The following is a 72,089-nucleotide window of genomic DNA, read 5'->3' as shown; positions in this document are numbered from 1 at the left end:
TTTATGGTTCATTATATCTAGGCAACTTTTTGAGAGCTCCATATTGCTGTTCACACCCCATTGGGCCGCCTTATTGTTGGGCTCAGTAGGAGCACTCTGGCTGAGTGTAAAAGGTGCACATTTAAAAAAAAAGCATACCTGGCTACAATCAAAAATAAAAAGATGTATTATAAAAAGGTTGCTTGTTTATATACACCATTGGCTCTTGCCCAAGACCACTGAATGAGAACACAAAAATTAAACACAGTTTATATAATGGATATTGTAGTTTGAAAAAAAAAAGTTTCTTTATTTTTTTCTTTTGTAAAATGGTAAAGCCTTGTCAAGCTGTTTGGCTGGGTGGTCAAAAACAAGACATATGTGATTATACATTTTATTAGTTACATCCATTTCATGTTTATAATTTTAATCGTGTGCTCACCAATTAGAATATGCAAATATTGCCATTTTCCAAAGTACTGCAAGATTAAGTTTTGGAGCTTTTTCAAGAACATTCTTAAAAAAAATAAAAAGAGAGAAGTGCCTTAGTAGGAAGCGCTAAAGGCTTATAAGCACTGTATTTCTTCACAAAGAGAATGATTCCTAAATTAGAAATTTGCATGGTTATTTTTAATTAATTGTAACACAAAATGCAACTGACATGCACCACTTATCATTGGAACACCACCTGGCAGGATTGTTGCATTTGTATATTTAACTTTTAGGTCTCAGTAGTGAAGAATGTATTTCTAAACCTAGTGTCAGGTGTAATCACCAGTCATCTAATTGACACACAGCACTGCGTTCCACACTGTTTTTGTTGGGTAATTAATTTTATTTAATTTATTAGCAAAAGTTCTCTTTTACTAATAAAGTGCATGGCAATGTGTTGCTCAGTCATTTGTAATCCTTTGGGAGAGCACATACTGCTACTGGTGCTGCTAATGAGCCATTACTTATTTTAGCCCCCTGTTTTTTAGATTTAGTATCAGAATATGCCTTGGTATTTTTTATAAAGATGCAAGTGAAATAAGTCCAAAGGGATTATTTGATATTCCACAATTAGAAAAAAAATATGCTGCTTTTATATAAGATATAAATAAATCCTGGGTTTGAAATACTCCAGGCATAGATCTCAACCTACAGTACACCTCCTTCCTAATTTTAATCAACTTTTGAATGCTTTATTTACAATTGCTTTCAATTATGACTATTCTTTAAGTATGATATGCAGAGTTAAAGAGCACTGTTAAGTTAACTGCCTATGTGTCATTGTGACTGAGGATGGTTAGATGTTTCAACACCAAACAATCTTACTATAGGATTAGATGTGTATTTAACATATTAGGAAGGAAGTGTCAATGAACAACAAGAACACTCACCAGTGCCCTAATTGAGCCTTCTGCCATGGTGGAAGACAGTAGTTATAGCTCATTAATCTAGAAATTCCTGTGAATGAATGACACGGTTGTATAGGTAGTGCCCCAGCACTACCACACTGTTTTTTAAATATGACAGCTGGTGTGGTGAGAGGAGCCCCTGCCTGCTGTCACTGGAGAGGGGGGGGGGGGATCAGGGGAATGCAGAGACAGGTGCTTGAGCATGTTACGTGTTACACCCTAAATATGGGTGTAAAGTGTAACTTGCTCCAAAAAGTGAACATAGCTTTTTAAAAGAATGCTCGGGGGATGCCTTAAACCTGCATGCGAAGTTACTCCAACAATAGTGACAAAAGAAGAATACTATTGCTGCTAAATGACAGTTTGTACACAAAGCACCTGGGGTATCCCGGTATGAGCATGACCATATGTGGTCAATGACACCAGCAAATATCCCTGGCTGGTTTGTTGACATTTGGGAGACAGCAGGGGTCTGACCCTGATCCTAGAACTGTGTCAGGTATGGGTTTTTAAGGGGGACTTACTGCGCAAAAGTGGTGTGAGATACCCCTAAAAATATATATATTTTTTCGATGCAGCAGCTGGGGAAGAGAAATTTGCCTGCTATACTTTACAGCTGGTGGTGTGCTGCTGGCTGACGTGTTGCAAGGACCTATGATCCCCTTTGCAATACCATCATCCCTGTCAGTGGAGGTTGATGAGAGGTCATGAGATATAGCGGGGTAGACTTGAAAGGTGAGTGAGGAGAAGAATTGTGTGCCTTGTGTGTGGCTTTCAGGTGCTCTTGTCAATGGGCTGATTGGTGTGAGTTTAATTGCCTTGTCAAGCATGCAGTATCCAAATGGCCGGTGTTTTTACCACGTCTGATCTGCTTGTGGCAGAGGTTGCAAATTGCAACAGTGCAATCGGCTGCATATGTGCTAAAGAAGACCCACACAGCTGAGCTGTGGGAAGTGGGCCGGGAGATAACAGAGATAACAATCTGATGGAATAGGGTGACTGCTTTCTACTCTTCCATGCTGGCTGCCTCTGAAGAACATCCTGCCTCATTGGGGTTGTTTCTCCCCCTCACTTTGCTCCTCTGCTCTATCTGGCACCCAAGTCCTGTCAGTGAACTCATCATCCCCTCCATCCTCATCATCACTGGAGCCAACTTGGCAATACACTGCTGCTGGGGAAACATGACTGCCAATTTGTTGTTTATCAGTGTTGCCCCCTCTCTGTAGGCTCATGTTACTCCCTTCCTCTACCTCAGAACCAATATCAGAATCAAGTAATGTCTATGCATCCTCAAGAAGCAAGTGACTGATGCTCTGTTTAACCACTTGATATCCACGCTATAGCCGAATGACGGCTACAGCACGGACCTGAATTCCCGGGAGGCCGTCATATGACAGCCTCCCCTGTGCACGCGCTCCACGCGCGCCCTACAGGGCACACGTGGAGCGCACTATGATCACCGAGTCACTGAGACTCGGGTGATCACCGGTCCAAGTAAGGGGCCGGTCCCGGCCCCTTACCATGTGATCAGCTGTCAGCCAATGACAGCTGATCACATGATCAAAACAAAAGCTCTGTGATCGTTTTTTTTCTCTCCTCGCGCTGACAGTGCGAGGAGAAAAAAAAGCCAATCACCGGCTCACCAGCAAGAGACATCATTCCAGAAGAGGAGGAGGCAATAATGCCTAAATTGTGCCTCAATTGTGCCACCAGTACCCCCTGCCAGTGCCACCTTACATTACCTCATCACAGTTCTCACAGTGCCCACCAGTGCCATGTATCAATGCCCATATGTGCCACCTATCAATGCCTACAAGTGCCACCTATCAATGCCCACCATTGCCACCTAACAATGCCCACCAGTGGTGCCAATCAGTGCCATCTAGCAGTGTTGCAGATCAATGTACCAGATCAGTGCCCATTATTGCCACCAATCAGTGCCCATCACTGCCACCCATCAGTGCCCATTGGTGCCGCCTCATCAGCGTACATCAATGAAGGAGAAAAATTACCCTTTTTAAAATTTTATAACAAAATATAAAAAAAAAACAAAAAAATTAAATTTGGGCTTTTTACATTTTTTTAACAAAAAATAAAAACCGCAGAGGTGATCAAATACCACCAAAAGAAAGCTCTATTTGTGGAGAAAAAATGATAAAAACTTCATTTGGGTACAGTGTTGTATGACCGCGCAATTGTCATTCAAAGTGCATCAGCGCTGAAAGCTGAAAATTGGTCTGGATAGGAGGGGGGTTTAAGTGCCCTGTAAGCAAGTGGTTAAATAATTCAGCAGACTCCTCCATGCATGATGCTGGGGCTATGGCAGGAGCATCTGTGGACAAGGAGACAGAATAAGCTGCTCTGGCAGCTGCAGTGGAATGCACACTAGTGTCCGCTGGGGTCATAGAGGATGAGGAGGATGAGGATGGTTTAGTAAGCCAGTTCACCACCTCCTCTGCATGCTGTGGCTGGATAACATGGGCAACATCACTAAACAGAAAAAAATGTGCCCTGCCTGATGACGGATCACGTCCGGATCACGTCCATCTTTGCCTGTGGACACAGATGCTGCTGGCCCCTTCATAGGGGCATTGGAACGTCTGCCTCTCCTTGTTGACCTCCCAGACGTGATGGGGGGCTTATTACCCACATTTTATAGAAACTGGGAAATGTGTGATGGGATGCACCTTATTGAATTAAACGTGGTGTTTGGTGCACTTTAAATTAAGGACTGACGCTGACAGAAATGTAAAATCTAAAAAAAATTAAAAGGGGGGAATACCAGCGTCGCAATCAGAAAAACTGTGGCTGACAAAAAAAGGCAGGGGACAAAAAAATGCTAATAAAAAAAAAACACACAGCAACCAAAAAAAAGGGGGGTATACAGCACTAAATGTTATGTAATGCTGTGTTAAACACTGCACTACACTAACACACTAGACTGACACTATACTATAGTGAAACACTATACCGACACTACACTATATTCAAACTATACTAACGATAAGTGAATACCCTAACTCGCTAGTAGCAAACGGAGCCCTGCTCTGTCTATCTCCACTCCAACAACATACTGCAAAAGCTTCCTAAGGGAAGGATCCGAGCGCCTTGCAAATGCTGATGTTTGACGAAGGGGCAAACAGGTGATGTTTGGGCTGAGCAAAAGTTCGCCCAACACTACTCAATACTCTCACTCAAATGACACTATACTATATATCTATAATATTCCTTTTCCTCATCTAGTATTGTTCTTTGCTTATCTCCAGCAGGAGGGGTCACTTTGCTCTTTAATTTACTTGACATAGTACAGGTTTCTTTTTCTTTAATTTAATAGTGTACAGTGGACCTTCTGTTCCAGCTGACAGCTGACTAGTACAGAGTTGTGGGGCAAAATCAGTGTCAGGTGGGCTGGAGGTCAGGCTGGTGGCATGTAACATAATCTAAATATTGGCTAAAGGCCAGGTCAGGTAAAACCAGACAAACCAGGAACAAACACACTTGATTAGTCACTGGCTGAATAATCAGAATTCTTAATTAAAAAAAAAAAGTATTTCAGTAATAGAAGTTATAAGTTATCATTTGCAGGCATTTTAAAATCTTGTACAATTATATTTCTACATTCAATTACAGGCAAGCATTACGCATTTTGAAATGGTAGGCACCCAATAAAAAGAAATTTCAAAGGGAAATGTAGTTAGAGACATGATGAGTAGATTGTTGTGAGAAAGTAACATAATAACATAATGCTTTTGTGATAAATTCAAACATTGCAAGGCTTCTAGTACATTAGTGTCTTGTGCCTTAGCATACCACTCTGTATACTGAATCAAATAGATGGTCTGCTCAATTTCAGTCTTGCTGAAGGTTGTCTCAAAGCCTTTCTATCTACTAATGGTTTGGTGTACGTAGATGTCTGCATGTCTGTGTCTAGCTTCTCATAAAAGAATATCTGCTTCAGATTTTATTATTTTTTTTACATCCAGGATGGTTGCAGAATGGTCCAATGGCCCAATTCCACATAATACATCTTCTGGCCATTAATTTCTCCTAGCAGGGGAAGTAGGGGATGAATCATAACTGAAAATAAGAAATGTGGGTAAAGCACATTGTGATCAGGTTCTGGTGGAGTATGACCACGATGCTGTGCTGTGCAGTATAGACTAGCACGTAGATGAGGCTGCAGATTGAACAGATTGAACATTACTGTGCTCATTAACCACTAGCTGACCGTCCACTGTCATATGACGGTGGGACGAGGCAGCTCTCGTTCTGGGCGGACGTCATATGACATGATTGCCTTCCCGAGCCACTAGGGGGCACATGCGCCGCATCACTGGGGACCCGATGTGCATGCCCGGCGGCCGTGATGTCCGCCGGGCACCCGCAATGTCCGCCGGGCACCCACGATTGCCCAGTAACTGAGCAGGACCATGGATCTGTGTGTGTAAACACACAGATCCACGTCCTGTCAGGGGATAGGAGATCGAAGGTGTGTCCCTTTTACGTAGGGACACCGATCGGTCACCTCCCCCAGTCAGTCCCCTCCCCGCACAGTTAGAATCACCTCCCTGGGACACACATTTAACCCCATGATCATCCCCTAGTATTAACCCCTTCCCTGCCAGTCATATTTACACAGTAATCAATGCATTTTTATAGCACGGATCGCTGTATAAATGTGAATGGTCCCAAAAATGTGTCAAAAGTGTCCGATATGTCTGCCTCAATATCGCAGTCACAATAAAAATTGCAGATCGCTGCCATGACTAGTAAAAAAATAAATAAATAAATAAAAATGCTATAAATCTATCCCCTATTTTGTAGACGCTATAACTTTTGCACAAACCAATCAATATACACTTATTGTGATTTTTTTTACCAAAAATATGTAGAAGAATACATATCGGCCTAAACTGAGGAAAAAAATTGTTTAAAAAAAAATGGATATTTATTATGGCAAAAAGTAAAAAGTATTGTGTTTTTTCAAACTTGTCCCTTTTCTTTTGTTTATAGGGCAATAAAAAAAAAAAAAAAACAAAGGTGATCAAATACCACCAAAAGAAAGCTCTATTTGCGGGGAAAAAATGATAAAAATGTAATTAGGGTGCGGTGTTGCATGACCGTGCAATTGTCATTCAAAGTGCGACAGCGCTGAAAGCTGAAAAATGGCTTGGGCAGGAAGAGGGTGAAAGTGCCCTGTATTGAGGTGGTTAAAGTAGCTAGGTCCAGGTTTGACAGTCAACACAAATAGCGTCTTTTGCATAACATTTTTGAGCCTGTGACTTTCTTAATTTCAGATTCCTGGATTAGCTTCCTCTCAGGTGCTCTTTATTAGCATACCTATATAACATTGCAGTATATGGTCATCACATTTTCTTTCTGAGGGCCTTATGGATTAAAAAAGTGATTCCTAACAGAGGCTTACTATTTCTGGTCAACTCTAGTGTCCAGTTTCATCACCGTTCTTCTATAAAACAAGACATTCTCTGCAATCATTCTCTTCTTGACTGTCAATTTTTTTCGCAGTTGTCTACACTTCCTTTAGACAAGTCCCCTCCATTATGTGATAGGAGAAACAGGAGTCCACACAACTAGATGTCTCAGAAATATAATCTGTTTACTGAAAAGACTCTTCTCAAAATACCATGCATGATACCTCAAACTAATGGCAAACAAGCTCATCATAAATCAAAATCTGTGGCATCATTGAGTTTTTTCCCTCTTAGTTCTCCCATTTAGTGACCAGTGATTCATTTTCTGCAGCTTCCTAAGGATGAGAAATCCTTGCAGGAGCAGTTGAAGCTACCATGCCCCCCCTTATAATAGGGGTGCATCAAACTCTGTTAACCTGCATGGCAGGTTATAGATAGCACCTTCAACAGAAGAGGAAATTGGGCACTCCTTATTTAATTTACTGCTCATATCTCAGAGACCGATAGGCTTCTCTGCTAATGTGAGTTTGCGGTACCAATCAACAGAGAGCACTGATCATGCAGGAAACTCCTTTAGTGAGAAAAATAACATTGTTTAGTTACCTAAATTGCATACCTCCAAGATCCTAAATGTGTGGTCTGACAGATACATTAAAGGAAAAAATTAAAACTAAAAATGAGGGCTAAAAATAGATAGGCACATGCTGTGCTGCTTTTAAATTAACCTGCTGTACATTATTATAATTCTAGTACTGGCAGTTAGTGCTACTACGATACATAACCAACCTTACACTTTCCACATTCAGCATTGGTTTGAGAGTTAGAATTCTGCATGTGTCACAGTTTTGCTGATCATCCAATTTGGCCCCACTGGAAGTCTTTAGAAAGCCTTTGACAAACTCCCAAATTTATTCTCACTTGTTTACCTCTGTTCTATTGGATTGCAAGCTTGTCAGGCCTGTTCAAGCGTGAAGGATATAATGTAGTGCTGCAGAGATTGTTTATTTTGAAGATATCTAATGTAGACAGATGATCAATTTTTATTAAAGATTCTAAGCAATTTAAGGTCAGAAAAGTTTTGAATTATAGGAAGACAATAATGGTCCGTTCTCACAGAATGCAGTGAGTTTGTTACAGAAGAGAAGCTGTAAAAAATTAGCATAGACTTTTTCCCTCATTTTTCCATGCATAGAAAAGTAGAGGGGGATTGCATATTAAAACATCAGTTATAGGTCAAGGGGGTTCCTGGCTGAAAGGTGACTGTACACAAAGGGATAGGGATGGTATATAAACAAACACAAATGACATGGTGTGTCCTCCAAAAATCCTGGCTGGCCAGAATAGGAAAAGACAAGCCTGCACCTACCTTCCCTGAAGCATACTAGTCCACATCCCCTCTACATGGGCAAGGTACCTTTTCAAGGACCCTTCTTACAACCCTGGCCCACTGGTTGTGGGGATCTATGAGCAGGGGGCTTTTCAGAATCTGGAAGACTTCTTTAAAATAAGGAGACCCCAGACACTGCCCTCCAACTATGTGAATGAGTAAGGGATTTATGATACACAAAGAATGTAAATAGTAAACAAAGACACAGCCGCATTTTGACAAGTTTACCTACAGACCCCAACAGCCACCAGACCTGGGTTGTGGGGAAGAGGTCCTTGTCCTCATCAACATAGGGAAAAGGTGTTTGAAAAGGTGCCAGCAGGTTCCCCCTTAATAAGTTAACCTTCCCATGTTGAGGGCATGTGGCCTGGTATGGTTTATGAGGAGAGTACACACTTGTCCCCCCCTTTCCTAACCCATGGGGCTGCATGTGCAGATAAGGATCTGATATAAATTTGGGGGGCCCACTTTTCTGCATGTAATTGTAAATGTAAATGTACAGTAAATGTCCCTTGGTAGGTTGTATACATTGTAAAGATGTTGCACTTCATGGGCAGGTTCAGAGCATCTCCAAGCATGAAATTAAAAGGAAGTTTGCATTTTATTGTTTTACTTTAAGCACTATAAAAATCACTGTTCCTAGCCGAATGAAATGTTTCCTTTTTTTGCTTTGGAACATGTCCCTCGGGACATTTCCCAGACTCTTATGCCCCTTGTTTGACAACCCCTTGTATATTATAGGCCATTACTGATTTCAGCTCCCATTGATTTCAGAGGGGTTCAGATTTAGCCAAATATATCCTGGATCAAGCTCAGGTACATTAGGCTCACAAATCATCACAAATGAAGACGTGTAACATCTGACTCCCAACATATAAAAACACTGTGAGCATACAGTGGAGCTATAGAGAAACAAGGGTGGGGAAATTGTAATTCCTCACAGATACAATATATATGTAATTGTACATTTCATTAAGTCAACAGCCTTGAATCTGTCCTTTTTTGTGTAATTTTAATGCCCAATTGCTATAGATATTTGACATGTAGATGTCAAACATGCAGTACAATAAATACATCATAAGAATATTACTCAACTAGAGGTGTTTTTTTTCTGTGGATGATGTGTTACCTTCTAGATTTCTGAATCAAGAAAACATGCAATTTGATAATCTTTGAGCATGTTTTGCACACATATACAAACCACAAAAAATATTGCATATAGATATGAAAAATTATAAGAAGTGATTTGAATATTAGCCATTGCCATTCCTTTAGGCAGTGTAATGTATGGCCAAACACAATGTTATGGTCCAAAGCACGGACCTTCTTTAATATAATACATGTCAAATATTTAGTGTATATTTTAAACAAAGGGAAACTAATGTGTTATAGAAGTTCTGCATCAAGGTCAGTAACAACTATTACATTAGAAATTGTTTATAAAAGCAAGTGGTTCTAGCATTAACAATATTTTAGATATATCATGTTTGCCATAATAAATATTTATTAATATTGTTTTCTAGGATAAAGAATAGTTGACAAATTTTCACACAAAAAAAGTTCTTATACTTAGTTCCACAATTAGAAAAAAATACTTCAATCTCCAAAATACTAACCTCCAAATGCAAAAACGCTCTTTAAGACAGTAATATGACAGTAATATGATTTTTTTTTTATTTGAATATAAAATTGTATTAAAATCTCTAAGATACATTACACACAGTGCATAGTATTGGTATATATGCCCACCAGTAAATAAAAGGCACAATATTAAGAAATGGTTTACTCCATTAATTTAGGCAGAAAATAGACTAGGGCAATAAAAAGGAGATAACATAGAAGAGCAGATGGTCCCTCTGCAGGCACGCAAAACTTTCCCTATAAAACATTAGTTACAAGTTGGAGGCATACATGTCAAGACATAATTCCACTTAGTACAGGAGAATATGGAGCATGTTAACTAGGGAGTTAGGGATATAATTAATAAGAGTTTGTATAAAAGGAAACAAAAAAAGGATAAAGAGGAGGAGGGGGGATGGGGATGGGCTAGAGATACCTGAGAGAGAAATCCAGATACACTCATATTAGCACAAGTAGGCCAAAGGAGTATACGAGAAACTGAGAAAACTGGAAACTGTGCCTACATCCTAGTGACAGTCCATGTAACAAGCATTAAAAAGAGAGTCCCGTCACTAGAGGTTTCACAGAGAAGGGGGCAAAAATTGAGTCTTCCCAAAGCATTTCCAAGGGTGGCTTTGGTATACCATTTTGTGTATTTGAAAGTAGTCATTAGTGCACTTATTTTGGATCCTTTTAGAGCAGCAATAGTTGACACAGTCGGGGAGATCCACTTTATGAGGATCAGCCTCTGAGCTGCTATCAAGCAGAGATGGGTCCATGAGAGTAAAGGAATGATCCTCAAATATGGTTGGTACTTCAACTAGCTGCAGCAACGATATCATAGCTGAATAGAAGTAATAGTAGTAATAACTTTTTTGTTCTGCGGGTACTGTTAAGTCATTCACAAGACATCTGCAAACTCAGTGATAAGTGGGAAGATCTACTTCTGAAATCCCTTACAATGAGTCCAAAAAAAATACAGAATGTTAAAAATAAGAGTGCCACAGACCCATCACTAGGCGCTTTCAGTACCTAGCAACTCCAACACTTTTTATTGTCTCTACAGAAGATGTTGTACACTCCACGATACCTTACCCCCTTCGAATCGCTTTGTAAGGCTGGGGAACCCTCACGGCATACGCTCTCTTTGCTGTACAACTACCTGACTACCCAGACCGAAGAGCCAACCCTGACATTTATTCAAAAATGGGAAAAGGACTTGGAGGTTCAGTTTTCACCACAACAGATAGATAAAATCCAAACTCTGGCACATAAGTCTTCCATTGCGAACCAATATCAGGAAATAGGATACAAACTTATGTCCCGATGGTATAGAGTCCCCTACATACTCCATAAGATGAATAAAAACGTCTTGGATAAGTGCTGGCGATGCAATATGGCAGTTGGTACCATTATCCATATTTTTTGGACATGTCCAGTATTGAGACTGTTCTGGGAGGTGGTGGCAATGACTATTAAAAGCTTAACTTCAGTAGACCTGCAAGACAATCCGGCTGCATGTCTCTTACATCTGACAGAGAGACCCATTCGGAAATACAAAAAAACTCTGACAATGCAACTCCTCAATGCAGCAAGGGCATGTATTTCCGCAGTCTGGAGGCAACCCCAGCCACCTACCAGGGTCCTGTGGTACTCCAAAGTCAATTGTATACTCCGCATGGAGGAATTGACTGCTACCCTCCATAATACGGAGGAACAATTCCGGGATAAGTGGAGGCCCTGGAGACACTTTACAGGTACGAACTCATACTTGCAAGAAGTGACTGAATCTATCACATGAATGAATCATACTCTAATGCACTGGGAATAGATTGGATAACCTGTATGGGAACGCTTACCCTCCCTCTCCCTTCCCCTCCCCTCCTCCCCCCTCTCTCTGCTTTCATGTTCTTTTCTCCCTCTTTCTCTTCCTGATATACAAATTTCGTTAAGATACTTCAGCTGCTGTACAGCTGTATCATAAATGTAGAGATCATAAACCCATGAAGATTATGCAATATCTAGTGGTAAGATAATGGTACATGATCTACACTCTGGATCGATTTAATCTTTAGGTCTTGTTAACGTGATCATATTTCAAGGAGGTATTTTAGACCTTCTGGTTTTTATGTCTATAATGGTTTTCACATAGACGAAGTAATCCTTGAACTGTTAATAACGATATTGGTGAGTTTGAACATATCTTTTAACTCACGGAATTTGTTGATTATTATGTCTGTATAAAAGATGTGACCACTGTATATCAAGGAACTTTGCCTTAGATAAATAAAGAATTAAATAAATAAATAAGAGTGCTACTAAGCCTCATTTCCTTTACAGCATAATCATGTCTCTGGCATACAGTGGGGACGGAAAGTATTCAGACCCCTTTAAATTTTTCACTCTTTGTTATATTGCAGCCATTTGCTAAAATCATTTAAGTTCACTTTTTTCCTCATTAATCTACACACAGCACCCCATATTGATAGAAAAACACAGAAATGTTGACATTTTTGCAGATTTATTAAAAAAGAAAAACTGAAATATCACATGGTCCTAAGTATTCAGACCCTTTGCTCAGTATTTAGTAGAAGCACCCTTTTGATCTAATACAGCCATGAATTTAAGGGGGTTTGAATACTTTCCGTCCCCACTAAGGGTTGATTCACTTAAGGCAAATAGGCTGTTCACTTTGCTAGAGAAATTTCACAGCGTGAGAGAATTTTCCCCAGTGCTTACTGAATGCTTTTCAAAGAATATCCAATCATATACAAAAAAAATTAAAAAAAACAGCATTTTTGCTTTTGTGTGATTGGATGATGGAATTCAGCAGAGATTCAACTCATTCACTAAGCTCTGGGGGATTTCCCTTGTTAAGTGCAACCTCTCTTGCAAAATGAACAGTCTATTCATCTTTTGTAAATCAACCCCCGAGTCTCTGGCCATTTTTCTGTGTGACTGGCTCTATGTTACATTTCACATATAGAGTGGCACCCAAAACCTATGACAATACATATCTGTTATGGCTCACTGGGTAGATGGCTAAGGGGCTGTTTTTTTCCATGGATAATAAAGCAGGCAATCAGTGTTTGGAAGGAGGGGGAGAATTGGTGTTTTCTGAGCTCACATCTCATGGAAACGATGCAGAAAATGGATAAATTGCATCAGAGGCGCGGCAGAATACCCTAGAGAGCTTATTCATAAGCACACCTGAGTAATGATGAAGAGAAATATGAGTATAGGAACAGAAGTTGAGTTTTATAATAATTAATTAAAAGGTCAAAAAATGATTTAAATTATTGATGGGCTGAATGTGATTTATGGAGTCAGAAAAAAACTGAACAAACAAGGCATATTGAACCTGAAATAAATTTATGGTAATTAAAAAATGTTAGGGGAAAGCAAGACCTTTTAATTAGATGGGAACTGAAATTTTGATCTGGAGCTTTTCCTTAAAGTTTAGATAGCACACCTTTATAGGGCATGATGAGTTGCAATCCAGGCTTGGCGGTTCAAAAGCAATGTGCTCTTTTCATAAATAAGAGGTCTTCCAGAAATAAAACAGCTGGGATTATGATAGCAGATTGCTGGTGGAGGCAGTTGATTGGTTTCAAAATTGGAGTAAAGGCACACAGAGACCAAATAAAGTTGCACCATTATTATTGGTTAATTGGAAGTAACAAATAACATGTGGAGGGCAGCGGCAAGGTGCTTCCCTAACAGTCCCAAAACAATATGGCATCAGGTGTCACTTTAATAATGCTTACATTACTGGAGCAATCTTTGAAGGGGAAGACTGATAGGAAGAGCAGAGGTGCAGGAGCACTTAGCAGACCAATATAAAGACCTTTGTCTCAACCCTGGGGTTCCCAGATAGCGGAGACAGTTGGGGTAGCCCTGTTCTGTCCCTCCTCAACAGGAATCTTTCCCTAGCACTAAACACACTGTCCCTAACCAGCGGGGATCATGTCCCTACTCTATCCACTTCATAAATGTGTTCCAACTGCATTGGGACAGTGCTATTTATTAGCATTGCCCTCACTAAAGATGGCTGCTGAATACCTGAACAGTACTTGCATCTGACTGGATGAAGGTGCTGGTCAACTGAGAATTTTCAGTCCAGCTTCTTTGATAAAATGAGATTGCAAAATTTACTTTTGGTGTGTAGGGAGTTGCTGACAGGGCCACCCACAGCTCGAATTTCAGCCAAATCAGCATGAATCAGCCAAATAGGGAGCAGTGTATGGCTAGCTTTAGTCTAAACAGCTAAACAGCGTGGATGAACAGATTTCCCACTGCAGCCATTGTACACTATCCCAGCCTTTTTCTTTTTTTTTTTTTTATAATTTATTTATTTTTCTTTTATATAAACAGGAGAAAATGAACAATCATTCTGTATACTACATTCCATTTCTGCACATACAGCCAGACAAGAAATAAAAAAACCAAAAAAAAAAACCATGATAATAACTCGTTATATTCCATTCCATCTACTCCTGTATGTTTCTAATATATTATCCAATAAAGATGGATAAAAGAATGTACCCAAATAAACATAAAGAAGTCACAAAAGAGGCAAAGAAGACAAAGAAATAAGAAGAGTAATCTTCCGCTCTCATTTCCGCCCTTCATGTTGTTACTCCTTGCCGCGTCAGGAGGGGGGCTTCCCCCAGACCCGGCCATGATACTCCAACTACCTCTCAGTATTCTGACTGCAGTTCCTATTTATAGTCCATTTCCCCCTCCTTCCTTACCCCCCTCCCAAAACAAAACAAAAAAAAAATTCACTCCCCCCCCCCCTTTAATTTGTATCAATTAGTTTTTTCCCTTCCTCTGAACAAATAAAACAGTTCTATGGTGACCACGTTTTTAAATAAATTTCCCTTTTTTTCTAGTTGTCCAGACTAGATCTTCCATCCTGTTTACTTCCTCTACTTTCCTAAACCACATACTCACTGTAGGGGGTTGTGCCTGTTTCCACTTAAGCGGGATGCATGCTTTAGCTGCATTCACCAAATGACACAAAATAGAGTTCCTTTATATTTTCCCCGTAATCTCTGACTGTTGCAAAATGAAAAAAGCTGCGTCTTCCTGTATTTCCACATCACTGAATTTTTGAATTATCTCCCGGACCTCCCTCCAAAATGTCCTCACTCTGGGACAAGACCAAAAAACATGTAACAAAGTCCCCTGTTCTATCTGGCTGCGCCAGCATCTATCTGATGCATTCGGGAAACATTTTAGAAGTTTATCTGGGGTTCTGTACCATTGTGAAATGATTTTATAATTAGTTTCCTGTGTTTTGGTACATATTGCTGTCTTAAATATTGAATGTATCATATTAGTTTTTTGTTACTCCGAAAAGGTCCTCCCCAAATCTGTTTCCCATTTCTGGAGGTAAGGTAACTGATAGTTCTCTAATGATTTTATCAACAACACATACATTCTGCCTACATATCCCAGCCTTTTTCAACCAGAATGCCTTCAGGTTTCTTCAGGGGTGCATTGACAAATTGCCAGAAAGTGTATACAAGCCAGCCGGTGGATCAGGCCTGCATTTTAGTTACACAAAGCCACGGGTTCTCATTGCACACCATTGCGACCTTCTAGCCACCGGCATCCTAACAACCAGTGATGTCATCAATTAATAAAGAGGATGTCGGTCACCTCCCAAAAAGTCTGTAAGCTAATAGCTTCATGTGATCTTTGCCTTTGCTGAACTCTTCTTAGTTATATTGTTTCTAGCTAACTCTGAGGCAGTGGCCCCCTCTCTCGCACTACCCCCCGGCGCTCGATCGATCAAACGAAGGGGAAGGTGGCAAATCATAGCCTTACCTTATCCTTAGCTGTCAATCTGGGCAGCCTCCTCTTGCTGTTGCTGCAGTAGAGGTGCGGGGAGGAGGATGATGATGAGGTGGTGGTGTTGGTGTACTGCTGGAACTGGGGTATGGCTCCTGGAAGAGGCTGCTGCTGCCCCCTGCGCAACACAAATTTCAAATGAAGCCATGAGGAGACAGGTAGGACATCTTTGAATAGTTTGTCCTTTGGAGTCCATGAAGAAACATCTTGGAAGACCACTGTTTTGTCCGCAGATTACCGGTGCGATCCACGAACCGAGAGTTGGGGACACCACATCAGATCCGGCTGACCTCCCAATGTCCAGTACCTGATCCATATGATATAGGATCCTTAGCCTGCTAGACCCATCTGTCGTATGACACTCTGGGTCCACCAAAGTCGGTAAGAGTATTCATTTACCTTAGAAGTTTTAAAGTGACTACAGACAAGGAGTTCATTATTCTCATGTGATTGGTGACATCTTCACGGGAAGAACCCACCTCTTCACAATTTTGTGGGTTATTGTTTTATGTTTTATACACTTGCTGTAGAGTTATTAGCAAAAATAACAATAACAGTGATATAACATGTGTGGTGACACCCCCTACAGGCCGCCTTACCCAGAGCAAAATCATGCGTAGCAGTCCCAAGAGATAGGTCTGCCCTGGCGGGTCTGCGAACCTCCACAGACAAAGGGGGGAAGGAGGGAAAGCAAAGGTAATATACCTTGCAGTCTAATAGGGAAATATATAGATATTACTATAAAGCATAAACTACCATAACAAAATTGGTTATAGATTGATCTTAAAGAAAGAAGGAAAGCCCCCCTCATTATTGTACTTTTAGGCACTTCATTTAACCCCAACTAAAAATCCAAATTGCAGTTAAACCAATGAAATGAAGGAAAAATATACCATTTGTAAAGAGATATACACAAATTATCTTATATGGGAATGGATAAGCCAAAGTTGATGATGATATCTAGTATATAACTTGAAACATATAGATGGTAAAAAATAGACAGCAAGTACTCTGCACAGGCCAAAATAAGCTTTATTATTTATTGATCTTTATTTTTATGAGATGCAAAAAGGATGAATGCAAATGTGATAGCTTGCGGGTCTCTTCCTGTCATGTTACTAATGTAAATGCAAGATGTTTTGGCAGCAACAAGTGGATATATTATAGCGGACATACACTGAGTGAATTTCTTTCCTGCAACCATGGGTTGCAGGAAAGGAATTTGCTTGATTCCCCTATCAACACAGACAGGGGGTCATTTACTATAGCGCTATGGCGCTAATTCGCGCAAATTGCCGCAAATTAGCGCTAATTCGCGCTAAAACGGTATTCACTATAGCGCTGGTGAGAAAATACTCCCAAAATCGAATTTACTATAGCTCCCTGAAACTAAATAGAGCCCAAACCCTTACTCTGCTAAAACCTAGAGAATTGCACATGGAAATAATGTTTAGAGCATGATATAATTGCCTAAATGGTACTGAAATATGCGGTATATTATTTAAAGATTATCTGCTTTTAAACTGTGTGAAAAAGTGATTTCTACACTGAAATATCTTTAAAAGTCTGAAAAGTGAAAAATTCCCCGTTTTGGACAACTAGGTGCCAACACAACTGAGCATGCTCAGACCTGAAAATAACTCTCATTTTAACTCAAGTGTCTTTTTTACCTGGAGGTATAGTAAATACCAAAATGAGAGCTAATTAGAGAGCATTTTTTGGGAGTTAAAATCTGCTCTAATTTAGTCCAAATGAAGTTTCAGTCATTGATTCTAATGGAACAATTCTAACTTTCACAAAAAAACCTTTTAATGTTGAGATGAAATGTATCTTTCTGTGAAATAAATTTTCCTTTGCAACATTGTTGCTTCTACTTAAAATATTTTGATTTTAAGAATGCTACAATGTGGAATGTTTTGATGTTTTGATAAAATATATTTTTCTCTGTCACTTTCACTTGTTACTCTTCATCTCACAACAATCTTTACCCCAAACTCACACAGGTGTCTTTATAATCCACAAACAATACCATTGCTGATGAAAATTTAAAATGAATCACAATTTTTTGTGCTTTTTATTATTTCCAAATATTCATAATTTGAGCCCAAAAAATGTAATATGTGTACCAACATCAGAAATCAAAATGTAATTCCCAAAAATTTGAGGGTAATATTCTACTCTCACCCACAAAAAAACACCAAATATCACAGAATAAATAGAGAAGAATAACTCTTGAGTAATGTAATTCCATCACCTGTATGTCCAAAGAAATGCAGTATTAATGTGTTTTTATGTGTATTTATGTGTAGTTATGTGTAGGAGGGTCTCACATGTGGCAGCTCTGTGGCTTAGAGGTTAGAACTTCTGCTTAGTATCTCTGAGCCTCTAGGTTCAAATCCCGACCATGTTACTTCATGTAGAGAAGTTGTCTCATCTCCCAGGTCCTATAACTATGTCTAAATGTAGTAGTTATGTGTAGGAGGGTTCCACCACCATTGTAAGTCTTTTCCAGATACACTATATAGCCAAAAGTATTGGGATGCCTGCCTTTACACACACATGAACTTTAATGGCAGCCCAGTCTTAGTCCGTAGGGTTAAAATTTGATTTGGCCCACCCTTTGCAGCTAGAACAGCTTCTGGGAAGGCTGTCCACAAGGTTTAGTCTGCCTATGGGAATGTTTGATCATTCTTCCAGAAGTGCATTTGTGAGGCCAGGCACTGATGTTGGATGAGAAGGCCTGGCTTGCAGTCTCTACTCTAATTCAGCCAAAGGGTGTTCTATCGGGTTGAGGCCAGGACTCTGTGCAGGCCAGTCAAGTTTCTCCACCCAAACTTGCTCATCCATGTCTTTATGGACCTTGCTTTGTGTACTGGTGTGCAGTCATGTTGGAACAGGAAGGGGCTGTCCCCACAAAGTTGGGAGCATGAAATTGTCCAAAATGTCTTGGTATGCTGATGCCTTAAGAGTTCCTTTCTCTGAAACTAAGAGGCCAAGCCCAACCCCTGAAAAACAACCCCACACCATAATCCCCCTCCATCAAATCATTTGGACCAGTGCACAAAGCAAGGTCCATAAAGACATGGATGAGTGATTTTGGGGTGGAGGAACTTGACTGGCCTGCACAGAGTCCTGACCTCAACACAACAGAACACCTTGGGGATAAATTAGAGAGGAGACTGTAGGTCAGGCCTTCTCATCCAACATCAGTGCCTGACCTCACAAATGCACTTGGAAGAATGGTCAAACATTCCCATAGACACACTCCTAAACCTTGTGGACAAGAAGAGTTGAAGCTGTTAAAGCTGCAAAGGGTGGGCCAAATGAGTTTTGAACCCAATACTAATACCGGGATGCCATTACAGTTCATGTGTGTTTAAAGGCAGGCATCCCAATACTTAGGCCAATATACTGTATATTGCTTGTGACACTGAGCATGGCTATGGACTTAGGGCTGGTTCACACCACAGAGATGCAGAGAACATGTGCGGGGCTGCCTGGTGGCTTAGTGGGTAGCAGTTCTGTCTAGCAGCACTGGGGATGCTGGTTCAATTCCCCAACATGCTAATCCTTGTGTTGAAGTTTATATGTTCTCCCTATGTGGGTTTCTCACCACAATCTAAAGACATGCTGGCATCTTATTTGTCTCCTGTCGAAATAGGTTCTAATGTAAGAACGTTAATTTTGGACTTTATATTGGAAGCTCATTGCAGCCAGGGACTGATGTTAATGTTTATTAGCACTAATCATGCCCAGGGACTTGGACATTTCAAATTTTAGGGTTTACACTGCACAGGTACATATGCTTAGAAAACTGTTGCTTTGTTTATGTGGATGCAAATGGACTTTGGTCTTTGTCCTGTAGTTGGAGATTTGATGCACATAGCCAAGGGCTAACAGAGTTGCGAACACTATTATGTGTTCCTGCCCATCAGGTGCAATCACTTTAGACATACATGAAGAGACAGATTGAAAGATACTGGTGGGCGTGTACTTCTATTGGGTGTGTCAGTGTGCTAACGATACAACCTCTCTTATATAAAGGCCTGTTGTAGGGGGTTCGTTTGGCCTGAGAAGGTCAGGTTTTTTTGCTGTGATTTGTAGGGGAGAAGGAATGATTTTGGGAGATTTGATGAAATTCTTGTGCATTTTTTCAATCAAAAGTGGGTTTATGTGGCCATGCTGTCAATGTTGTGTGTGTATTGTTCCTGTCTGATCATGCAAACATCGTTTGGAAGCATCTGCTGACCTACTCTTCTTTTTTTTTTTTTTTTTTTTTTTTTTATCTCGTTTAATCGTGTACACCGAAATGCAGCTTCCAGCAGAACATGGTCACCAATGTATGTATGTGTGGATTGTGGGCTGGTGGTGGGTGTTTTGAATAAGTCTTTTGTAATATTATGTGGGAATGCTTTGTAAGAATGACTGTTAAGTATGTTTCTATAATCTTGCAGATAACAATGTGATGTGTTGCCCATTCTACACAGAAATTAAAGCTGTGTCCACTCTAAGGTTTTGTCTAATTTTAGATTGTAAGCTCCTGTGAGCAGGGCCCTTAAAATCCCATTGCTAAATGTAGCACCATATATCCTGTCCAAAATTTTTTGAAGCTAGTAAATGAATGTAATTTTTTGTTTTTCTGTTGGTATAATAAAAGTACATTACTGAGCCTTGTTGTGGTGTTTTGGTTTTTTTTTTTCTTCTACTTTCTTCTCTTTAGTTTGTGGGTGGTGGTTTTGGGAAAGTGCAATATCTCTTATATTTTATTTCAATATGTATTTGTGCACCAAACAACTAATCTCTTTGCCCTGGTTCACATTGATGCTACTTTGAAATCGCGCTACTTCACTTGAAGTAGCACGATTTCAAAGTAGCAAGGTCAGCGTGATTTTAGGTGCTACTTGATAGACATCCGTGTGGCTTCATACACAAATGTCTATTGAAGGCGCACCAGAAATCAGCAAAAGTAGTGCAGGAACTACTTTAGCAAATTGGTGCGGTGCCACAAAAAAAAGTTGCATCGATTGGAACAGTGCCATTGCTGCCAATAGTCATGCGATTTGATCTCTCAAATTGCATGACAAATTGCTCCAATGTAAACCTAGGCTTCTGCACACCTGCAAGTAAATGATAAAGGTAGAATCTTTATATATAACAGCTGTGGAGAATTGCAGGTAATGAATTCAGCTGGTGGATAGGCAGTGTTTGTGTCAGCTTTAGTTCACATTGGTGCGATTTGACATGTCAAAGCGGTGACAATTGCACTGTTTTAATTGGTGTGACTTTGGGGTGCAATTTGTATTGATATCAGTGCAGAAACCTGCACAGATGTCTCTGAAATTGCCCCTGCAGTCGGGACTGACATGCGGGAATGAAAGTGTGTGATTTCAGTTGAACGATTTCCTCCTACTGCTAACCCAGGGACACCATTTCTTATCGAACACCTTTAAATATCAGTAGAAATACAAATTTGCATATCTGCAAATAAACAAAAATAATACAATTCTAATAGTGGTTGCGATCAAATATTTGCAGCAGCGATCAAAAGAGTGTAGTTTCGCCTTCTGACCCAGAAATAAGTCATTGTAATCACCCAGAAGTCCCTGTGCTGGTCAAGATCTCCATCTAGGTGGACATGGCGAGGTCCCTCTTTAGCAAAGAGGAGGTGCCGCTCATTTTCCGGATAAGGGTAAGATATGTACTTGTGCTTAATCAATGCGGGGTGGATTTGGTAGTTAGATTTGGTGTGGGTGGGGTTCATTGATTTGTTTGGCATCCCCACACATTTGCTTCTGGCCCATGTGCACACATCACTTCCTGCATTTGTTCTGCTGATGTAAATGCAAGTATAAATGAGAGCTCCTTTCTATTAAAATATATATGACTTGTTTCACAGTTGGGCGACTTTGGACTTCCGAGTTGCTTGACAAGTTGTACCCCCATGATTCTTAATGAGAACTAGGGATGGGCCGAACATCCCCCCTGTTCGGTTCGCAGCAGAACATGCGAACAGACAAATAAATTAAATAAATTTGTGCGAACACCATTAAAACGGCTTCCCGCCCGCCGTACGCCAAATGATGTCCTCGGCTTTGAGCGGGGATATCTGAGTGATGCCTGTAGCTACAGACATCATCCAGATATCGTCTTTTAGAGCCTGCATACCATAAGAATGATCATAGTGGCTGTTCCACTGCTTGATCATTCTAACAGGAGGCGAGAGGGGACGTCCCCCCCTCTCGCCACCCTCCGGTGCTTGTACCGACTTACCGCTACGATTGGTGAGTCGGTCACAGGATCTGCCAGCCCCGGATGTTTAGCATAGAGATTTCTGGTGGACCAGATGGTCGCCGGAATCTCTATGATCGTTCGGAGGCCGGGCGTGATGTTATGACGTCACGCCCGGCCTCTGTATTGAAAAAAAAACGGCGCCGCTTCGGCTGGGAAGCAAAGATCGTTTTTTGTTTTTTTTTATTTCAGGCTTCTAAGCCTAGAGGTGAGATGTGGGGTCTTATTTACCCCACATCTCACTGTAAAGAGCACCTGTCATGCTTATTCCTATTACAAGGGATGTTTACATTCCTTGTAATAGAAACAAAAGTGATCAAAAAAATTTTTTTGGGAAAAAAGTGTCAAGCTAAAATAAAAAATGTAAAATTAGCAATAAAAAAAAAAAACTTTTAAAGTGTCCCTGTCCCTGTGAGCTCGCATGCAGAAGCGAACGCATACATAAGTCCCGCTCACATATGAAAATGTTGTTCAAACCACATATGTGAGGTGTCGCCGCAAACGTTAGAGCGAGAGCAATAATTTTGGTCCTGGACCTCCTCTGGGGGTTCTATGTAATTTTCTAGCCAAAAAATTATGATTTTTACATGTAAGAGAGAAATGTCAGAATTGGCCTGGTAGGCAAGTGGTTAAAGTCTATGGGACACGAACATGAATAATCAAAAGTGCTAATTTTAAAAGCTTATATGCATGGTATTGTCATAAAAAGTGTTTGGGGACCCGGGTCCTGCCCCAGGGGACATGGATCAATGCAAAAAAAGTTTTAAAAATGGCTGTTTTTTCGGGAGCAGTGATTTTAATAATGCTTAAAGTGTAATATTCCTTTAAATTTCGTACCTGGGGGGTGTCTATAGTATGCCTGTAAAGGAGCGCATGTTTCCCGTGTTTAGAACAGTCTGACAGCAAAATGACATTTCAAAGGAAAAAAGTCATTTAAAACTACTCGCGGCTATACTGAATCGCCGGTGTCTTGCCGAGAAAGTTCCCTCGGCGGATAAGGTCCCCCCTTTACTGCGCAAGTGCTGCGCTTGCGCAGTACCAATGACTAGCAGCCGCCGAAAATAGCCAAAGATGAAAATCTTCAATCATCTGTACACGGCGCCTGCGCCCTGGGTCCAGGCTGAAGACCCACCATCCAAGTGGACCTAGAGGGGGAATAAAAAAGTGCAGAGCAAAGCGAGGCCGTGCCCGAAGCGTGGCGAGCGAAGCGAGCCCGCGGGGGACCCTCTTACAGGCGCCGTGTACAGCTGATTTCTTCTCTATTTCACTTTGGCTATTTCCGCCGGCTCCTACTGCGCAGGCGCTGCACCTGCGCAGTAGAGGGGGGTCCTTATCCGCCGAGAGGAACTTTCTCGGCAGAACACCGGCCCGACAATACACATAAAAGTTCATTGATAAAAACGGCATGGGAATTCCCCACAGGGGAACCCCGAACCAAAATTAAAAAAAAAATGACGTGAGGGTCCCCCTAAATTCCATACCAGGCCCTTCAGGTCTGGTATGGATATTAAGGGGAACCCCGGCCAAAATTAAAAAAAAAAATTGGCGTGGGGTCCCCCTCAAAATCCATACCAGACCCTTCAGGTCTGGTATGGATTTTAAGGGGAACCCCGCGCCAAAATTTAAAAAAAAATGGCGTGGGGTACCCCCAAAAATCCATACCAGACCCTTATCCGAGCATGCAACCTGGCAGGCCGCAGGAAAAGAGGGGGGGACAAGAGGGCCCCCCCTCCTGAACCGTACCAGGCCACATTCCCTCAACATTGGGAGGGTACTTTGGGGGTAGCCCCCCAAAGCACCTTGTCCCCATGTTGATGAGGACAAGGGCCTCATCCCCACAACCCTGGCCCGGTGGTTGTGGGGGTCTGCGGGCAGGGGGCTTATCGAAATCTGGAAGCCCCCTTTAACAAGGGGGCCCCCAGATCCCGGCCCTCCCCCCTGTGTGAAATGGTAAGGGGATACAAAAGTACCCCTACCATTTCACCAAACAAAATGTCAAAAATGTTAAAAATGACAAGAGACAGTTTTTGACAATTCCTTTATTTAAATGCTTCTTCTTTCTTCTGTCTTCTTTCTTCTATCTTCCTTCGGTTTCTTCCTCCATCTTCTTCTTCTTCTGGTTCTTCTTGTTCTTCTGGTTCTTCATCCAGTCTTCTCGTCCGGCATCTTCCTCAGCGGCGCCGTCTTCACTTCATCTTCTTTCCTCGGGCCGCTCCGCATCCACGATTGGATGGGAGGCTCCCGCTGTGTGACGCTTCTCCTCTTCTGACAGTTCTTAAATAACAGAGGGCGGGTGACCCCGCCCCCCTCTGACGCAGGGCGGGTGACCTCGCCCCCCTCTGACGCACGGGGACTTCCCTGTGGCAATCCCCGTGACGTCAGAGGGGGGCGGGGTTACCCGCCCTGCATCAGAGGGGGCGGGGTCACCCGCCCTCCGTTATTTAAGAACTGTCAGAAGAGGAGAAGCGTCACACAGCGGGAGTCTCCCATCCAATCGTGGAAGCGGAGCGGCCCGAGGAAAGAAGATGAAGTGAAGACGGCGCCGCTGAGGAAGATGCCGGACGAGAAGACCGGATGAAGAACCAGAAGAACCAGAAGAACCAGAAGAACCAGAAGAACAAGAAGAACCAGAAGAAGAAGAAAATGGAGGAAGAAACCGAAGGAAGATAGAAGAAAGAAGATAGAAAATAGAAGAAAGAAGAAGCATTTAAATAAAGGAATTGTCAAAAACTGTCTCTTGCCATTTTTAACATTTTTGACATTTTTTTGGTGAAATGGTAGGGGTACTTTTGTATCCCCTTACCATTTCACACAGGGGGGAGGGCCGGGATCTGGGGGTCCCCTTGTTAAAGGGGGCTTCCAGATTCCGATAAGCCCCCCGCCCGCAGACCCCCACAACCACCGGGCCAGGGTTGTGGGGATGAGGCCCTTGTCCCCATCAACATGGGGACAAGGTGCTTTGGGGGGCTACCCCCAAAGCACCCTCCCAATGTTGAGGGCATGTGGCCTGTTACGGTTCAGGAGGGGGGGGGCGCTCTCTCGTCCCCCCTCTTTTCCTGCGGCCTGCCAGGTTGCGTGCTCGGATAAGGGTCTGGTATGGATTTTTGGGGGTACCCCACGCCATTTTTTTTTTTAATTTTGGCACGGGGTTCCCCTTAAAATCCATACCAGACCTGAAGGGCCTGGTATGGAATTTAGGGGGACCCCCACGTCATTTTTTTTTAAATTTTGGTTCGGGGTTCCCCTTTGGGGAATTCCCATGCAGTTTTTATCAATGAACTTCTATGTGTATTGTCGGACTGACAATTCATTAATAGCCGCGAGTAGTTTTAAATAACTTTTTTTCCTTTCAAATGTCATTTTGCTGTCAGACTGTTCTAAACACGGGAAACATGTGCCCCTTTACAGGCATACTATAGACACCCAATATAAAAATAGTGTAGCGCTAAGTGTCAAAAATAAAAGATTTTTAAGCACGAGCCATCTTACAATGGCCAGAAGATAAGCCAAAACAGAAAATGCTTCAAAAAATTCAATGGAAAGTGACTCAATGAAAAAATATTAATAAATATTGCAAAGTGACATGTAAAACATAATAGCAAAACACCAGTGAGAGGTGGAAATAAAACCAAAGTGTAAATATATGTATGAAAAATAAATCAACTGTGAATAAAGTCCATATATATTATAAAAAAAATGTGTTCTTGATAAAAATCAAAAACCACCACCAACAGTCTCTGAGGATTAGCTGATGAGGACAACAACGAAGTATCACTGATGGGTGAGAACGGTAAAACCCCAAATCGAATGTGACGTCTAAGTGTGTGTCAAAACCATCACCATAGCATCTGAAGAGGCTTACCGGAAGCAGGGGACTTGAACAGACATATGTCTTACAAGTCAAAAAAGCTTATTTAGCCACCGAGGCTGGCAGGATGGGACATCAGATATCCGCAGCTTCAAATGGGAAAGAGGGGGGGTCTGTCGACAGCTGCAAAATTGTAAAGGTGAACTTATCCTTTAAACTTTGTCAGACCCACTCTCAGGCAGAATGGCTTTTCAAGCACTTCTCTTTCCAAGTTTTCCCACCCTATAAGAGCTCGCTCCCATCAGAACACGGTGTGGGAAACCTGCTGGGAGTGCGACCTGCTGTGACACTTTGACACTTAGCGCTACACTATTTTTATATTTGTTGATTTTCTACTTCTTTGTCTTAGAGGTGTGTTAGCCGCTTACTGTGTAATTATTCTTTCAACATCATTGGAGCAGCGCTGTACTCATTTCTTATCTACCTCTAATACTATAGACACCCCCCAGGTACGAAATTTAAAGGAATATTACACTTTTATTGTTTCACTCAAAGCATTATTAAAATCACTGCTCCCGAAAAAATGGCCGTTTTTAAAAAAAAATTTGCCATTGATCCATGTCCCCTGGGGCAGAACCCGGGTCTCCAAACACTTTTTATGGCAAAGAACTTGCATATAAGCCTTCAGTGAGAACTTTGGATTTTGCAGGTTCGAACCCACTGACTTCCACTATTCCAGCATATGTGATCTGACAGGCATTATTGCTGCAATAGCGCTGCTTTCCATTTGCATTAGCACTGACTTTCTGAGAGTTGAAGTCTTCCTGGCCTTTTTTGAGAATTATTTTTTGGTACTGCAGGAGAATTTTTTGGCGCTATAGTAAATGACCCCCAGAGTGTTGATGTGGGAATCCCTCCAGCCGAGCCATTGTCTTCTCCTGGCAGGGGCAGTATAGGAATCATGTATGGCCTGCCCCACTCTGGTGATCACGTAAGCATAACTCCAGTGCTGTCATTGTCTATCTATCTATCTATCTATCTATCTATCTATCTATCTATCTATCTATCTATCTATCTATCTACAGTATCTGTGTCTGTCTATCAGTCTGTCTGCTTGTCTGTCTATTTATTTATCTATCTATCTAGTTCCTTGCTATTTTTGTCACACTTATGACGTTCTCAAAGAACGTCGATCAGCACTGGGGTCACATTAGCTGAGTGATCAAGAGAATCTGAGAAAGAAGAGAAACACTGGAATACTAGTCAGTACCAGTGTGCAAAGGTGTATTTGCTTTGGAAGAATAAATCACCTCTAATGTTTTGTATCCTACGTGTGTGGCTGTTGCTGCATTATGTAAAATTATTAGAACAGTATTTTTTTACATATTAGAATGGGGTGCCTCAAGGCTGTCCATAATTTAAAAGAGTGCCTTGACTAAAAAAAGGTTGAGAAACACTGCTCTATCCAGCTCCTTTGATTTTTCCATTGCAGGATGTCATCTGGGAGAATACGAACAGGGCTACCCACAGAGTACATTTCAGTTGGCGCACACGTGACTGTCTGCTGGTCTCCTCTCCCGATCTGATAGCTGCAAGGGGAGATGCTGACGTCAGCCGGGATGAGGAGAGGAGGAGACCAGAGGGCAGTCACGTGAGCGGCGCTCAGAAATAAGCTATTATACAGCATATTTTTATAGATGACACCCACTGGAGCTTAATGTTATATAACAGAGGGAACTATAATAGCAAACCATTGTTATTTTTAGAGCAAGAGGAGAGGATCGTGGAGTGGACAGAGCTGACAGGCAGGGAGGGGAGGTGGGAGGAGGACAGAGGAGACATAGGAGAGCAGAGAGCAGGGCTGAGGATGATGGAGGCACGTGAACTGACCATGGTGTCATGGTCCATCAGCCATGATATACCCTGGTCAGTTTACAGGAGGGAGGGGAGAAACTGGTAGGATCAGGCAGGTTCTTCATGTTATACAGGGGGCCAAACTACACAGCACAGGCACTGTGTAACATGCTTTAAAGGAACAGGATCCAATTTTTTTTTAAGGGTAACAAACGCTTTAACTTATTACATTTTTGGAATTTGCCAACCATGTTACTTGTAGAAAGTGAAAAGAATTATACAGTAAGTGCAGTGGGAATAAGATCCTCAAATCTATGTCCAATTTATCAGTTGCCTGAATTGAAATTAAAGTTATGGCTTGCAAATAGTTACATATGTTATATCATATCTCCAATGAAAGTTGTTTTTCCATTGAAAATAACTCTTTCTGCAATGAAAAAGCTAGTGTATGACATTATGGAATTTCCTTAAGTGCTGTATAATAGATAGCAGCAAGAGGTGAAATAGGAAACAATCATTTAAAAAAAATGTTTTCATATATAAATGTGCTAAAAATGCACCCCTTTAATGTATGTGGTGTTTTTCTGGAATATTTTTCTTGTTTGAGTCATGTCTATTCAAGTAAACATGATTATAATAGTGTAAGGATTTCAATGACAATGTCTGGGATTGAAGATCAGTGAATGTATCACACCATGGAGTCTAGCAATTTTGTGATTATATCCACCAGGCAGTATGTTATTATTAGAAAGCTTATAAGCAAAAATATCAGTATGTTATTAAACATCAGTAAATTAGCTTACTTATACACAAAATGATATGTTCTGTTTATGTGAAATTGAGCTTACTGAACTATAAATCAGAATCAGGCTGTGCAAGATAAATTCTATGCTCATTGCCTTGAGAAATAAACCAGTTCACACAAAGTTTTGTTTTTGTCCATTGAAATTATGTTTGAAAAACCTTAGAACAAACAGAATCCACTTCCTTCAAAGTGTTTTCTTTGAGAACGTCATAAGTGTGACAAAAATAGCAAGGAACTAGATAGATAGATAAATAAATAGACAGACAAGCAGACAGACTGATAGACAGACACAGATACTGTAGATAGATAGATAGATAGATAGATAGATAGATAGATAGATAGATAGATAGATAGATAGATAAATAGATAGATGGACAATGACAGCACTGGAGTTATGCTTACGTGATCACCAGAGTGGGGCAGGCCATACATGATTCCTATACTGCCCCTGCCAGGAGAAGACAATGGCTCGGCTGGAGGGATTCCCACATCAACACTGTCTGTGTTGATAGGGGAATCAAGCAAATTCCTTTCCTGCAACCCATGGTTGCAGGAAAGAAATTCACTCAGTGTATGTCCGCTATAATATATCCACTTGTTGCTGCCAAAACATCTTGCATTTACATTAGTAACATGACAGCAAGAGACCCGCAAGCTATCACATTTGCATTCATCCTTTTTGCATCTCATAAAAATAAAGATCAATAAATAATAAAGCTTATTTTGGCCTGTGCAGAGTACTTGCTGTCTATTTTTTACCATCTATATGTTTCAAGTTATATACTAGATATCATCATCAACTTTGGCTTATCCATTCCCATATGAGATAATTTGTGTATATCTCTTTACAAATGGTATATTTTTCCTTCATTTCATTGGTTTAACTGCAATTTGGATTTTTAGTTGGGGTTAAATGAAGTGCCTAAAAGTACAATAATGAGGTGGGCTTTCCTTCTTTTTTTAAGATCAATCTATAACCAATTTTGTTATGGTAGTTTATGCTTTATAGTAATATCTATATATTTCCCTATTAGACTGCAAGGTATATTACCTTTGCTTTCCCTCCTTCCCCCCTTTGTCTGTGGAGGTTTGCAGACCCGCCAGGGCAGACCTATCTCTTGGGACTGCTACGCATGATTTTGCTCTAGGTAAGGCGGCCTGTAGGGGGTGTCACCACACATGTTATATCACTGTTATTGTTATTTTTGCTAATAACTCTACAGCGAGTGTATAAAACATAAAACAATAACCCACAAAATTGTGAAGAGGTGGGTTCTTCCCGTGAAGATGTCTCCAATCACATGGGAATAATGAACTCCTTGTCTGTAGTCACTTTAAAACTTCTAAGGTAAATGAATACTCTTACCGACTTTGGTGGACCCAGAGTGTCATACGACAGATGGGTCTAGCAGGCTAAGGATCCTATATCATATGGATCAGGTACTGGACATTGGGAGGTCAGCCGGATCTGATGTGGTGTCCCCAACTCTCGGTTCGTGGATCGCACCGGTAATCTGCGGACAAAACAGTGGTCTTCCAAGATGTTTCTTCATGGACTCCAAAGGACAAACTATTCAAAGATGTCCTACCTGTCTCCTCATGGCTTCATTTGAAATTTGTGTTGCGCAGGGGGCAGCAGCAGCCTCTTCCAGGAGCCATACCCCAGTTCCAGCAGTACACCAACACCACCACCTCATCATCATCCTCCTCCCCGCACCTCTACTGCAGCAACAGCAAGAGGAGGCTGCCCAGATTGACAGCTAAGGATAAGGTAAGGCTATGATTTGCCACCTTCCCCTTCGTTTGATCGATCGAGGGCCGGGGGGTAGTGCGAGAGAGGGGGCCACTGCCTCAGAGTTAGCTAGAAACAATATAACTAAGAAGAGTGCAGCAAAGGCAAAGATCACATGAAGCTATTAGCTTACAGACTTTTTGGGAGGACCAACAAGTATATTCTGAACAGGGATTACATACCGTTTAAATATGGCTGCAATGATTTTTATTCCTACAAACCACAGTATAGTTAGATACTAGATTTTTAAAATGCTGTCATGCATTAATAAGATCACTTACTTTGAGCAGATCACATTCACAAATAAAGCTAAAACACTTTTTACTTTTTAAAAATACTTTTATCTTTAATATTTAAAGTTTAAACTGCAATGATGAAGGTTTATTAAAAATACTTTTGCAATTCAATAATATTTTCAATATATAATTCATAACATTTCTAGCTTATCTCTGAGTTTGTCTGCAATAGATGTAATGTTATCCTTTTATTTAAATGTCCCATTATCATACAGTAAATCTAGGCAGTCGATACTTGATTGGAAGCCTTATCATTGAAACACATCCTTCCTTTCTATGACAGCTAATCTATTTTTCTTAAACACTCAATTTAAACTTTATCTCAGCATAGGAAATAAAGACCTTATTTTGTGCAATTACATTCTTCATAAAAATTCATTTGTCCTCTAAAGATACTTTCTAAAAGTCAAACATCTTTAGATTTAAAATTATTTTTACAGAGTATAAACTGAACATTTTAACTGCATATTATCAAATAATGTATACTGTAAATGAAAAATAAAAATACAGAAAAGTAATTAATAACAAAATTCAAAAAAATAAAATTTGTTATGGCTGACTCAGTGGTATGAGCTTAATTCTCCTAAAGAAAGTAAACTAAAGAAATATCTGAGTTCAAGTAAATCTCCAAGCAAAAAACTACATATATGGTTAAAATAAATTCATATCTAATTTTTTTGTAAAAAGGATTTGTAGTTTTGGGCAGTCATTTCTATAGTACACACCTCTCCTACTCAGTAAGATCACTCTTACTTCCTTTCTAGATCAGCTTTACTGCTTTGAAGATCAGCTTCCTGGTAAGATAGGAAACTGAATTGCTGAACCACAAACGTGAATCATTTAAAGTGTATGTAAAGGTAAGATTTCATTGTTGTCTTTGTCCTCACTGGGAAGGTTCACCTCTCTATTTTTTCCTGGTGACTACTGTCCCCAAAAAAAAAAAAGTAGGTGGGAAATCCAAAACTTGTCACCAGAACGAATGGTTCGTCTTCCAATGGAGAAATCAATTCCAGTGATGATTTGTATAAATAGAGAATTCCCCTTATGTCTTGGCATTAAAAGTTGATATCTTTATTTAATCCATCAAACCATAAAAATGAATCAATTCCTAAAAATTGACGTGTTTCAGCCTCCTGAAAATACAAACTTTATTAGTGTGATAGCCAAGCCCAGTAAAGATTACTCAAATGTAACCAATTACAGGCCAGCATCCCTAATAAATTGCAATCTGAAGTTTCTCATGAAAACTCTTGCTTTACAGCTAAACTATTTCTTAGAAAAATATATCCATACAGACCAAACAGACTTTATTTACTACTGCCAAATCCGGAACCAAATCCATAGGATGCTGACTTGGTTATCAACAGTCTTTTTTAAAGGGAATTCCCCAACCTATAGATAAGCTATGTTATTATCTTTAGACTTGCCTAAAGCCTTTGAAGTGTGTTGTGGGATTATCTGTTTTACATCCTGGAAGCTTTGAGGCTTGGTTCTTATTTTATACAAAAACATTGGGCTCTTTATGCAAACATCAATGCAAATCCTAAAACAAGGATATAAATCCTTACCAATAGATATCCAGAGGGATACGCGACAGGGGTGCCCTTTATCACCGCTATTGTTTGTGTTGACAATGTAACCCCTGGTTATTACCATAAGGTCTAATCCCAATATTAAAGGGGTACCTTGTGACCAACAGGAACACAAAAGTACACTCCTTTTAAATGAATCCCTCACGTCCATATCATATCCACGTACGACTCTTGGTTAATGAAAACAAATCCTCAGCCATGAACATTAGTTTGCCAACAGCAAAAAAATCACTACTTCATTATCATTTTGAATTCAAATGGGTCTCCAAATCTATTCCTTACCTAGGACATTGATTGACCCCCTTCTATGTACACATTTGTAACAAGAGAACTATCCCACTCTTTTTTAACAAATTGCAGCAGATGTGAATTGTTAGTCCATCTTTCATGCTTTGGGAGGATATACTTAGTCATTAGAACATATTACCCAGAATCTTATATTTTTTCAGAACTCTTTCCATACCAATTACTAAAGTTAGTAAGTGAGAAATAGTAAATATTCAAATTAACATTTCTTGTTATGGATGGGGTAACTAGAGATCTAGAATTAACAAACTGATATTATACAAGACCAAAGCTTGGTGAAGGGGATGTATGAGTTCCCAATCTATGTGGAAATCATCAAGCTGCACAATTGGCTTAGCTAGCAAAGACCATTACAAGGAGCCCCCATCTCAAGGGGGTTCCAAGGAAGCCTTGTTCTGCTTCCCATGGTCCATTGGATCACTGATGTGAATCCCGAACAGTTTGCATCCCCATTATGTATCCTACCTTATCCTATTCACTTTCTGTTTGGGACAGACAGAGAGCCAGAAGGCAACTCCGTTCTTGCCATGCTCCTCTTGTGCCTATTCTGGGCAATCCCGAATTTCAACATAGCCAAACTTCACATCTCTTCCAGGAAGAGATAGGAAAAACCGCAGACTAATATGTATAGGGTAAAATTTACTGCAAAAGATATTTAAAGCTTAGATCAATTCCTATTTAACCCCTTTGTGACTGCACTATAGCCGAATGACGGCTAGAATGAGACCGCACTTTGCTGGGAGGCCGTCACATGACGTCCTCCTATCCTCCTGTGCTCAGCAGTGATCTTTGTTTGCTGCGTCCTTTGGATGCAGCTGATCACAGATTTGGGTAAAGAGCCAATCACGGCGGCTCTTTACCACATGATCAGCTGTGTCCAATCACAGCTGATCATGGATGTAAACAGGATTTTCTGGTTACCGGGCAGTCCTCCCCTCATGCTGACGGCTCATGAGGAGAGGAGAGACAAAAACTGGCAAATCCACACGGGGGACATCTGCATAAGTGCCCATCAGTGCTGCCAATCAGTGCCCACCAGTGCTGCCAATTTGTGCCCACCAGTGCTGCCAATCAGTGCCCACCAGTGCTGCCAATTGGTGCCCATCAGTGATGCCTGTCAGTGCCAATCAGTGCCACCTGTCAGTGATGCCTATCAGTGCTTCCTATCATTGCCGCCTGTCAGTGGCCATCAGTGCAGCCTATCAGTGCCCATCAGTGCTACTTATCAGTGTCCATCATTGTCGCCTTATTAGTGCCTATCAGTGCAGCCTATCAGTGCAGCATATTCATGAAGGAGGCTGCATAATAAGAATTACTTATTTACAAAATTTTTGGTCTTTTTTTTGTTTGTTTACCAAAAAATAAAAAACCCACTGGTGATTAAATACCACCAAAGGAAATCTCTATCTGTCTCAAAAAAAAATTTTGGGTACAGTGTTGCATAAGTATGCACTTGTCATTCAAAGTGTGACAGCACTGAAAGCTGAAACTTGGCCTGGGCAGGAAGGGGATGAAAGTGCCCAGGTACTCACTCTGTCACTAACATCATTCTATCATCATAACATCAAACTATCTTGTAAAACTACAGAAAACAGTGAGTGGGTGTATTTCAATGACATATAACATACTAACTGAGCCTAACCACAAAATCCCATACATGACACATTGGGAGCAAGACCTGATTGTAACTTTGGATTTCTCAGACTGAAGAAGTAGCCAATGACTTGTTGAAGATTTCTATTAACGTAACCCTCATACAGTCTGATTACAATCCACTGCTACATTGATTCATGGTGTCCACTAGGAAGATGTGTCCTCAAGAATCGTAAAACTGTTAATGAAACTATGGCCAGGTGGGCCCACTGTTCATGGTGATGCTTTAAGATATGCAGATTTTGGATCAAAATCTTTACTTCAATCTACTCATTCACAGGGGAAAACTTACTTAGATTGCCAGAAGTTGCATCATTTAAAAAAAAAAGGACAGTGACATTCCTACACATCCAAGAAGATTAGCGTCATATGCAGGCCTGCCTGCCATTATTGCTGAAATGTTATATATAGAGAGCAAGCACACCACATAATAAAACTGCTTTAGCAATAAAGTTGTACTATTATTATTATTATTATACTATTGATACAAATATCCAAGTATGTCATATCACATCAAGCATAATATAGCATAGGTATTCACTGTTGAATTCAACCAACAAAAATATATGCATGTATATAGGTACATACAGATTTATATAGGTACTAACAGATTGATGGGGGGGGGGGGGTTAAGCACCATAAAAAAATCATCTATTTTTCTTTGCTAAATGGTGTAGATAATAGTGATGTTCAGACCTTTATTAGGCAGAACTAACTACATGTCAGAATCACTATAGCAAGAATTTAGAAAAAGCCAACTGTCCATTGACCACGCAAAACATAAACTGAACTGGATCATGATCAACAACAAACTCTCATGTACACTGAATAACACAGAAACCTTTTTTTCCTTTCTTTTCCTTCTTTACAATGGAGTTTTATCATAAGCTAATGCAGGTTTTCTTGTCTTCATCTATTCCCTCGCTACAAATACATTAGCACAGAAGATAGAGGAACAAGCTGACCAGTTCTGTACGCTTTCATATGATACTGTATAAATAATGTTTATCGTTTTAAAGAGTTAGACCAGAACCATGTTTTTGATGTTGCTGTAGAACTGATTCTTTAGTCATTCATACTCTCTAAGCTGTATACTACTATTGGAACTGTAAGTATAAGATGCAATTTATCTCTGTTGGTAAATCATAAAAATAACCTCAATAAACATACTGAAATATAAAATTCCAAAATCCAAATTGTGTATTGGTTATATGCAAAGCAACAATTAAATCTGAACTCAGGACACTGATGGCTAAAAAACTAAGCTAAAAGACCTAAATATCATCTAAATCCATCATCATGTGATTTACCTGTCTTCTATTTATTAACTGTAAAAGAGAAGGGCCCTTCTTCGGGTTCCCACATTGCTGCCTAGGTAACAGGGACACTTCCCACTGACTGTGCAATGACAGGGTCCTCTCAGGCTTCAGAATGTTGCAGCTGAGTAATGATGTTATAATGAGAAGCAACAGCAGTCAGCAACAAGCCTGGATTAAATGTTCATCAGCAAATGATATGGGCAGAATAAAGTTAGAGAGGAAATTTGTTGAAAAAATGTAAAATAGGGCCTCACTGGATTCTTAACCCATAATATGGAGATCTTAACAAGGAGATAGGAAACTGTCCAAAGTGGAGGAAATGATCAAGTGGTCCTATTTGGGCAACAATATAACCAGTATATATGCTACCATAGTCCTCAAGAGAAATAAGAACCTAGGTGGTAAGTCCATCTACTTAATATTTTACTCAGGATAATCACTTAAGTGAACTGACCTTTTCAAATATTTAATGTGAATAGTGTTTTTTCATATATATTGTCTAAAAGATAGAAGGGTACTCTATTTAAATTTAGTAAACTGTAGGTTCAAATATTTTTTAAACCATCCTAGAAATCAATCCTGTGTGAGCCTCGGGTCATCAAGAATTTGCAACTTCTCAGCCGTTATTGAGTTGTAGTAGAATATTTTGAAAAAAAGGACACTTAAAAATCAAATCAAATCAATCAATCTCCTCATGTACCTCCAGAACTCCAGATATACCATCAGGAAGTTCTTATTGAAGAGATACTATGAGACCAAAAGGTTAAAGAGTATGTAAATGCAACATTTCATATTCCTGATATGTGCCTGCTGTACCAAGTACTTGTGTGAAAATGTGTTTTCTTTATATTGCTTCCTTTGTGTGAAATCCCTGGCGTTCCTGCCTGTTAGATCCCTGGTGTTCCCTGATGTTCCTGGTGTTCCTCAGTTCAGTTCCCACCAGAACTCCCGAACATAGCAAAAGTTTGGGCGCAAACCCTGAACATCATTGAAGTCTATGGAACCCAAACTTGAAAAATCAAAAGTCCCAATTTTGAAGGCTTATATGCAAGTTATTCTCCATAAAACGGGTATGGGGGCGCTGGAGGACATGTACCAATGCAAAAAAAAACTTTTAAAAAAGATTGTTTTTAAAGGAACAGTGATTTTAATGATGCTTACAGTGAAACAAGAAAAATTTCTTTAAATATAGTGCCTGGATGGGTCTCCTTAATCTGCACGTAAAGTGTACCATGTATAGAACCTACTCCAGCAAAACTGAAAGCCAGCCTACAGTCAGTTGACTTCTGGATGCCTAGGAGAGAGAGGGACATTTTTGCCAGACTCCAGAGTAGTTAAAGACATTTTAGACACAGACTTCCTTTATTTGGTGAATGAGTAGGGTTACTATACCTCATACTCATTCACATAGGGGGAGGCAGTACCTGGGGGCATTCTTGTTAAAGGGGGCTTCCAGATTCCAATAGGCCCCCTGCCCACAGAGCTCCCACCACCCCCAAAGCACCCCCCATGTTGTGGGCATGTGGCCTTGTATGGTTCAGGAGGGGGAGCGCTGGCTCATCCCCCCCTCCCCCCAATTGTTTGTTTTTTTAATCTTGCCGCAGGGTTCCCCTTAAAATTCATATTCAGACCTGAAGGTTTTTTTCACTTTTTTCTATTACCGGCAATGTTTTTTCTTTTCATTCAGCTGTCAGTGGGGCTTCCTGACCCCACTCCTTAACAACAGCTATTCCCTGTGCCTTGATTGGGCAAAGTTTTGCCCAATCAGAGCTTAGAATGCACTGTGCAGCAAACAGTGCATTGTTTGGCGCTCAGCGGGTGAACATCCTGACGAAAACCCTGCAAATTCAGGTGTTCGGCGAACGGGCAAACAGGCGATGTTCAGGCCGAACTTTTGTTCAGCCCAAACTGTTCGCCCAACTCTACTGCCAATCCCTCTTCTTTCCTATTAAAAACTGACCACACTAAGGGGGAGAGCACACCTTGGTCAGTTCTCTAGCTATGCTGGGAACTCATCCTGCTCTCCTCCAAAGATTAGACTTGTCTTGAAGTTTAATGTGCTGCTTCTTCTCCACCCCCTAGCTTTTATGCAGCTGAGAACAGAGGGAACAGAGGGAATTTAAAAATGTATTTATAATGTTTTTTATAATTATACACAAATGTTTTTTTCTTTTATTTCTATTTTAAACTGAATGGGTTGTTTTACAAGGTGATGGTTTACAATCACTTTAATCCTGTATAAGCACTTTTAACTGCTGTCATTGTGTATGTTACTCCTGCAGAATTATTACCAATACCAAATACTGTAGCACAATTTGTGGCTGTATTAGGCCTCTGGCCTCTGAAAGTAATATTTTAAACACTGCCTTAATGTATTTTTATAAGAATCCCTTGCTGCCACCCCCTGTCGACCCTTTAAGTGAATCTTAACACCAGGAGGCAGACATCCCAATCATGTGATTACTGTGATTGGCTTTCACAGTGATCATATTATTGGGAACCCTGTCTCCAGCTCTATAGCTCAAAAAGGCGGAAGAAATCTTGGTAGAAAGCTTGGTCAGCATGTTGGGAGAGCGCTGGGAACATGCTTCCAGCATGGAACAGTGAAGGCACATCGATGTCTATGTTGATGAGTAAAGCTGAGAATTTGAATTTCCCCAAAATTTCACAAAAATTTTGGATACTTGGAAGCTTCTTTCAACTATCCTGGACTTATCATTTTGCCAAGAAATAGCTCCTCATTGACCTCATTATTTACATTTTTTTCACAGGTAGAAAAATACAAATGAAAATGAAAAAAAATTAACAGCACTGCCTATATGTATCACATATAATATAAGTACAAAAATACTACATATAAGGTCCACAAACAAGTGTCCATGTAGTTGTGATCACAACTATACAGACGCTTGTTTGTAGACTCTAAATGTTGCATTTCTGCACTCATATTATACTGTGTGTGACATATAGGCAATGCTGTTAATTTTTTTTTTTACTTTCACTATCTGATGTTTAATATAACACAGTATAACAGCAGCCACCTAAAAACGCAAGGTGTATTTTTGTTTCACCACATGCGTGCAGGTATTCATAGTTAACTTAGACAACTACAAACACCAACATAAAAGAGTAATGGAGGAAGGAGGGAGGACAAACCAGTTGGAAGTTTGGTAGACACCGAGACATCATACACTGTGCCCCATAAAACTCTGCTCACCCCCCACCAGTCCTGCACATGTTTGCCCCACCCCCCAGCTTCCCCCGGAGGAGGACAGAATTTCCCCATTCATACTTGCACCACCTCCCAGCTCTCGCTGTGCTGCTACAACCATGCTGCTTAGGTAGGGGGGCACATTGATGTAAAGGGGCTGGGGGCACACTGATGTAAGGAGCAGTGCACACTGATGTAAGGAGAGCACACTGATGTAAGGATGGGCAAATTATTTAAGGGGCATACTCTGATGTAAGGGGGCATATTTATGTAAGGGGGGAGTCTTATGTAAGAGGCACTGATCTCTGGGTGATTGAGCAATGGCACTTCTTGTGGAATGCAGAAGAGAGGGAAAGGTCTAAGGTCAAGGGAGCGAGATTTGATCAGGTCATTAAGCCCAGGTAGGATGTTTGGCAAGAGGGGGGCTGTCACAAAACAATTGTCTAGTCTGGAAAACATCTTATGGGGAGGGGAGTAGAGTGAAAACTGTCTTCTAGTGGGATGTTTAATCCTCCATATGTCAAACAGGTAGCTCCTGTTCCATGTAGGAGAGAGAGCAATATTTAAATCTCCGCCTACCACCGTTAAGGGCTGGGAGAAGCGCTGCAACAGTTCAAATGCCTCAGTTAGGAATTTAATCTGTCCTAAATTAGGGGCATATACATTCATAAGCGTAATAGGACTAGACATAAAAACGCATTGCAATATTATGTATCAACCATGTGGGTGTAGATGAGTGGACCTGATCTGGAAAGCGCAGGAGCGTCTAATCCATACTGCTACGCCAGCCTTACCAGATGAGTCAGACGCCATGTAAGAGACTGGGAAGTATTTGGAGGCAAATTTAAAGGAACCTCCAGCACGAAAGTGAGTCTCCTGAATCAGGATCACATCCGAACCAGAGGCCCTGGACCCCTTCAAAGCCAGCCATCGTTTTTTGATGGAGTTCAAACCTTTCACATTATAAGACAATATTTTCAGAGCCACAGTAGGGCTGTGGAAATATGCAAATGTGCGTTTAGTGCAATGGGTGATACCCCAATGGTGTAGGTAAAAATTGATAACCTTATGTTAGATAACCTTATGTCAGATAACATAATATAGTGTAACATGAGAGAAAAAATAAATGACAACAATAAAAAACTCATTAGTCCAGAGCAGCTTTTGCCATTTTTCTGCAACCCAGTTCCTATGTTTTTGTGCACAGTTAAGTCATTTAGCCTTGTTTCCACATTAGAGTTATGGCTTTATGGCTACAATTCTTCCATGAAGACCACTTCTGACTATAATTCTCCAGACAATAGGTGGCTGTACCTGGGTCCCACTGGTTTCCACTAGTTCTGTGCTGATGGCACTGCTGGACATCTTCCGATGTTGAAGGGAAGTAAGCATGATGTTTCTTTCATCTGCTGCATTAAGTTTCCTTGGCTGATCACTGCTTCTACAGTCTTCAAGGTTGCTTGTTTCTTTGTGCTTCTTCAAAAGAGTTTGAATAGCACATCTTGAAATGCAAGTCTGCTTTGAAATGTTTGCCTGGGAGAGACCTTGCTGATGCTGTATAGCTACCTTGTGTCTTGTTACTGCACTCAGGCTTGCCATGGTGTATGACCTGTGACATAAAACTGTCTAGTCAAAGCCTGGTTTCATAAAAAAGCCAATTTAATTTTAGATACATTTTATTGCGTTTTTTGTTATATAAACAAAGTATAACAAAATATTAATCAAATAAAATAATTCCTGTTGTGCCTCCCTGTGTGTTCTTAGTGATAGTGAATTATCCTAATATGGTATAATCACAAGCCTCATCAATCAAGAAATAGTACAACAAAACATTTATAAAGTGTGTTCTGTGCAAAAATGGCATCAAAGCGTCAAAATCATGCATAAAATCAATTCAATATAAAACTAAATGTCTCCAGAGTGTAAATAAAATCTTTGCTAATGCGGGATAAAATAAAGTCTTTTGTAAAAAACAAAATGTGTTCATCCAGTGAAAAATCTTCCAGGGTAATCTTCTATATATTGGTGCATATATTCTATATATTGGCATATATTATATATATTTTATATATTGGTAAGTATTGGTCCATTAGGGGCACCCAGGTGTTGTTCCCCCTATCCTTGTCACCCCCTATATGCAGTGGATAGATTCATGGGACACAGAGCATTGCGTCTGGAGCCCACCCAGGTGTGTTGCAACAGCGAATGAAAATTTGCTGTTGCCCTCCGGGAAGCAGGTATAAAACCTGTTTCCCAATTGGCCAAAACATCAGGCGATCCTATTGGACGCCTAGTGTCAGGAAAGAGGCAAGTACCAGTCTCGCCAATATCGCTGCCTTCCTTCACACATGTGCGGTAGAGCGGCACTCCGGCGCATCCCTGGGCACAATACAGTGAAACAGCTAATGCGCGTGTGCAATTCGGCTAAAACGGCTAATGTTTGTGTGCAATTCAGCGAAATGGCTAATGCGCGTGCGCGCTTCAGCATAACGGCGAACACGCGTACGCAATAGCGCGCACAACATGAGCCTCCCACTGGCCTATAAAAGCCACTCTGTGCCATGACCAGATTGCTGGTTTGTCTTTCAGCTCCCCTTGTGTTTCCTGCTTTGTATCCTGATTCTTGATTACCTGTTGTCACCCGGATTGACCTTGACCTGCTCTGATCTCTACCTGCATCTGACCCTCGGCTTGCCTAACGGTTTTCTCCATTTGCTTACTGTGTTTGATCCTCGGCCTGTCTACGGATATTGCTTCCTGTCTCCAGTGATTGACCCTCAGCTTGCTCCTGGACTTTGCTATTGTCTTCAGTGCTCGGCCCCTGGCTTGCTCACAGACTTTGCTTCCAGTCACCTGTGTTTGACCCTCGGCCTGCCTATGGACTTTTGCTATCAATCTTCAGTACTAGTCATCAGCCTTCTGACAGACCTGCTAACAGTCCTTGCACTGGACTGTTTTTGCCTAGAGACTAGAGACTCTTACTAATCAACGGTGTTTGACCCCGGCCTGTTGTTGGATCAGCTGTTCATCCTCCTTCCTGAGCTTCAGCATTTTCCAGTCCTGCACAGCTCTCTCCCTGCCGGTGACCTTCACGCAAGACCTGCCCAGCCTGCTGGTGACTCGTGCCTCTTTGTGCCCTTCACCCCCTGTACCATCTCCAGGAGTGGAGTGCGCTTAGTCGTGAGAGGTTACCGCTCTCAGCATCTCAGCCTCGGTGAGTACCCTTATCTGACACCTAGCACCAGGAGGAGGAGAGATTAGACACAGCTGCTCCAGGGGAGGACACCGGAGCAGCTTTCCCCGAGCCTGGCATGCTCTCACTGCCCGCATCCAGATAAAGATAACGAGTGGTGGTGGGCTGTGTTAGTACTGCAAGGGGGGGTAGTGCTGCTCCACAGGCTGCACGGGGGGTTGTTTGCTGCCATTCCCAAAATAGAAACACCAGGCACCACTGGTGCAATATAACACAATGAGGTTGTGATTCCCAACACCTTTTCTCCTATGCCAGTGATGGCAAACCCTTGCACCCCAGATGTTTTGGAACTACATTTCCCATGATGCTCATGCACGCTGGAAGTGTAGTTGAGCATCAAGGGAAATGTAGTTCCAAAACATTTGGGGTGCCAAGGTTTGCCATCACTGTCTTATGCTCTCACCTCACAAGATGGATCCACTGTAAGGTCTAATAGCGTTTTCCCCTTAGACAGGGGGTGCCTTAAATCCTGCTCCAGTTGGATGCTCCTTATAGCTCTCTTCTTTTTATCACTCTGAGGTGGTCTCATATGGGAGATGTATTGCCCTTTAAAAAAATCATATGTCTGTCCTGCAGTGGGCTCAAATAGTAGAGGGGGTCCCCATAGCATAATATGCTCAAAGAATTACATTTTATTTAAAGAAAAGCACTCACAAGCATGATACAAGATACAGCCTATGTTTAAAATCAGCAGGACCACGGATCCCGTGTCACTTCTAGTTGCGGCAGTCAACCAGTCAGTGTCTTAGTGTCACAAATAGATTATAGAAAAATATCTATGCTCTACGTTCTCCTCTTCCTTGCCCTAGAGCCTAGCTAGATGAATATCCCTCTGATAAAGGCTTTGTGTACTGTATATTCCATTATACATGGGGTCAGACACAGTGTCAGCGTTATTTGCAAAAAATTATTTGAACTTTTTCATCAAAAACTCTGCACATTGAAGGTTTTGCAGTAAGAAATTGTTAGCCTGCCATAGGTAGGTGCATGACTGAGCAGGAGAGTCTGCAAAAGTGATAGTAATGGGAGCATGGTCTGACCATAATATTGTATGGATAGAGGATGATTGAACCTTCTAAAGAAACGATTTGTCAGTTAGAAAGAGATCTATATAAGAGCAAGAATTGTGACAGGGAGAGAAATATGTAGTCATATTCATTAGCATGATAGCATCTCCACACATCATAAATAGAAATGCTGTAGAAATGCTTTCAAGGGAGATTCGTATCTTTAAGTAGCAGATGTAGAGTCAAGTTGGCAATCAGGCACAAAGAAGCAAGTGTCCTTGTTGTATCTGTCTTGCCTTCAGGAGGGCATTAGTAAGAAAATTAATTTGACATTTATTTGGTGCATAGATATTCACCAGAGTATAACTCTGGTTATAGTGCACACCAAAAAAGGCCTTCTGGGTCAAGAACACTGTTGTGAAGCTGGAAGGTGACTGGATCTTTGAAAGCAATCAAAATGACCCTCTTTTTGGACCTACTTTAAAGATGTATACGGAATGGTCTTATTCAGCCCCAAGAAGTATGAATATCCTCCCACTTCCAGGTCACTGTGATGAAAATTTCCTAGAGAGTCCATTTCAAGGTAGTTTCCTTTTCTCCTTAATTAAGATTACCATGTCCTTATAAAAGGAGAAGAATACCATGCTAATTCTTTAGCAAGAGGCATCCTTGACTGTCTCTCTCTGATTTAACAATGCAAGTTGCAAGTTGATGTCATAAACCACATTCTATCTATCCTCTCCTGGGAAATGCACTATTTTTTATGAAATAGGGATACAATAAAGGTCACTTAGCTTCTGTTGTAGCTTGTCCATAGGAATGATGTTTGGGTTTGCCGCTGAGTTGTGTTTGTGGTGCATTTTGCCTGTTAGCAGGTTGCCTGAATGGTGAAATTTTGGGTGAACTGTGTTCTGTGTTCTATTTTTTGGGGTTGGACTTTGTTTTAGAGTTTCAGTATTTTTTTTTTTTGGAGGGAGGTAATCATGTTTTCATTTTATTTGGGGTCAGCGGCATGAATTTGTTGGTAGGTAAAGTTTTGTTAGCAAAACATCACTGTACACTATTGCAATCAGGTTACGCACCAAATCACCAGAGTGCAGCAAAGAAGCACATCCTCAGCCCCCCTGTTGCCATATCTGCTAATAAAATGGTTATCATCATGTTTGGGAGGCCTAAAAGGAGAGACCGAGGTTCTTCACACAGAATTAATAGAGAGCTAGCAGCTTCTGCATCCACTGAGTGGTAGTCAGGCGGAACTTTGGAGAAGTAGGCTATGTATTTTTATTTATTTTTTCTGGCAGTGGGTGTGCTTTACAGCCATAGCATATTGAGAAGGTGGTGCAGTGGATAATGATGTATTCATGCTCCTCCTACTTCTTCTATCAGGCACAGACTAGAAATGTGTTATTAGCAGCTGAAATGTGGCCTCTTCTTGATCCTTCATCTAATCTATCCATAGCATCACAAATTGGCATTGAGGAGTCAGCTGAGTTATTTGAGCACACCATCAGTCATTTGTCACAGAAAGATGTGCAACAATTAATTTCACCAGATGCTGAGAAGAGAAACTTATGTGACATAGAGGGAGGGGACAACAGGCAGCAGAATGGAAAATGAGGTTTATTGTTTGATAAATGTAAATGTATGCACTTGGGGACTAAAAACTTGAATTCATCATACATTCTAGGAGAATAGCTGGGAGAGACAATAGTTCAGAATGATCTGTGTGTTCTGGTAGATCATAGACTTAATATTTGCATATAAAGCCAAGATGCAGTTTCTTGGTTGAACTTGATGGAACTGTGTCTTTTTTCAAGCATACTACCTATGTAGCTATGTAAAGCTAGCAAAATATTTTCTTGTATTAAAAGAAAAAAATGCCAGCTAGAGTAATGAGGAGGGTGGGGGTGATAAGGTAACAGACCATACCTGGGTGCCCAAGAATATAGAGAAAAAAAGGGAGGGCACAATCAGTGAGGTAGAATGCCATCCAGGGGCTGTTTGCATGAAAGTGGAGGGATCACCCCCCTATTCCACCAGCTGGCACTGTTTTGCTGGTGCAGGCCATCATTGGAGGTATGCTCCATGGGGCTAAGAAGTCTGGGCATTTTTTCACACATGTTTGCAGACAGCACTTTAGTGGTTTTCAGCCTCTCCACATATGATGCAGAGAAAATCTACCAGGCATTTTGGTATCATGCATGTACTGGAAGCTGTACATGAATGATATTGGTTGACAGCGAGAGGCTTGCAATTCTCTCATAAGTAAATGAGAGTATGTAGAGTGACTTCAGTCTTCTCTTGCGCTTGAACACTAGAAGAGTATCTTTCTCTCTATACTGCTATCCTGCTATGGACAGTAAGTTCTTTTCTGTTTGTGGGTTGGTGTTTGTCTGTGCCACTCTTTTCTGCCCCGCCCCTCCACATGTTGGGATCTACATGGTCAGGGATTGAGGGAAAGGAAAAAAAGGGAAGAAATGTTTTAGGTTTTTTTTTTTCTCTCCATGTTCTGCTTGATTTGGAGATACCTTGGGTATATACTGTATGTTGATTTGAAAATATCTGTATGTTTAGAATTCTTTCTTTTTTGTGTGATGTTTTGATATGTATTATTTAATATATTCATGTAATACATTTTTCTTGTAGAAATTGATCATCTTACTTGTATGTATTTCGTGTGGATCCTGAGGAAGCGGGTTAATCATGAATCGTATCGATCTTCCCCATGCTTCAGATGGGGCAGTTGTATATATGAAATTCTATTGTACTTCAGTGTTAAAAAATGGTCATATTATTTTGTGATAGTTTAAGGAAACCTGATGTTTTAATTATGTTATTTGTAATAAAATTATTTGTATGTAAAATATATACATTACATTTTCTCTGAGAGGCACATTACAAGTCTCTCGCCTGACTGAAGTTTGATTGGGAGACTAAGTGGTAACTAAGTCAAGGAATACTAGAGAATGAAGGAAAGTTATTACAATGGTCAACAAAAGGGATCGAAGGGACTCCATCTCAAATCACTATGGTATCATCTATGTATCTACTGAAGTAGGAAACCAAGGTCACTTTTATAGGATGTACCAGATGTATTCTCTGGCCCCAGCTGTACCTAATTTGATGTACCTAATTTTCTGTCTTATCAATATGTATTAATCCCTTAAAAGTTAAAGTGGTTCTAAAGGCTCAAGTTTTTTTAACCTTCATGCATTCTATTCATGAAGGTAAAAAACATACTGTGTGCAGTAGCTCCCCCCCCCCCCCAATAGGTATCTGAGCTCCATCATGAGCCAACAATGTGAAAAAGAGCCTCAGTTCTCTGGGGACTCTTGCTCCTTATTGGCTGAGACAATGAGGAGAGAGAGGGGGCAGGGCCGAGCCGCGGCTCTGTGTGTGTTTGGACACGCAGAGCAGCAGCTCAGGAGCAAGCCTGCTTGAGTGTCCCCACAGCAAGTTGTTTGCTGTGGGGACACTTGGCAGGAGAGAGGGGCCAGGAGTACCGGTGGGGGACTCGAGAAGAAGAGGACCGGGGCTGCTCTGTGCAAAACCACTGCACAGAGCATGTAAGTATAACATGTTTGTTAGTTTTTTTAAAAACTTGCCTTTAATATCACTTTAAAGTGTACATCACATTAGATTTGTCTGCAGCCACCAGGTGATGACAAGCTGTAGGCTGCCTTTCTTAAAGGAAAATTACAGCCAAAGCTTTCTTGGCTGTACTTCTACTATAGATCACAGGAGTGCAGTTTGTTATGCACTCCTGTGATCTGTTTTCAGCCATCAATGGGCTAAATTCCGCTGACGGCTGACATCACAGTGCCTGTACAAGCCCTGAAAAGATCCCCTCAGAACCTAGACTGGCACCTGGCTTAGCCTCTCAGCGATCTGATTCAGCCCCTCTCACTCCCTTCACAACTCAGCACTCCAGTGAGCGCTGGAATGGGGAGAGCAAAGAGCTGGTGACTGACAGTCACCTGTATCTGCTTGGAGCGGAGGGTTTGAACCTCCCATGGAGGTGGAAAAAACTCCACCTCCATGGGAGGTTCCCTATGACTGAAGCCTCTTCGTGATGACAGCTATTATATAGCTGAGGGTGGGGCCACCCGATGACGTAAATGGGTGACCCCACCCATTCTGATGCCACGTGACATCAAAGGAAGGCAGGTCCACCCGGTGACGTAACCGGATGACCCTGCCTTCCTCTGACATCACATGGCATCAGAGGGGGCGGGGTCACCCATTTATGCCAACGGGTGGCCCCACCCTCAGCTATATAACAGCTGTCATTTCAAAGAGGCTTCAGTCTGAGTTTTTTCCGGTTTTTTTTTCGGGTCGTCGGATGCTGTGATCGAAGATGAATGAACATTGCAGGACAGTTTTTGTTTAAAATTTTTTAATAAAGGACTTGTCCCAGCAGTTTTAAATGATGTTTTTTCCTTTAGAATTGTTATTTTGCTTTGGTATTGTTCTAAACACAGGAAAAATGTGCTACTTTACAGGCATACTAAGGACACCCCCCAGGCATGATATTAAAAGGAATATTTAATTTTTATTGTTTCACTTTAAGCATTATTAAAATCACTGCTCCTGAAAACAATGACCATTTTTAAAACTTTTTTTGCATTGATACATGCCCCCACGGGCAGGACCCGGGTCCCCAAACACTTTTTATGACAATAATGTGCATATAAGCCTTTAAAATGAGCACTGGTTTTTCATGTTAGTGTCTCATAGACTTTAACAGGGTTCCGCGGCTTTCGAATTTGCTGCAAATGCAGATTTTATTGCTGCAGTAAGGCAGCTTATAGATGATTCAGTTTTTTTCATTCAGCCAGCGGGTTCATTTAAAAAAACTGATTAAATTGCCCCATCTACACACTCAATGTAGCTGGGGAAGCCTCCCCACTGAGCTATTGTATTATTACAATGGGGAGACTTCCCTGCCATCAGAATACACTGATCAGCATTACTATAGCCTGCAAGAACTGATTGAGTGGGGAAAATCCAACAAGGCGGTAGCACAGAAGTTGATCAGTAGATCAATTTCTGCACAATCTCCCTGACCATACATGGAAAAAAATGTGTCTGTTCCCTGCTGAAGCAGTCAAATTTCGATCCATGTATGCCCGGATTTGCTGTGTCTAGCACTGCTATACAATACAGATGACGTTTGTAGGTTGGACATTTACAATATGCAGCTTAGGTTATTATTGAAAATTAGTACTGTTTTCCTAATTTATAGTGAGTTATTTAATATAATGGGCAACATGTTTTTTATACCATGAAAACTAAAGAGAACAGGAATATCAATCATACACATCAGTCAGAGCATTTAAATTCAGTCTAATGCTAAAGCCTATCTGCCGAGTGTCTCTAATGTGTATTTAAATGCTAAGCTTGTTAAATTCCTATGGCTACCTGTATTATGTTTGAACAGCTTTTAGTCTCAGGTCAGTGTGTTTTCTAGATCGAAAAGTTTGTAGCTCCTGGTGGGCTGGCTGTAGTAAAAATCAACTGACAAGAAGTTGTATTCCCACCTGGAAGCACTTTAAAGGTTATTTAACCTTTAAAGTGCTTCCAGGTGGGAATACAACTTCTTGTCAGTTGATGGGATGGGCCGACTGTTCGAGTTGAACATGAGTTTGAATAGAACATCGGCTGTGCGATCGTTTGTCGAAGATCGAACATTATGGGCCATTCACGACAAATTCGAGTGGCGCATCACGGCCCATAATGCACTGCGTCATCGCAGTGGTTTGATGGCTGATGATTGGCCAAGCATGCACTATGACCCGCATGCTTTGGCCAATCACAGCGCTGTAAGCAAACAGAGCCATAATTGGCCAAGTACACATCCCACACTATATAAAGCCGCCTGCACATCGGCCCTGTGTAGTGTGTTGCTGGCATTATAGAGAGATAGATAGAGAGAGTGTGTCATTTAATTTACTTTGAGCAGGCAGTTTATTCAGTTAGCTAGATCTCACTGCAGACCGTTCCTGCTGTACTATTTCTAATCTACTTCAGGCAGGCAGTTGATCCAGTTTAGCTAGATCTCACTGCAGACCGTTCCTGCTGTACTATATCTAATCGACTTCAGGCAGGCAGTTGATTCAGTTTAGCTAGATTTCACTGCAGACCGTTCATGCTGTACTGTTTCTAATCTACTTCAGGCAGACAGTGGATCAAGTTTAGTTAGATCTCACTGCAGACCATTCCTGATGTACTATTTCTAATCTACTTCAGGCAGGCAGTTGATCTAGATCTCACTGCAGACCGTTCCTGCTGTACTATATCTAATCGACTTCAGGCAGGCAGTTGATTCAGTTTAGCTAGATTTCACTGCAGACCGTTCATGCTGTACTGTTTCTAATCTACTTCAGGCAGACAGTGGATCAAGTTTAGTTAGATCTCACTGCAGACCATTCCTGATGTACTATTTCTAATCTACTTCAGGCAGGCAGTGGATCAAGTTTAGCTAGATCTCACTGCAGACCGTTCTTGCTGTACTGTTTCTAATATACTTCAGGCAGTGAGTTGATTCAGTTAGCTGCAGTGTATTTCATATATATATATATATATATATATATATATATATATATATATATATATATATATATATATATATATATATAAATATATCCACTGTATACAGTTTAACTAGATCTCACTGCAGACCGTCCCTGCTGTACTGTTTCTATTTCTAATATACTTCAGGCAGCCAGATGATTCAGTTAGCTGCAGTGTATTTCACACACATATATATATATATATATATATATATATATATATATATATATATATATATATATATATATATATATATATATATATATATATATATATATATATATATATATATATATATATGTATATATATATATATATATATATATATGTATATATATATGTGTATATATATATATATATGTATATATATATGTATATATATATATATATATATATATATATATATATATATATATATGTATATATATATATATATATATATATATATATATATGTATAAATATATAGTCTAAACAAGCCTATATCTGACTGTAGGCCATTCCTGGAGTATGTGTTCAAAGACACTTTCAGGCAGGTGACTCAGTGAGATGCAGTTCATAAAATATATATCCACTGCATTGTAGTCCAGCCAAGCCTATACCTGACAGTAGGCCATTCCTGGAGTACATGTTCAAAGACACTTTCAGGCAGGTGACTCATTGAGCTGCAGTTCATTTAATATATATATATACACAGGCTTGTATATATAGTCTAGCCAAGCCTATACCTGACAGCAGGCCATTCCTGGAGTGCGTGTTCAAAGACAATTTCAGGCAGGTGACTCATTGAGCTGCAGTTCATTTAATATATATATATATACACAGGCTTGTATATATAGTCTAGCCAAGCCTTTACCTGACAGTAGGCTATTCCTGGAGTGCGCGTTCAAATACACTTTCAGGCAGGTGACTCAGTGAGGTGCAGTTCATAAAATATATATCCATTGCATTGTAGTCCAGCCAATCCTATACCTGACAGTAGGCTATTCCTGGAGTACGTGTTCAAAGACACTTTCAGGCAGGTGACTCATTGAGCTGCAGTTCATTTAATGCATATATATATATATATATATATATATATATATATATATATATATATATATATATATGTAAATATATATACAGGCTTGTATATATAGTCTAGCCAAGGCTATACTTGACAGTAGGCCATTCCTGGAGTGCGTGTTCAAAGACACTTTCAGGCAGTTGACTCAGTGAGGTGCAGTTCATAAAATATATATCCATTGCATTGTAGTCCAGCCAATCCTATACCTGACAGTAGGCCATTCCTGGAGTACATGTTCAAAGACACTTTCAGGCAGGTGACTCATTGAGCTGCAGGTGCATCCTCAGCACGTGGCCGTGGGGCACGCTTGTCCTTTTTTTCGGCAGCTGGCTGTGTTGAGCCACAACATGCAGAAGAGTTGGTAGAGTGGATGATCAAGCCATCCTCAACCACCTCATCCTCTGTCACCCAGGCTCAGGGTACTTTGTCTGCCAATGCAGCTGCCAAAGCGGCCTCTTCCATCTGCTCAATGTCATCAGTCACTCCTTCCCTAGCCCCACCATCATGCCCTGAGGAGTCCCCTGAACTGTTTGACCACAGTGTAGGATACATGCTGCTGGAGGATGCGCAGCATTTTGAAGGCTCTGATGATGGTACCCAGGTTGAGGATGAAGGCAGTAATGTGAGCCCAGAGAGAGGGGGTGCCCAGGAAGAACAAGAAACTGGCAGTCATGTTCCCCCAGCTGCAGCATATTGCCAGGTTTGCTCCAGTGGTGAGGAGGGAGGGGATGATGAGGTCACTGACTCTACGTGGGTGCCAGATAGAAGAGAGGAGGAGGAGGAGAAGGCACATCTCTAATGAGGCAGGATGCCCTCCAGAGGCCAGCTTAAGGGCAGGCAATTAACTGCATCACTTCGCAGAGCTCCGCATGTGCAGGGTGCTGCTAACTCATATATCTGAAGCGTATCAAGCGTGGCCAAAACAGAAGCCACTTGGGCACTACATGCTTGACCAGACATATCTCGAGCTCCCATGCAGTCCGTTGGCAACAGTACTTAAAAGACCCACACCAAAGAACAAGGCTGACCTCTCCTTGCTCCTCATCAGCTGGGATCTCCAACCCCACTAAAACTTCAGTCCTCTCAGAGACCTGCACTGAGAGGAATGAAGGTGTAGAATTAGGTGTCCCGAGCACTTGCGAGCGATCTGCTAGCGGTATACCAACATCCGATTGTAGCAGGCAAATTTCCCTACCCCAGTTTCTAAACCGGCAAAAGAAATTTGGTCCCAGCCATTCACATGCTCAGCGGCTGAATGCTAGTTTGACTAAATTGCTAGCACTCCAACTGCTGCCTTTTCAGCTGGTAGACTCTGCCCCCTTTCAAGAATTTGTGGCGTGTGCGATACCTCAGTGGCAGGTTCCCAAACACCAATTTTTTTCTCGGAAGGCCATTCCAGCTCTCTACCGACATGTGGAAGGCAATGTCTTGGTCTCGTTGGACAGGGCAGTCAGCGGTAAGGTGCATATTACCGCTGACTCGTGGTCCAGCAGGCTTGGACAGGGATGTTATCTTTCTTTCACGGTGCACTGGGTAACCCTGCTGGCAGCTGGGAAGGATGCAGGACAGGGTGCAGTATTGTTGGAGCTTGTTCCGCCACCATGCTGGCAGTGGTGATTCTGCCACACCTCTCTCCTCCACCCCCTCCTCTTCTTCATCCTCTGTGGCCTCTTCCTGTGCAGATTTGTCCTCTGAACCAGTGGTGCTCCGTAGGCGTTCTAGGGGCTATGCAAGCACTCGGGCAAAAAGATGCCATGTGGTGCTTGAGTTGTTCTGCTTAGGGGACAGGAGCCACACTGGGGCTCAACAGAGGCAGAACAGAGGGAGAAAGAGGAGGACTTCCTTACCTCTCAAGGCCCCCTTTATCCAGACAGTATTCCTGCAGGCCTGCCTATCACACAGGAAGAGGAGGAAGAGGAGAAGGAGGAGGATTGTGTCAGCATGGAGGTGGAGCCCGGCACTCAGCATCAGCAGCAGTCTTCAATGGATCATTTTCAGGCCCCAGAAACCTATGGACTTATACGTGGCTGGCAGGAGGTGGCTGCGGATCAGGTCGTCCTTAGTAGGGATGAGCTTCGAGTTCGAGTCGAACTCATGTTCGACTCGAACATTGGCTGTTCGCAAGTTCGCCGAACAGCGAACAATTTGGGGTGTTCGCGGCAAATTCGAATGCCGCGGAACACCCTTTAAAAGTCTATGGGAGAAGTCAAAAGTGCTAATTTTAAAGGCTAATATGCAAGTTATTGTCATAAAAAGTGTTTGGGGACCTGGGTCCTGCCCAGGGGACATGGATCAATGCAAAAAAAAGTTTTAAAAACGGCCGTTTTTTCAGGAGCAGTGATTTTAATAATGCTTAAAGTCAATCAATAAAAGTGTAATATCCCTTTAAATTTCGTACCTGGGGGGTGTCTATAGTATGCCTGTAAAGGGGCGCATGTTTCCTGTGTTTAGAACAATCTGACAGCAAAATTACATTTCGAAGGAAAAAACTCATTTAAAACTACCCGCGGCTATTGCATTGCCGACAATACACATAGAAGTTCATTGATAAAAACGGCATGGGAATTCCCCAAAGGGGAACCCCGAACCAAAATTAAAAAAAAAAAAATGACGTGGGAGTCCCCCTAAATTCCATACCAGGCCCTTCAGGTCTGATATGGATATCAAGGGGAACCCCGGCCAAAATTAAAAAAAAAAAATGACGTGGGGTTCCCCCTAAATTCCATACCAGACCCTTCAGGTCTGGTATGGATTTTAAGGGGAACCCCGCGCCAAAAAAAAAAAAAAAAAACGGCGTGGGGTCCCCCCAAAAATCCATACCAGACCCTTATCCGAGCACGCAACCTGGCAGGCCGCAGGAAAAGAGGGGGGGACGAGAGTGTGGCCCCCCTCCCTCCTGAACCGTACCAGGCCACATGCCCTCAACATTGGGAGGGTGCTTTGGGGTAGCCCCCCAAAACACCTTGTCCCCATGTTGATGAGGACAAGGGCCTCATCCCCACAACCCTGGCCGGTGGTTGTGGGGGTCTGCGGGCGGGGGGCTTATCGGAATCTGGAAGCCCCCTTTAACAAGGTGACCCCCAGATCCCGGCCCCCCCCTGTGTGAAATGGTAAGGGGGTACTTATACCCCTACCATTTCACGAAAAAAGTGTCAAAAATGTTAAAAATGACAAGAGACAGTTTTTGACAATTCCTTTATTTAAATGCTTCTTCTTTCTTCTATCTTCCTTCATCTTCTGGTTCTTCTGGCTCTTCTGGTTCTTCCTCCGGCGTTCTCGTCCAGCATCTCCTCCGCGGCGTCTTCTATCTTCTTCTCCTCGGGCCGCTCCGCACCCATGGCATGGGGGGGAGGCTCCCGCTCTTCTCTTCTTCTCTTCTTCTCTTCTTCATTTTCTTCTCCGGGCCGCCCCCCTCTGACGCACGGGACATGACGGGACTTCCCTGTGGCATTCCCCGTGACGTCACAGGGAAGTCCCGTCAAGTCACCGTGCGTCAGAGTGGGGCGGGGTCACCGGGTGGCCCCGCCCCCTCCGTTATTTAAGAACTGTCAAACGAGGAGCGCCGTCACACAGCGGGAGCCTCCCTCCATGCCAGCATGGATTGCGGAGCGGCCCGGAGAAGAAAATGAAGAAGAGAAGAAGAGAAGAAAAGAAGAAGAGAAGAGCGGGAGCCTCCCCCCCATGCCATGGGTGCGGAGCGGCCCGAGGAGAAGAAGATAGAAGACGCCGCGGAGGAGATGCTGGACGAGAACGCCGGAGGAAGAACCAGAAGAGCCAGAAGAACCAGAAGAACCAGAAGATGAAGGAAGATAGAAGAAAGAAGAAGCATTTAAATAAAGGAATTGTCAAAAACTGTCTCTTGTCATTTTTAACATTTTTGACACTTTTTTCGTGAAATGGTAGGGGTACTTATGTACCCCCTTACCATTTCACACAGGGGGGGGGCCGGGATCTGGGGGTCACCTTGTTAAAGGGGGCTTCCAGATTCCGATAAGCCCCCCGCCCGCAGACCCCCACAACCACCGGCCAGGGTTGTGGGGATGAGGCCCTTGTCCTCATCAACATGGGGACAAGGTGTTTTGGGGGGCTACCCCAAAGCACCCTCCCAATGTTGAGGGCATGTGGCCTGGTACGGTTCAGGAGGGAGGGGAGGCCGCACTCTCGTCCCCCCCTCTTTTCCTGCGGCCTGCCAGGTTGCGTGCTCGGATAAGGGTCTGGTATGGATTTTTGGGGGGACCCCATGCCGTTTTTTTTTTTTTTTTTGGCACGGGGTTCCCCTTAAAATCCATGCCAGACCTGAAGAGTCTAGTATGGAATTTAGGGGGAACCCCACGTCATTTTTTTTTTTAAATTTTGGCCGGGGTTCCCCTTAATATCCATACCAGACCTGAAGGGCCTGATATGGAATTTAGGAGGACTCCCACGTCATTTTTTTTTTTAAATTTTGGTTTGGGGTTCCCCTTTGGGGAATTCCCATGCCGTTTTTATCAATGAACTTCTATGTGTATTGTCGGCAATGCAATAGCCGCGGGTAGTTTTAAATGAGTTTTTTCCTTCAAAATGTCATTTTGCTGTCAGACTGTTCTAAACACAGGAAACATGCGCCCCTTTACAGGCATACTATAGACACCCCCCAGGTACGAAATTTAAAGGGATATTACACTTTTATTGTTTGACTTTAAGCATTATTAAAATCACTGCTCCTGAAAAAACGGCCGTTTTTAAAACTTTTTTTTGCATTGATCCATGTCCCCTGGGGCAGGACCCAGGTCCCCAAACACTTTTTATGACAATAACTTGCATATAAGCCTTTAAAATTAGCACTTTTGTTTATTCATGTTCGTGTCCCATAGACTTTAACGGTGTTCGCATGTTCGAACGAACTTTTTTCCTGTTCGCATGTTCTGGTGCGAACCGAACAGGGGGGTGTTCGGCTCATCCCTAGTCCTTAGTGACCCAGAGGACTCTGGACCGAATGCCTCGGCAAATCTACGCTGCATGGCCTCCATGATCCTGGAAAGCCTGCAAAAGGACCCTTAGGATTCGTGGTATCAAGGAGAGGGATCAGTACTGGCTGGCAACCCTTCTTGATCCACGTTACAAGGGTAAGGTGGCGGAACTTATCCAGCCGTCTCAGAGGGAGCAGGAAATGAAACATCTTCGGGAGGCCTTGCAAAAAGGTTTGTGCAATGCGTTTCCAGAGCCTGGGAGATTACAATTTCCTGGTCCTCCTGGACAACATGTTGCGGATGCTTCGGTCAGTCATAGAAGGAATGGTGGAGAAGGTGGCTGTCTGACTGAAGCGTTCAGACAATTTTTTAGTTCGCAGCCCCAAGGTCTGATCGGTTCCAGCAACCATCGCCAGTGTCTGTTGTACATGGTGCAGGAATACCTAGGGGCAAGATCGGACTTGGAGACCTTTCCAAATGAAAATCCAATGAGTTACTGGGTCTTGAGGATGGATCACTGGCCAGAGCTTGCACAGTATGCAATTGAGCTACTGGCCTGTCCTGCATCCAGCGTTCTTTTGGCATGCACATTCAGTGCCGCTGGTGGCTTTGTAACCGATCACAGAGTGCGCCTGTCCACCGACTCGGTTGATCGACTCACCTTCATAAAAATGAATCAGTCTTGGATCACCAGCTACCAAGCACCTGATGCTGATGTAACCGACTAATTTTTTTATGAATGTGAGATCCCTTGAAGACTGCCTATGCTGATGCTGAGTGACTATCCTATTCCTCCTCAATGTTCATGTTGATAACTTCTAAGAACATTATTGGTTCAGGGTACCACCACCAGTGGCTAAGGCCCCATTTCTCCACCACTGTTTAACAGGGGCGTGTAATTACAATTTTTGCTGTAATATTTTGCAGAAGGGCTCATTCCTGCGCTCAACAAGAGTATCTGTGAGGGGTTGCAGTGTTGTAGCACCACCACCACTGCCTAAGGCCCAATTTTTCTGCCCCTGTTTAACAGAGGCATGCAATTACAATTTTTGCTGTAATATTTAGCAGCAGGGCTCGTTCCTGCACTCAACAAGAGTATCTGTGAGGGGTTGCAGTGTTGTGGCACCACCACCACTGCCTAAGGCCCAATTTTTCTGCCCCTGTTTAACAGGGGCGTATAATTAAAATTTTTGCTGTAATATTTTGCAGCAGGGCTCGTTCCTGTGCTCAACAAGAGTATCTGTGAGGGGTTGCAGTGTTGTGGCACCACCACCACTGCCTAAGGCCCAATTTTTCTGCCTCTGTTTAACAGGGGCATGTAATTACAATTTTTGATCTAATATTTCACAGCAGTGCCTGTTCCTGCGCTCAACAAAAGTATCTGTGAGGCTTTAAAGTGTTGTGCCACCGCCACCGCCTATGGCCCAATTTTTCTGCCCCTGTTTAACAGGGGCATGTAATTACAATTCTTGATATAATATTTCACAGCAGGGCCCGTTCCAGCGCCCAGCAAGAGTAACTGTGAGGGCTTACAGTGTTCTGGTACCACCAACATCTAAGGCCCAATTTTCTGCAGAGTGTATAGGGCAGGCCGTATAGTATATACAGGTGGTCCCCTATTTTCAAAAATCCGACTTACAAACGACTCCTACTTACAAACGGAGGGAGATAACAGGAAGTGAGAGGAAATCTACCCCTAGGAAGGGAAATTGTCTTCTGTAAGAGTTAATATGGGAAAAAGGTGTCTCCTCCACTGATTTATCACCAATCCTTGTTTCCCTTAAAAACCCAAAATTTTCTAAATCCAATTGTCATTGGGACAGAAAGTGAGGTGAAATTTTCTGAATGGGGCACAGACAGCAAAACAAATGTTACAGGGGTGATAACCCTTCCCTATGTTTTCCAAAAAGCTTTAAAATAGATTTTTTGGCTGGAGCTACACTTACAAAATGTACTTGTTCCAAATTACAAACACATTCTACATAAGAACAAACCTACAGTTCCTGTCTTGTTTTCACCGCCTGTATACTGCTGTTCAGAGTATATAGGGCCTGGGGGCCCAATGCCTTTTCTTTTTTTTAATTTGGGTGTGGGGTTCCCCTTAATATCCATACAAGACCCAAAGGGCCTGGTAATGGGCTGGGGGGGTACCCAAGCTGTTTCTCTCACTGATTTTCATCCATATTGCCGGGACCTGACATTACATTAAAGCCTCAAGCAGTTTTAAATGACTTTTATTCTTTTAGAAATGTCATTTTGTGCAGGGACTGTTGTAAGCACGGGAAACACGCGCCACTTTACAGGCATACTATTGACACCCCCTAGGTACGATATTTAAAGGAATATTTCACTTTTATTTTTTCACTTTAAGCATCATTAACCACTTCATTACATCATTAACCACTTCATTCATTATAGTAAAATGACTTCCACAGATTGCTCGGGACCCGGTGCGTATGCCCAGCGGGTGCGATGTCCGCCGGGCACCCGCGATTGCCCGTTAACCGGGCCGGACCGTGAATCTGTGTGTGTAAACACACAGATCCACATCCTGTCAGTTGAGAGGAGACCGATCTGTGTTTCCAGTACAGAGGAACACCGATCGGTCTCCTCCCCTTGTGCATCCCCTCCCCCTACAGTTAGAATCACTCCCTTAGGAAACATATTCCTTCGTGTCCCCCTAGTGGTTAACCCCTTCCCTGCCTGTCACATTTATACAGTAATCAATGCAATTTTATAGCATTGATCGCTGTATAAATGTGAATGGTCCCAAAAATGTGTCAAAAGTGTCCGATGTGTCCGCCATAATGTCGCAGTCACGAAAAAAAATCGCGATCACCGCTATTACTAGTAAAAAAAATAAATAAATACATTTTTTTTAAAATGCCATAAATGTATGCGGTATTTTGTAGACGCTATAACTTTTGCGCAAACCAATCAATATATGCTTATTGCGATTTTTAAAAAAAAAATTGGGATATTGGGATAAAAAATATTGTGTTTTTTTCAAAATTGTTGCTCTTCTTTTGTTTATAGCGCAAAAAATAAAAACTGCAGAGGTGATCAAATACCACCAAAAGAAAGCTCTATTTGTGGGGAAAAAAGGACGTCAATTTTGTTTGAGTACAATGTCGCACAACCGTGCAATTGTCGTTTAAAGTGCGACAGTGCTGAAAACTAAAATTTGGTCTGGGAAGGAAGGGGGTGAAAATGCCCTGTATTGAACTGGTTAAAATCACTGCTCCCGAAAAAACATCAGTTTTTAAAACTTTCGTTTCCATTGATACATGTCCCCTGGGGCAGGGCCTGGGTCCCCAAACCCTTTTTAGGACAATAACTTGCATATTAGCCTTTAAAATTCGCACTTTTGATTTCTCACGTTCGAGTCCCATAGACTTTAACAGTGTTCGAATGTTCCCGCGAACTTTCAGTCCGTTCGCATCTTCTGGATGCGAATCAAACCAGGGGGTGTTCGGCCCATCCCTATTTAATATTAACATTCCCAAAATTCTCAATATTCGTTCCAATACCTGTATATGATCACATTTACGTTTGTTTTAAATTGGGGTTTCATGGCAGATAAGAAAGTCATCATTTTACCTTTTATTGTTTGTTCAACAGTGTTATGATTTTTTTTTGCTATAATTTATAATGTTTTGAGATGCCAGGATTATTAAAATATATTCACATAAGCATAGCTTTAAAGCATAAAAGCCATTTGAAAGTTAAATTATTTACCATCGCTTATTTTCTTAATATCAGTAATCTGTTGCATATTTAAACACAAAAGGTGTTATTTTTGATTATAGCATGTATTTCACTCCCTATTTCCACAGACTCTCAAATTTAGCTAAATGATTTATGAGCCTGTCAAATTTACTCACTTTACATACTTTCATTGCACTCATTTTTTTACATTTGCCCTTGACAATTATGTTAGGCAGTCAGCTGTATGCAAATATTGCATGAAACAGATAAGAGAGAACACAAATGTTCTCTATGTTCTTTTGGAAAGTTTTGATGAGTTTTACTAAGCTGATACATAATAATTCTCTGAGGTTTTGTTATGGTGTTACTATTTAATAAATCCCAAATAGCTAGTGTTGCTCAAACAAGTGCATGTTTAAATTGTCATGAGTTAAGCCGAAAGGCCTAAAATCAGCAAAAGACAACAAATTTGGTCAATGATCTTACCCAGGATTCCCACCAATAAATTTAAACTGCCACAGCCAGGAATCTGTCTTTTAGTGGTAGGGATGTAGCATGTACAGATTGGTAATCTGTACATGCAATCAAAAGGCAATCATGATGATGTTGATTCAATTTAACCCTTGTTGAATTTTTTAACAGGTACTAATGTAGTCCTTTACCCATTCGCTGGGGGGGGGGGTGATATCTGGTAACCAACCTATTATAAACAGAGGTGGGTTCCCCTGCCAGCACTCCTGGCTCCTCCCCTGCCGAGTGTCCAACATAGAAAGCCACTTTCTATGGGGGCATTCATGCTGGCACTGCAACAGGCATTGGGGCTCAAACCCTGGAGCCAATAGCTTTAAAAGATCACACATAATCATTGCACATATGCAACGTTTAGGCCAAATCTAGTGAAAAAATTTGCCCTTTAAAGCTAGAAGAGTTATTTCGTAAGGCAGTGAAAAAAAGTAACTACAGCTGAAAAATGTTTATCTATTTTATGCTGAGTTGAAAACATTTTATTAATGATATGCAGTCAGGCTGCATAACATGCAAAAACATGTCTAGTGAGCATGAACATTGTTTATTACAGAACTGTAAAAGGGGAACTTCAACTGCTAGAGATCCAGACTGCTGCACTCTGTGCACAGATTTGCTGCACAAATCTCTAGTGTGCTGGCACAGGGAAGCTTAATAAATTTAAAAAAGCATTTTTAACACAATGAAAAAATATATGTTTAACTTGTTATGCAGCCTGACTGCATAATAATAATAAAATGCATGGCTTCAGTTGGGATTTAAAGAAAAGTATTTGACAATAGCATAAAAGAGGCTGAGGGTGGTGAAAGTAGATCAGGTTTTCCCTTTATTTTGTAATATTATTTATGAATTTGTTCATTTTTTATTATTATTATTATTATACAGGATTTATATAGCGCCGACAGTTTACGCAGCGCTTTACAACATTAGGGCAGACAGTACAAGTACAATACAATTCAATACAGGAGCATTTCATTTGTTTTCACTCATTAATTTAAAAAACCTCAACAAATCCCACAGCAATTTATATTGTGTATAGAACTAACCACATCACTTGTGGAAGCTAAACTACTTGCTATCCAGTGTACGTATATAGACGTCCTGGACAGCAAATGGTTATACCAGGTTTATGGCTGCAGCCAATTTGTGGTACTACCTTTAGACCCAGAGATTGGCTATCATGTAAAAGTGATCACTTTTACAGTACTTGGAAGAGCCCTGTCCCCACCATTCTCCAAGGTAGTTCTCGGCTCAGTCATTCCACCAAGGAGCCTGGGGAGATGGTAAGCAATCAGAATGACTGCCCACAGAGGAGATGAAGGAACATCCATTCCCCCATCTCCCCTGTGATAAATGATCCTGGAAGTGATGAGGCTTTTGTAACTTCTGGTTTCAGAGCTGACAATCTGTGTTCAATCACCTGCCTTGAAGGGCAAGGGGAACATCAGGGGTTCAACAGACGCCTGATGTCTCCATAAGGATTACCTGCCACTGCCCAAACCTATCACCAGGGGGGTTGTTCATCCACTTGTGATAGCAATAATGTTAAATGAAAAAAAAACAAACAAAATAATACAAAAATTTAAATCACTTCTCTTCTCCCATGCTTACTTGCAAATGCAAACAGTGGTTGCACTACAAATGTGAGGCATCACAATGAACATCAGGGTGAGAGCAGTAATCCATGATTAACGCTAAACTGGCAATCTGTAAAGGCTTTTAAAGCATCTCCTATGAACAATTTTTTGATACCATAGTTTGACGCCATTTCACAAGTATGTGCAATTTTAAATATTGACATGTTTGGTATCTATTTACTCAATCTTTTATAATTTAGAAAAAATTGGGTATTATACTAAATTTGTATGCACTAAAATTCATGTTTTTTTCCTTAGAATTTGTGTTTGATAAATGGCTGCACAAATATCGTACAACATATAAAAATTGCAACAGCCAACATTTTAGTAATTTTATAGCAAACAAAAGCTAATTTTAACATGTGTGTGAAAAATGTCAAAATTTTTCCAGACAGCTAGTATTAAAATGTATTGTAGCTACTATAGCTGAACACATATAAACAAGAACACATGCTAAGGAACATACACATAATGCCCATGAAGTCTCAACTGAAGTCTCTGGCATATTGAATACGTGCCCTATACCTATATAATTTGTGGTTTACAGTTGTCTAGTTATATACTGCCACATTGAGCCAGTCTGGGGGGTGGAAATGTGTCAATTATCAAGACCTCAGTTATAAGATCCCTGAAAATAAATTACAGTGCCTTGAAAAAGTATTTATACCCTTGAAATTTTCCAAATTTTGTCGTGTTACAACCAAAAACGTAAATTTTTTTTTTGGAATTTCATGTGATAGACCAACACAAAAGGCACATAATTGTGAAGTGGAAAGAAAATGATAAATGGTTGTCAAAATTTTTTACAAATAAATATCTGAAAAGTGTGGAGTGCATTTGTATTCAGTCCCCTTGAGTCAATACTTTGTAGAACCACATTTCGCTGCAATTACAGCTGAAATTCTTTTTGGGTATGTCTCTACCAGTTTTACATATCTACAAAGTGAAATTTTTGCCCATTCTTCTTTGTAAAAAAGCTCAAGCTCTGTCAGATTGGATGGAGAGCATCTGTGAACAGCAATTTTCAAGTCTTGCCACAGATTCTAAATCGGATTTAGGTCTGGACTTTGACTGGGCCATTCTAACACATTAACCACTTGGTATCATTATACAGCGGCAGGTTGGCACGATCCCACTAACCGTCATAGCTATACGTCGGTCCCTTTAAGTGGTATAGCAGGCGCACGCACGCTGCACAGCGGGGGTGCCGATGCTCGTGATCGGTGGTCACAATGTTTACACACACTCGTCCCTGTTCTTCCTCTTGTGTCCGCGAGTGATCGCGGACACAAGAGGAAGAACGGGGACGAGTGTGTGTAAACACACACATCCCAGTTCTGTGAGGAGAGGAGAGAGAGATTGTGAGTTCCTATAAGCTGGGAACCACGATTTCTCATCTCCTATAGTCATTTCCATCCCCCACAGTTATAACACACACATAGGGAACACAGTTAACCCCTTCATCACCCCCTAGTGTTAACCCCTTTCCTGCCTGTCACATTTATACAGTAATCAGTGCATTTTTATAGCACTGATCGCTGTATAATTGTCAATCATCCCAAAAATGTGTCAAAAGTGTCCGATGTGTCCACCATAATGTCGCAGTCTCGATAAAAATCACAGATCACCGCCATTACTAGTAAAAAAAAAATAATAATAAAAATGCCATAAATCTATTCCCTATTTTGTAGACACTATAACTTTGTGCAAACCAAAACAATACGCTTTTTGTGATTTTTATTACCAAAAAATATGTAGAAGAATATATATCAGCCTAAACTGAGTGTCAGGAAATGTTCCATCCGCTGGTAAGACCTGTTATTTGGCATGCATTACTGAGGTCCACCAGCAGGTGTCTCCTGGCAGTTTGGAACTGTCAGGAGAGCTTTTCCCTGTTAATAATATATCATCTTTGGGCCGCAGTACTGGCATCCACCAGCGGATGGATCCTGGCAGTGTGGAGCAGACAGTACCTCCTACAATCAGGTGTCACTTGAGGCCAATCATAGGCCTATAAATACCCGGCAAACATTCACATGTTTGCCTTGATTTCTTCATTGCCTCCTGACCTGCTTGCTATCCTGTGCCCTGATCCTGTGCCCTGATCCTGTGCCCTGATCCTGTGCCCTGATCCTGTGCCCTGATCCTGTGCCCTGAACCTGATCCTGTCTCGGACCCTATCCTGTCCCACCTGTTACCTTGTATCCCTGCCTGCAGTCTGACCCATCCATCCTCTCCCTGTCCTGCGTTCCTTCCCCCATCTGCTGATCTCCCTGTGTATGACCTTGGCCTGGCTTACGTTTACGTCTCTGGAACATCCCTTGTCCATCTGCTGATCTGCTGTGTATGACCCTGGCCTGGCTATTGTTTATGAACCTGGTATTTCCCATTTATTGCACTTATCTATCTGTTGTTATTTGTGGGTCTCTGTCTGTGGTTGGTTATTGCACTGTGTCATATTGGTTGTATTATATTACTCACTTTCTTTAATAAATTATTATATTTTCACTTATATACGTTTGGGTGTCCTCTGTCGCAGATCACACAGTTCTGGTCACACCTGTTCATGACAGTAAATCAAGGCCATCTCTGACCAGAAGTGACTGCGCAAAGGAACCATTGTAGGGCTATTAAAATGCAATCAGAAACAGTTGTTCTCCTTGCCTCACTGGTGTTGGAGGATAACAATTACTGTCGTCTGGTATTGAAAGAGTGGGCCAGGGATCAGCTCCTGGAGTGTATCCGTCTGGCCCATTCTCTGGTTGATCAGGGTAGATTGCTATTTGAAAATGTTCAGCCTCTGATCCAGCTGTGTGCAGAGCTAGCCTTGTCCAGTACTCCAGAGGACAGGGATGATTTTTCTCCCCCCTTCAGTTTTGATCAGGTTGAGTCTCTGGTGTGGTTATTAGAGGATGACCCAGCCTTTTTCATGGAACGTTATGCCTCTTGTTCACAGCAGGTGTTGTCTGATTGCATCCATTCAGTGCAATCGCTGGTTAATCAGGCTGTGTGTGAATCAATGTTTGTTCATCCTGTGCTACAGGCATGGTCAGATCTCCTTAATTTAGCCAAGCCACAACAACCCAGCCCTGCCATTAATCACCTGCCTTCCCAAGAATCTATTCCCCCATCGCTCATGGCAACCTAAGCTACAGCCCAATATACCCTGCTCCCCACCAAGTATCAATGCCCTGTTTCTACTTCCTGTACCTATCCTGCCTTTAACCCACCTGCCTCTTCTCTAATATCTGCAACTTCCCCACAAGAACTCCCTCTGGCTGCTGTTCCCCCTTCCTTGCCATATCCCAGCCCTTCCTTTCAGTATGCCTCACCTCCTGTCTACAGTCCTACAGCCACCTACAGATCTCCAGCAGTTAAGCCAAAGAAGAAACGGAAGTTCTTCCCCACTCATACAATCCTGCCAGTAACCCAACCTGCTCCCGCTTCCCAGTCGGATGTGCCAGCTTCCCAGTCGGATGTGCCAGCCTCCCAGCCTGATGTCCGGGTGTCTGCCCTCCAGCCTGATGTCCGGGTGTCTGCCCTCCAGCCTGATGTCCGGGTGTCTGCCCTCCAGCCTGATGTCCGGGTGTCTGCCCTCCAGCCTGATGTCCGGGTGTCTGCCCTCCAGCCTGATGTCCGGGTGTCTGCCCTCCAGCCTGATGTCCGGGTGTCTGCCCTCCAGCCTGATGTCTCGGTGCCAGCTGCCCAGCTTGAAGTGCCCGTGCCAACTGCCCAGCCTGATGTCTCGGTGCCAGCTGCCCAGCCTGATGTCTCGGTGCCAGCTGCCCAGCCTGATGTCTCGGTGCCAGCTGCCCAGCTTGAAGTGCCGGTGCCAGCTGCCCAGCTTGAAGTGCCGGTGCCAGCTGCCCAGCTTGAAGTGACGGTGCCAGCTGCCCAGCTTGAAGTGCCGGTGCCAGCTGCCCAGCTTGAAGTGCAGGTGCCAGCTGCCCAGCTTGAAGTGCCGGTGCCAGCTGCCCAGCTTGAAGTGCCGGTGCCAGCTGCCCAGCTTGAAGTGCCCGGAGCCTGCTGCCCAGCTTGAAGTGCCCGGAGCCTGCTGCCCAGCTTGAAGTGCCCGGAGCCTGCTGCCCAGCTTGAAGTGCCCGGAGCCTGCTGCCCAGCTTGATGGCCCGGAGCCTGCTGCCCAGCTTGATGGCCCGGAGCCTGCTGCCCAGCTCGATGGCCCGGAGCCTGCTGCCCAGCTCGATGACCCGGAGCCTGCTGCCCAGCTCGATGACCCGGAGCCTGCTGCCCAGCTCGATGACCCGGAGCCTGCTGCCCAGCTCGATGACCCGGAGCCTGCTGCCCAGCTCGATGACCCGGAGCCTGCTGCCCAGCTCGATGACCCGGAGCCTGCTGCCCAGCTCGATGACCCGGAGCCTGCTGCCCAGCTCGAGTTGTTCCCGTCTGCTGCCCAGCTCGAGTTGTTCCCGTCTGCTGCCCAGCTCGAGTTGTTCCCGTCTGCTGCCCAGCCTGGAGTGTTCCTGTCCGCTGCCCAGCCTGATGTGCCCACTGCCCAGCTGGACACCATGGACTTTCCCCAGCAACGGCTGATTGAAGCGTCCGGAGGTCGCTCCTTTGAGGGGGGGTACTGTCAGGAAATGTTCCATCCGCTGGTAAGACCTGTTATTTGGCATGCAGTACTGAGGTCCACCAGCAGGTGTCTCCTGGCAGTTTGGAACTGTCAGGAGAGCTTTTCCCTGTTAATAATATATCATCTTTGGGCCGCAGTACTGGCATCCACCAGCGGATGGATCCTGGCAGTGTGGAGCAGAGAGTACCTCCTACAATCAGGTGTCACTTGAGGCCAATCATAGGCCTATAAATACCCGGCAAACATTCACATGTTTGCCTTGATTTCTTCATTGCCTCCTGACCTGCTTGCTATCCTGATCCTGTGCCCTGAACCTGAACCTGATCCTGTCTCGGACCCTATCCTGTCCCACCTGTTACCTTGTATCCCTGCCTGCAGTCTGACCCATCCATCCTCTCCCTGTCCTGCGTTCCTTCCCCCATCTGCTGATCTCCCTGTGTATGACCTTGGCCTGGCTTACGTTTACGTCTCTGGAACATCCCTTGTCCATCTGCTGATCTGCTGTGTATGACCCTGGCCTGGCTATTGTTTATGAACCTGGTATTTCCCATTTATTGCACTTATCTATCTGTTGTTATTTGTGGGTCTCTGTCTGTGGTTGGTTATTGCACTGTGTCATATTGGTTGTATTATATTACTCACTTTCTTTAATAAATTATTATATTTTCACTTATATACGTTTGGGTGTCCTCTGTCGCAGATCACACGGTTCTGGTCACACCTGTTCATGACACTGAGGAAAAAAATAGCTTTTTTAAAAAAAATTGGGGCTATTTATTACAGCAAAAAGTACAACATATTGTGTTTTTTTTTTTCAAAACCGTCACTCTTTTTTGTTTATAGCGCAAAAAATAAAAAACGCAGAGATGATCAAATACCACCTAAAGAAAGCTCTATTTGTGGGAAAAAAAGGACGTCAATTTTGTTTGGGTACAGCTTTGCACGACCGCGCAATTGTCAGTTAAATCACAAAAAATGGTCTGGTCATTGAGCAGCCAATTCTTCTGGGGCTGAAGTGGTTAATATGCTTTGATCTAATTTATTCTATTGTAGCTCTGGCTGTATGTTTAGGGTCGTTGTCCTGCTGGAAGGTGAACCTCTGCCCCAGTCTCAAGTATTTTGCAGACTCTAACAGGTTTCCTTCTAAAATGGCCCTGTATTTGGCTCCATCCATCTTCCCATCAACTCTGGCCAGCTTACCTGCCCCTGCTGAAAAAAGCATCCCCACAATATGATGCTGCCACCACCATATTTCACAGTGGGGATGGTGTGTTCAGGGTGATGTGTAGTGGTACTTTTCCTCCACACATGGCATTTTGCTTTTAGGCCACAAAGTTCAATGTTGGTCTCATCTGACCAGAGCACTTTCTTCCACATGTTTGCTGTGTCCCCCATATGGCTTCTCACAAACTGCAAACGGGACTTCTTATGGCTTTCTTTCAACAATGGCCTTCTTCTTGCCACTCTTCCATAAAGGCCAGATTTTGGCAGTGCACAACCAATGCCGCGTACACACGGCCGGACTTCCTGACAGAAAAAGTCAGATGGGCGCTTTTCGGTCGGACAGTCCGACCGTGTGTATGCCTCATCGGCATTTTTGACGCACTCAGATATAGAACATGTTCTAATTCTTTCGGAATGCCGACGGAGTTTAGCCCATTGGCAAGTCCTGCTGTGTGTACGCAGCATAATAGTTGTCCTGTGGACAGATTCTCCCAGCTCAGGTAAGTTGTGGATCTCTCTGCAGTTACTATGGGCCTCTTGACTGTTTCTATAATTAATGCTCTCCTTACCTGGCCTGTCAGTTTAGGTGGACGGCCATGTTTTGGTAGGTTTGCAGTTGTACCATACTCTTTCCATTTTTGGATGATGGATTGAACAGTGCTCCATGAGATGTTCAAAGCTTGGGATATTTTTTTATAACCTAACCCTGCTTTAAACTTATCCACAACTTTATCTCTGACCTCTCTGGTGTGTTCCTTGGCCTTCATGATGCTGTTTGTTCACTAAGGCTCTCTAGCAAGACTATGAGGGCTTCACAGAACAGCTGTATTTATACTGAGATTAAATTACACACAGGTGGACTCTATTTACTAATTAGGTGACTTCTGAAGGTAATTGGTTCCAGTAGATTTTAGTTAGGGGTATCAGAGTAAAGGGGGCTGAATAGAAATGCACACCACACTTTTCAGTTATTTATTTGTAAAAAAAAAAAATGAAAACCATTTATCATTTTCCTTCCACTTCATAATTATGTGCTTGTGTTGGTCTTTCACATAGAATCCCAATAAAATACATTTACGTTGTTGATTGTAACATGGCAAAACGTGGAAAATGTCAAGGGGTATTAATACTTTTTTTAAGGCACTGTACACAGATATGGAGGGGAAGCATCTGATTGTCCATGTCTTCAGAAGGGGGAGCATCTGCAATAAAAGGTAAGGGTTTAATTTTTATGTATTGATTTTTTAGGGTTCCTTATAAAGCACTGAGGCTTCAGATAAAGAAAAGGAAAGCACCTTTGTAAGCTCTTATATTTTTAGAAGAAAAGATGACTAGGTCTACCTTTGTGATTTGAGTACAAGTACATTTCAAATAAAAACAGATTCATTCTCTACTCAAAGTATGGACTTTAAAGAAAATAGTCCCAAAATTATTTTACTGTAATGCTATAGTGCTAATGACTAAAGCAATATTGTTAACTTTTCAAAGAAGTTATTGTAACTGGCAATCTGTTGTTTCATTTAGCTTAGTTTTCTGCCATTAAGCCAGCATATTTGGTAACTAATGTAAATAAGTACAGTAAAGTATGCATTCCTTGTTCTAATAAAAAATATGTAAAAGTAGTTTTAAAAATAAACTAAACTTTGTATTTAAAATCATACACATTGAAAATAAAAAATACACTGTATGGTTCTATATGTTTACATGGAGGACCTTCAAAATTGCTTTGGTTTTTCCTATCTGTTCAAGCAAATTATGAATGAAGATGATGATAAATGATGTACCTCGAGTGCATCCTGTTTAACACATTTGAGTAGTAGCATCTAATCAGTGTAGCAGGTAAGCTTCATAAAAAGTCACATTAAGTACATTACCTCCTCCAGGCAGAAAAACTGCAACATTGCTATGAAAGAATAATGATGATAAATGTCTCTGAAGTTGATATGAATGTAATATGAATGACAAGCATATTGGATTCACCTGCAGGTGCTAATTCAACATTTTGTTATTAATAGCTTTTGACTTCACCTTAATAATAATGAAGCTGAATACATATGTTCTACAGTGAGCTTCTAACAAATGCATTTTTAACAACTAAAGCACCGAGTGGCCTTCTGTAAATGCAATGTCCAGTTTGTTAAAAGGAAAACACTTACAGTGAATTATTTGACAAAAAAAAATCTCTTATACAGTTTTTTAAATAAAAGCTGTGAATTTCAATGCAAATATATCTATATCTATACATCTATAGATATATGTACTGTATATATATATATATATATATATATATCACAAAAGTGAGTACACCCCTCACATTTTTGTAAATATTTTATTATATCTTTTCATGTGAAAACACTGAAGAAATTACACTTTGCAACAATGTAACGTAGTGAGTGTACACCTTGTATAACAGTGTAAATTTGCCGTCCCCTCAAAATAACTCAACACACAGCCATTATTGTCTAAACCACTGGCAACAAAAGTCAGTACACCGCTAAGTGAAAATGTCCAAATTGGGACCAAAGTGTCAATATTTTGTGTGGCCACCATTATTTTCCTTAACCCTTTTGAGCATGGAGTTCACCAGAGCTTCATAGGTTGCCACTAGAGTCCTCTTCTACTCCTCCCTGATGACATCACGGAGCTGGTGGATGCTAGAGACCTTGCGCTCCTCCACCTTCCGTTTGAGGATGCCCCACAGATGCTCAATAGGGTTTAGGTCTGGAGACATGCTTGGCCAGTCCATCACCTTTAACCTCAGCTTCTTTAGCAAGGCAGTGGTCATCTTGGAGGTGTGTTTGGGGTCGTTATCATATTGGAATGCGGCCCAGTCTCCGAAGGGAGGGGATCATCATTTGCTTCAGTATGTGACAGCACATATTGGCATTCATGGTTCCCTCAACGAACTGTAGCTCCTCAGTGCCGGCAGCACTCATGCAGCCCTAGACAATGACACTCCCACCACCATGCTTGACTGTAGGCAAGAGACACTTGTCTTTGTACTCCTAACCTGGTTGCCACCACACACGCTTGACACTATCTGAACCAAATATGTTTATCTTGGTCTCATCGGACCACAGGACATGATTCCAGTAATCCATGTCCTTAATCTGCTTTTCTTCAGCAAACTGTTTGCAGGCTTTCTTGTGCATCATCTTTACAAGAAGCTTCCTTCTGGGACGACAGCCATGCAGACTAATTTGATGCAGTCGGTGGAGTATGGTCTGAGCACTGACAGGCTGACTCCCCAACCCTTCAACCTCTGCAGCAATGCTAACAGCACTCATACGTCTATTTCCCAAAGACAACCTCTGCATATGACGCTGAGCAAATTAACTCAACTTCTTTGATCAACCATGGTGAGGCCTGTTCTGAGTGGAACCTGTCCAGTTTAACTGATGTATGGTCTTGACCACCGTGCTGCAGCTCAGTTTCAGGGTCTTGGCAATCTTCTTATAGCCGAGGCCATCTTTATGTAGAGCAATAATTCTTTTTTTCAGAACCTCAGAGAGTTCTTTGCCATGAGGTGCCATGTTGAACTTCCAGTGACCAGTAAGAGAGAGAGCGATAACACCAAATTTAAAACACCTTCCCCCTATTCACACCTGAGACCTTATAACACTAACGAGTCACATGACACCAGGGAGGGAAAATGGCTAATTGGGCTTTTGTTGCCAGCGGTTTAGACATTAATGGCTGTGTGTTGAGTTATTTTAAGGGGACAGCAAATTGACACTGTTATACAAGCTGTACACTCACTATGTTACATTGTAGCAAAATGTAATATCTTCAGTGTTTTCACATGAAAGATATAATAAAATATTTACAAAATTGTGAGGGGTGTACTCACTTTTGTGAGATACTGTGTATATATATATATATATATATACACCTGGGCAGCTCTCCTGTTCCTCTCCTCACCCTGCACATGTAGGCTGCATAGCGGACACAAGACTGCATTGGTGGACACAAGGCTGCACGGTGGGCACAAGGCTGCATGGTGAGCACAAAGCTGCATTGGTGGACACAAGGCTGCATGGTGGGCAAAAGGATGCATTGGTGGGCATAAGGCTGCATAGTGGACACAGGCTGAATGGTGGGCACACGGCTGCATTGGTGGACACAAGACTGCATTGGTGGACACAAGGTTGCATTACTGGACACAAGACTGCATTGGTAGGCACAAGGTTGCATTGGTGGGCACAAGGCTGCATTGGTGGGCACAAGGCTGCATTGGTGGGCACAAGGCTGCATTGGTGGGCACAAAGCTGCATTGGTGGGCACTGGACACAAGGCTGCATTGGTGGGTACAAGGCTGTATTGGTGGGCACAAGGCTGCATTGGTGGGCACAAGGTTGCATTGGTGGGCACAAGGTTGCATTGGTGGGCACAAGGCTGTATTGGTGGACACAAAGCTGCATGGTGGGCACAAGGCTGCATTGGTGGACACAAGGCTGCATGGTGGGCACTGGGCACAAGGCTGCATTGGTGGGCACAAGGCTGCATGGTGGAAACAAGGCTGCATTGGTATGCACAAGCCTGCATTGGTGGGCACTGGGCACAAGGCTGCATTGGTGGACACTAGGCACAAGGCTGCATTGGTGGACACAAGGCTGCATTGGTGGGCACAAGGCTGCATGGTGGACACAAAGCTGCATTGGTTGGCACAAGGCTGCATGGTGGGCACTTGGCACAAGGCTACATGGTGGGCACAAGGCTGCATGGTGGGCGCAAGGCTGCATTGGTAGGCACAAGGCTGCATGGTGGACACACGCAGCCTGCATTGGTTGGCACGGATACAGTTGTTGTTAATATTTATTTCTATAACTTAATTCTGCATAAGACATTTAAGTGTCATTTCATGAGATAATTTATGAGGGCGTGTTTAGGGGCGGAATAAGGGGCGGGGCGGGCAATAACAGTGCAGCGCTAAGAATATATACAGAAACAAAATAA

The sequence above is a fragment of the Aquarana catesbeiana genome, linkage group LG01 (genome assembly GCF_042186555.1).
Source record: "Aquarana catesbeiana isolate 2022-GZ linkage group LG01, ASM4218655v1, whole genome shotgun sequence".
NCBI classification, from domain to species: Eukaryota; Metazoa; Chordata; class Amphibia; order Anura; family Ranidae; genus Aquarana; species Aquarana catesbeiana.
This window is presented reverse-complemented; position numbering follows the sequence as displayed.